Below are 72,089 nucleotides of genomic sequence, written 5' to 3' on the forward strand. Positions count from 1 at the left end.
TTGAATGGCTATTTGGTTAATCGAAACTGCTGTAATAGCAACTTGAGTACTTTTAATAGTCCACAAGTTTTTTTTTTCCAAGAACATGATTACGACGTCTTTTTTTATAGTGCATTCTCCACACAACCCCCAATCGGAGATGCTGGGCGGAATCAGAAAAACGATTGTAAGTACGCGAATGCTTCCATCTACACGGGGTATCAAAGTGAATGGAAGGCCTGATTTGAATTTGAGGCCATTGAATATTATAACTTAAGAGCAAAAAAAAAAACAAAAAAAAAACGACAGTGACAGAAAACGGGTATCCGCAGTGGGTACCGTGGGATCCTGCTTCTGTAACTCTGTCGTTTGTGTGTTAGCGCTTTTTCTTATTACATTGCCGTACCAAGAATCGATATTCAGTAGTCTCATTAACCGCGTCAGTGAATTTTTAAGGAAAATGATAGGAGAAGTTGCACGTAATATTTTTTTAACGTTTGTTTCATTAGTGCGTAATAGTACACGGTATTTGAAGCCTCGCTTCTGTATGCAATAATCGCTGTTTGAAAATGATTAGGTGTCCCTCTTTACTTTGGCGGCCCGTGTACTGGCTTGCTTGGACGAACGCGACGAAGATAAGTGGGAGGAAACCGAATATCCCATGCCTGCTGCACAAAGGTTTGTCATTCATGCACTGAGGACAACGATAAGACAGTGTTTACAGTAACCCGCGTAGTTTGAATCACCGTCCTTTCTGCGCCAATGTGACGTGGCGGTCACTGCCCTCCCAATGCTGACGTGCAATAGGAAAAACACTTATCTCTCGTCGGAACTCATGGTTACCCTGCGCTACAGGACAGCTTCACCAGAGTGTGCCTAATAGGTACGCTCCGCTCGCGTTTCACGCGCAGAGGCACAGGAAGGAACAGCGTTGATTTCGCATTTTTAACACGAAAGTGTTTTATGCCGGGGTCCACCAAGACTTCAATGACGTATTTCCGTCACGGAAATACGTCATAGAACATAATACAAAGAAAGAAACCAGAAGAAAAAGTTCCACAAACATGCAAAATTTGGAAATCGAACCCACGACCTCTCGGTCCGCGACGATAGATCGCCGAGCGTTTAACCCATTGCGCCACAAACGCATTTGCAGAGAGCTACACAGACGCGCCTTATATATCTAACACTCCTCCGTGTACCCGCGCTCTTGCTCGGGGCGGTGCCGCCGCCTACGAGCAGAAAAGAGAAGTACTGCATTATGACACTAACGCGCACCGACAGTGAACGCTTCGGTGGTCTCAGCACTACGACGCCTCGATGCCAGCATTCGAAGGGACGCTGGCATCAAGAAGCACTACCAACGCCACCTAGGTGGCGTTCACCGTACTCAGCACAGCGGAGCGTGGCCTCCGCAATTAGCTCTGAAAATGTTTCTGAAGTTGATCGCGGAGGCTGCAATTACGACGCGCTGTACGCGCTGATTTGACTCGGTGACGATTCAGTTACGTGCTTTGTCTTGCGCGTTGTATTAGTGTGTCAGTTACGTGCTTCGTCCTTCGCGTTGTGCTAGCGTGTGCAGCGTAGTGCAGCTTCCATATGCACGACGGTTGCTCATGGTCATCGACGTTGGTAGTCGTGATGGAGGAGACGTGCCACCAGGCGTCAGCGTGGGTGCATCAACGCCTAAGGGCGCTTTAGCCACAAAACACCAATAGACATTATATATCAATGTGCAATAAACATTACACTACTTCTGTGAAGACACGTTTCACTTTCGTGTTCTATACCGATTCCTATATAAGAGGGATCAACCACAGTTTTTGAAAACCGCGCTTCCCAGACACGCAGGCGGTGCATAGTCAGCTTGGGTACAAAACGACCTCCAAGTGGACGCACTGTCACGCTCCGCTCAATTGGCTCGGATGCGGAGCGAGTACGGCATTCTATCATGCACTGCCTGCATAAGCGTTGTGCTCACGCGCAGTAGGTTCTTGCTGAGTGTCTGTGCGCAGATTGCTAATTATGCGGTATAAGTGGAGCGGACCATGAACGCTCCGCTGAAACTCTCTAATGGGGTGTTTTAGCTGAGCGTTTGGGGTGTGGCGCTCACACCAATGTATTCTATTCATCAACCACTATATATATATATATATATATATATATATATATATATATATATATATATATATATATATATATATATATATATATATATATATATATACCGTAACGTTGGACTGCTGTTATTGGTGGTGCTATATCATTCCTAGGATTAGCACCAACTACTTTAAGCGCAAATAACCGTATATAGGCAAGGTCTATAGCAGAAGGCCTTAAGCCTGTACGTACTATACCTTTGGAGGTACTATCACGTCGGAATGAAACGTGAATGGGAAGAAATAAAGATGTCTTACTTCTGATGATTTCAAGATGAGATGTGTGATTAGGGTGCAGCCGTGCACTAATTAAGTGCTATGCCGACAAAACTAATCATTTGTCAATGAATCATTCTGGCCTCATACGCAGAGGTGAATGCGGAAACGGAAACCCGCCTTTTGTAGTTCAGGCTCTCTTGATTACGTTTCATTGCGGCGTGACTGTACTACATGTGCGTCGGTTGCAATATCAAAACTGTTATCGATGTGTACTGCGCATGCATGCGACGTGCCCTCCGCGTTTCGAAGGTATGTTCATTTTTCATAGATAAAAAGGGCTTTCTGCAATTTGGCAGGGCAACACACCGAAATACTACATTTTCATTTGCGAAATATGATAAAGCATCGAAAACATCCTGCAAATAAATATGCTTAGTCGGAGGCGGGTGCTGGTGATGTGAGGGGGCAATGACCCCTGAGTAGATAAACCTTGCTTGGAAGCATACCAAAGTGACCTCATGGGGGCGCAACGGCGTAATATAGCGTAATTAGCGCTGCCAAATTTTCGACGGTACAGCATATTTATTGGTCACTTCTTGTTTCTACAGCTTGCAGTGGCGTCTCTGAAAGCCGTATTCAATTTTTCTATTGCAATGCGCTAGCATTAGGGATGTCAAAGTGGACAAAAGTGTATGTATGTATGTACGTACGCAGGTACGTATGTATGTACGTATGTATGTACGTACGTATATATGTATGCATGTATGTACGTATGTATGTATGTACGTATGTATGTATGTTTGTATGTACGTATGTATGTATGTATCTATGTACGTATGTATGTATATTTATATACGTATGTATGTACGTATGTATGTATGTATATGTATATACGTACGTACGTACGTATGTATGTATGTATATGTATATACGTACGTATGTACGTATGTATGTATGTATGTATGTATGTATGTATGTATGTATGTATGTATGTATGTATGTATGTACGTACGTATGTATGTACGTATGTATATGTATATACGTATGTATGTACGTACGTATGTATGCATGTATGTATGCATGTATGTACGCATGTATGTATGTATGTATGTATGTATGTATGTATGTATGTATGTATGTATGTATGTATGTATGTATGTATGTATGTATGTATGTATGTACGTATTTATGTACGTATGTATGTATGTATGTATGTATGTATGTATGTATGTATGTATGTATGTATGTACGTATTTATGTACGTATGTATGTATGTATGTATGTATGTATATGTATATGTACGTATGTACGTAGGTATGTATGTGTGTATGTATGTATGCATGCATGTAATTATGTACGTATGTATGTATGTATGTATATGTACGTATGTACGTAGGTATGTATGTGTGTATGTATGTATGCATGCATGTAATTATGTATGTATGTATGTATGTATGTATGTATGTATGTATGTATGCATGTACGTATGTATGTACAGTCAACCACAAAAGTTTGCGGACCACGCGAGCGCGTGCCAGACTGCCTATCCGCGCCACCTAGCGGTACGCCACCTAGCGGCGACAGGGGCGCTCTCCCGGATATGAGCCCTCTTGGTACTCGCCTGCCTGTTCATTTTTTATTCCCATGCATGACATTGTTAGTTCGTTGTGTTGACGCAGAGCGCTGTCTGCGATAAGACCGCCACATATCTGGCTTGATAGCAGTATCGGAGCAATCACTGCAACCTTTGTCGACTGGTGTGCCAGTGGGTAGATAAGTTTCACGAAGCGCTGCGACGATTTTTTTACGCGACGTTTACTGGCGCACTTTGGTTGGCAGCATCTTGGTCCAATGAGTGTTGCTGCTTCTGCGTCTTGAGAGAAAGGGTAGGGAGGTGTTTCACTGTCATCAAAAATAAAGAAAAAGCGGATGCATAGAAAATTTTCTTTCACACATAGGCGCATCTTCGCATCAGTCGCTGAAAACGTAGTAGACTTGCTTCAGGCCACGTGGTGATTGCCTATTTGGAAAGATGCCGCTGCGTGTTCCACTTGACGAAAGAAGGCACATTGTGCGTTTATTTATAGAGGGAATACCTCAGCGCGAAATCTGCCGCCGAACCAACAGGAGCCGGACTGCCGTGAATAGGATTATTCAAGCTTTCCGCGACGATGACAGATTCACAGATATGGAGCGCAGTGGGCGTCCAAGGGCCACGACTGAGGAAGAGGACCGCCTGATTACGGCCGCCATCGTGGCTGATCCTTTTCAAAGTGCAGAGGATATCCGAGAAGCGCTCTCGCTCACGGTATCGTCTGAGACTGTAAGAAGAAGGCTGAGTGAGCTTGGCCTGCAGTCTTTCGTAGCAGCACAGAAGCCCTGCCTCTCAGACAGCCAGCTACAAGAACGACTCATGTTCGCTACAGCAATGAAAGATTGGACAACAGAGAAATGGGGCGATGTCATCTTTAGCGACGAGTCAACTTTTTCCACGCGCTGGGACCAACGGAAGCGGGTTTGGCGTCCACTAAACTGCAGGTGTGTTTACAGTGTATTGGCAGTTAATTCACGAAGCTAATTCTGCATCACAACATGTTTCACGTAAAACGAGCTTTTAAACATTACGAGATTTTTCTGTAGTGGTATTATGTTGAAAACATTAACGATTGTTTCATAGTACTACTTACTCTGAAGCTAATTAAAAGCTGCCAGTGGGTCTTTCAGTACTATCTAATGATGTTTGCACGTTTTCTATTGCAACTCTATAACAGCATTATAAAGTTCATACGCAAGAGGAATCACAAAATTTTTAGACGCGCCGCTGGAACCCAATTGTATGCTATTTCTTGCAGATATCTGCCTAATTACACACAGAGTGTTCTATCCAGTGGACGGTGTTCCGTGAGCGTGTCGGGAGCAATCAGCAAAGATGGCCTTGGTCCCCTTGTGCGTCTGGAAGGGCCCTTCACTGCGTCACGGTACTGCAACGTCATCACTAGACACCTCGTTCTGTATGCGCTGGACGGTCCCTTCAGCGACGGCTGCTATTTTTTTCAACACGACCGCAGCCCGATCCATAAAGCACGTATCGTCCAGTCATTGCTATAAGAACATGCTGTTTGCCAGCTTGAGTGGCCTCCATGTGGCGCCGACTTGAATCCCATAGAAAATGTCTGGGGCATGTTGAAGAAACGGCTGTCCACACGAGCCAACCGCGGCCGCACGGCCGATACGCTGTGGCAAGCGATCGCACAAGAATGGGAAAGCCTGCGCGGTCGACCGGAGATTACTGAATCTTTGTACGAGTCGATGCCCACACGCATCAATAAGGTGCTAGAAAACGGCGGACATTTCACTTCCTACTAGATAATTGAGAGACCTATGTTTCATGACACTTCTGTAAATGTCTTGTGAATCAATTCATCCCCTTCAGACACGAATTATGATGCACTGTCTGCAAATGCGTCAAATGCGCATGGCATCATTTCAAGACGCTCACTATTACATTCCAAGAAAGAAGACGAAGCAATGTGCTGTTTTGTGCGAGTTTTAGTAAAAAAAATTAATTAGCGTATAACTCATTATCTAATTTTTCTGAAATCCGTCAGCTTCAATGCTTGCATAAAAAGAATCAACTATTAGGCCCGAAACGCATGCACACTTGCTTTTTCGGTTGTATTCGTGTCGACCGGAGAAAAAAAATACTCTTGACGTTGGTCTTGGAACGCGGCACGTCGAACGATTGTCTAACATGGTAGTGTCTCCAGCAAAGTGATCATCTGCAGCAATACGCAGGACAATGAAGTTAACTGACCGCTAGTTGTCCCATCAGGAAGCGGACACGAATGTGCACACTGAGTTTTAGGTCATTTGAAGAAACACGTGGCGTGGGACGCGCCTCCGAAGTTCGAGTCCCCAAACGAGGACGCCGTGTCGCAAAGGGTTATAAAAAGAGTCATCGCACCCGATTATTTATTTTTCTAAATGTAACCACTATAGCAGCGCGGTGGTTCGGGCTTTGCGCAGCAAAACCTGGGCGCAGGTGATCAAATCCCGGCCGCTACTGTCACTTAGCGATGGGGGAGGAACGGAAAAATTCTGCCTACTGACTAAGCATCTGTGTCCCATGGCTGCCTCACCGCTCACTCACGCACTCACGAAAAAAAAAACAGCGTGGCTACGCGAAAATAGAACTGATAACAGCCGAAGAATACGCTGTCTGATTACTTGTAGTGATATTCTGCTCTCAAATATAAGCAAGTAGCCCTGGCTAACAAAGAGCGCGTCACGTTGAAAGAGATAGGTAGAAAATATTTGCGCACAGTGCGAAAATATAGACAGGCCATAGATTTAAGGAGGGATGCGTCTTCAACGTAGCGCTGCTGTCGATCGCTGGTGACGTAGCGGAAGTGTCCTGAAGAGGCTCTTGGCCACGCGCTCGCGTGGTCCGCAAACTTTTGTGGTTGACTGTACGTATGATGGTGGTCTGCTCCGGACCACCGCCAGTTGCACTTCGCTCCTCGAAGACGCAGGACGTGTATTAAGTGAGTCCCTGAAGAACATTTGGCAATATGGTGAATGCGGTTTAAATCATGAATCCGGGATCTCTAACAGGTACGACGTAATGCTAACGTATTTTTCTCGCATCTACCGCTAAATCGCCACTGAATTAGTTTTTTAATTCATTACGTCGGCGACGCGTTACCGTGTATGATCCGAGCCAAAATTTTTATAACATTCGTGCAAATCGACATCTACGACTGCGGAACTGGCTGCAATACGGCAGACTGTTCGTTTTATGCAAACTCAGAGCCTCATTAATCGACGGTGTTATGCGATGTCAAATCAGCGTTGCAGGCGCTAAAATGATTTTTTAAAGAAAGGACCGTACTACCTGCTCGTGCTGGGAATCGACGAACTTCATCACAGTGCCCATCGAGGTTGCCACTTTATCACGCTTAAACAGATGCCTGGTAACTGTGGCGTGATTGGCAATGAACTCGGGCTGACAGTGAGGCAAGATCAACCTTCACTTCCTCTGACGAAGTGCGGATTGCCTAATCGCGACGTGAATCAACTCCATGATTAAGACACTAATGCAGGACCTTACAAAGACATAAAGAGCCCACGTTGACAACATCCACCGAGTCCTACATGTGATCGACCAAGACGGTAAATTATATGTGCCCCCGAAGGTCACGCGGAGCAAAGCGTCATTGCTACACAGGATTCGCCTGGGCGTTTCTTTCGCCTGCCGCTACGCAAACCTCATCGGCCAGTTGAACAGCCATGATTACGAGCACTGTCAGACGTCTTAAACGCTGGACCACATACCATATGATTACCCAGTATATATGCTGGAGTGGCGAACGTTGGATGATTTCCTAGCCAGCGTTGGCAGGCAACCACTGTCACAGGTCGCTATTCTGGTACACGGCCTGACACTGCTACTTCTATATGCGGACAACTAAAGCGCTGTTGAAGTTCCTGCATAACACAAAACTATACGAGCGGCTTTGTTATAGGGCGGCTGTCTAATGTACATTAATTAATTAATTAATAAATTCGTTAATTCATTAATTAATTCATTCATTCTCTTCTACTCATTATCAAACATCCCGGTGCTTTCACTCCCTTTCCTTGTTCCCCAGCGCAGAGCAGCAGACTAAAGCGCACCAACTCATGTCGACCACGTGTATTCCCTATCAACAAGGTATATCTCTCTTTATAAGCCTCGTGACTGTACCTCTGAATAGTAAGTTTTCACTGTACTGCTACAAAAAGTACGACCATACCAACTGAAGCCACTATGTGATTACTATTTCTCCACTTCAGCCGTTAGATTTTTTTTTTTTCAATTTCTATTTGATAGTCCTGGAGTCACCTTAGTCATTGAGGTTTATTTTCAGCGATTGGGATAACCGGCCCTTCGGGAGCCTATTTTTCCCCGGAATGTCATAATTGAAAGAACAGTGTTAATTCAATCTCGCAGTTATGCCATCCGAGAAATAAATTTTTTTACGCTCTTTGCCGCAGCAGTGCCAAATATATGGCGAACGACGGATAATAAACACGCAATTGGCGGTAATACCAGAACAAAAGAGCCTGATACGTTCGATGAATTGACAGGTTATATCGCATTAAATTATGCCATGAATAGTCCTTGTGCCTGGCAGTGGTGGGAAAGAAAGACTTTAATGCCCTGCATATAGGACACCAACATCAAAGGGACAAAAATAAAGAAAAAAAATCTTGTGGTATGCTCACTTTGTCTAAATGTAATTCGCCAGGGGGTACGTGTGCTCTCGGAAAGGGAGTTAAATTAAGTACAACTTTGAGAATTAACTAAATCAGCCCCGTAATTATCATCAACAGATATATTTGTGAAGAGCCTTTGATATCTTTACATAAAAGGATCGCGCGTTGCAATCATAAGACAATGAACATTTTACATAATCATATTGTTGTAAAGTGACGTCAGTCACAATCAAACTGCCTCGCAAGTGCTGGCGGTGCGTGCGGTTTCTTTTGATATATTTTTCCCTTGCCTTCCCCTTCCCCTTTCATTTTCGTATATATACGCTCCCAGACGGAAGCAATAAACGTTCATGTTCCAACCTTCCAGCTGAGTGCTGTCGTATTCGGCACACACGCCACGTGTGTCGAAACTATGTAACACATAGCACCGTAATTCACAGACTATATATTGTATACAGCGGCTGCAGTGTATCCAACAATGACATGACGACAGCAACAGCCTACACGATTAAAAACAAGCTTACGGAAGAAAGCACGTTCACAGAAAGAAAGTTCTAGTACAAACAATGAAAAAGGGGCAAATAAAATCGTACAGTAGCGGGCAACGTTATTGAATCTGTGGCCTGCGTTTGCTTGGGCTTTAAAAGTAGAGATTTCGAAATCCCCAAGTTTAGTTAGGTGACGGTCGACAACTACTGACATCAAAATTATTTTGCATAAAGGATATGGTAGTATGCATGCCATTGTTTTGAAGTGGCAGTCTTGGTGCTTTCTTTTCTCGAACTATTAAAATTAATTTCAGGGGTCTGCTAATGAAGCGCACCGTAGTGGGGGACTCCGGAATAATTTTGACAACCCGGGGTACTTTTTAGTACACGAGGTCTTTTGCATGTCGCCCTCATCGAAATATGGCCGCCATGGCCGCCAGTTCAACAGCGCAACGCCATAGCAGTTGGGCTTCCGCGAAGGGAAACAAGATGACAAGAACTCAGTTGTGCGCGGACGAGATGTGTGTTGCCTTAAAAACTCATGTTTCAGCTGAACATTTAATGCTGTTTTAGGCATGTTCACTCGATGTATTGAGTCTGCGTTACGTTGGCCACGGCTAGTACGCAGTGAAAGCGAATGCTTTAATAGTGGGTATAATGGCTCGAGCCACCCGAAGCGGCGCAAATACTGGCGACAAATAGCAGCCCACGCATCTCCCATAAAGGTCACAGGGAACCAACCTATACAACACGCATTGCTACGATATCGTCGTAATGATATCGTCTCTCTTCTCGCGCCGCCCGATACAAATTTGCCAGAAAAAAAAGCAGCTCGTCATGTCGGTGGTATGCGCTCAATCAGCAAATAAAGTGGCAGCACTAAAATATTTGCGAGTAAATCACTCAGCGAAACGTTTGTAATGCTTTCACACTGTATTCAAGCTGTATTACAGCGCGATCAGGCGGCGTGCTCAGCTTGGCAGAAAAGTACCAAGGCTGTTAAGAAAGAATACGAATATCGACTGCATGCCGGCGAATATCCAGGTTGTTTTTATAGCTGCACCAAATTAAAAAAATTTGGGTGCGGCAGATAACACAATTCTAACCCTTAATATAAATTACTCGATGAGGCGACCATTACTTATACGAGAAATCAAGATCAATAATTGATAATTAGCACAATTAACCTAATTAACTTTTAATTATTTTATAACGGGACATATTTTCATCTACGAATTATAGCCAGTGATTTCGCAAGGCGTATCCAGTTGGAACAAATTCATTGGACTGCACCAGATTCTAGATATACATATCTAGTGTCAGAAGAAATGCATTGGCGTTCCCCTTAATTAAAAAAAAAAAACTCTGTTTTATGCACTGACACAAAAAAGTAACTGGAACACCAATGCATTTTATCGGACACTTTGAAAATAGATACTAGATTATAGCTAAGCTTTCTTGCGTCACTCATCGGTAAAAATCAGCCGAACTCTGATACGGACCACTTCGGCTATGATTATCTGCACGTATACCACAGCCTGTTATCATGAGTCATCCTCTCTTGTTGTGCTAACGCCATCAGCACGCGGAAACAATACCAATCATTACTTCCACCCCCCTCTTTCAACACCCATGAATTTCGTCATATCTCGAAACTGGTGTCATCCTGGAAATTAATTTCAAGTGGATACGCCTTGCAAGTTCACTGGCTACAATTAGTCAATTGAAAATTGGTGCCGTAAGATAATATATTAGGAAGTTAATTTGTGAATGTTCGTTAATTACTTGATATGTGTTTCGATTTATCGTGCTAGTAATTTCCGTCCATTCGAATATTCAAGCTCAAGGACAAGAATTATACTATCTGCCACAGGCGATTCTAAAATTTAGTTCTTTTTGTTATTCTATACAAGAATTCAGACACAAAATTCTCGGGTAACGATTTATAATATTGGTGGTGAAATCATGGACGCATATTTTCCATGCGATGAAAAAGAAACTTCTTTAACTTTTCATGGTTCGCAAGGACCCACATTTCAGTGACGCATACAACTAGCGATGAATTCATATGAAAGGTTTTTACTTTTGAAAAAAGAAAAAAAAAAGATTGAACAAGTGCCATCGACATTAGCAAACCTATCTATCCTTGCCCCATCTGAATTCAATTAACTTTTTTTAAAATACCTAAACAGAGTACAATGGTAAATGCCTCTACCAGTGTTGCCAAACAGGAATAAAAACAAGCCGCTAGTCGAGCCCCCCAAAACGTTAAAAACCGCCAAAGAGCACCTAAATTCCGCTAAAAACGCTCTAAACCCAGGGAACAATCACAGTCACGTTCAAAACTTGTGTCTACATAAAACAAAGTGTAAAATAAGTTACACTGGGCACAAAAGTCTATCTTTATTCGCCCATATTGGGTTAATAGATTATCAATATAAGCAAGAACTTTTTTTTGTGTGTGGAACTGTGAAGTGCGGAAACGTATTGCGAACCAAAACTAAAGAAAGATCCTTTCTTGAACTGCAATTACTGGATGGAAATCAGGTTCAACTAGCGGATAGTGAGTAAATTACAGAAAAGTGCCCTCTGTTCCATCTGGATGTGGAGGCGCGTCCGCTGTGTGTATTTGTTCGGTGGCTTAGCTGGGTCTATAGGCCGGTGCCGTCGCTGACCCCGTAGACGTCCACCATGCAGATCGTTCGAACCCGGGATCGGGCAGCATGTAGCTGAAGCAGCTTTAATGGTTTCTTCGACGACCAGCGCGCACAGTGAAGATGTCATTCGTCCATTTGTCATCTCAGTGTACATAGTGTAGTTTAAGTTAGATTTATTCGTAATGAGTTGGCTGAAAACACGCTCAACTCCCGCATTGGACCACGGCAGCACCAGTACTCAAAGTGAAAATAGCGAACCGAATTTCCGGGTGTATTTCACCGCAGCCATTTTACGAGCAAAATCCCCTGAGACGCGTCTACGAAAATGGCGAAGAGTGAAACTGCTACGAACTGCCGAGTCGTAGGAGTTTTCAGAGTCAATTGATTATCAAAAACCCATTGATTATCACACACTTCAAACCCTACTAAAAGTGGTATTAGAGCTAAATAATTTCGAATTTAATGGAAAACACTTCGCGCCAAGTCAGCGGCACATCAATGCGCGCTGAAGTAGGTGCCAATTACGCCAACATATTCACGCGCATACTGGCATCAGAGTTTCTAAACTGGCCCGTTAAAACCGTTAAAACCACCGTTTTAGAAAAAGTTCATAGGCGACGTATTGCTAATCTGGTTCAACGGCGCGGAAGAGTTATTGACCATCACATTCTCCCACATATATTCGGCTGCCGCCATCACCTTTCTGGATGTTAGTGTAAGTGTGCACAAGTTTGTCACATCAGTTTACAAAAACCAACCGATAAGCACCAATACTTAGATTTTCAAAGTAGCCATGTAAAAAATTGTAAAAGAGCAATCCCGTACTTCCAAGCTTTTCGTTTCAAGTAGATATGCCCTAAAAAAAAAGAGGCCTTTGGATCGAACTGTGAACTCTGTAACGACTTACCACGCCAGCGTTAGCTTCCGCCTGTTATCAGCGACGCGATTCAAAAAGTAGACAGCCTTGATCGTCATGCGCTCATCAATAGCAAACCAGCTCCACCAGATTCACTGAGTAACCTTATCCTCAGGTATTCAGCATCAGCTCTTAACATAAATCGTACACTCGCATATATACTCGTAAACAGAGCGATAAAATGCACCAAATTGTTCCTAAAATTTTCGCAGGTGATATACAGACGGGCCACCAACTTGAGAGATGCCTGTCACGTCCTCTAAAGTTAACTCAGCTAACTTCAGAGGCTGCGCACCATGCAGAAATCTTCGAAGAGCACCGCGGCTTCATTATCATTCTGAGTCCAAGGGAACTACAAAAGCGACACTTCTAAACTTGTATGCTCCACTGGAATGCTCCATTTGCCGCGCACAGTACATCGGACAAACGGGAACCCCTCTTAGGATACTATTTAATAATCTGAAATCACATGTAAAATATATACCGCAGCTCCCCCTCTACAAACGTGCGAGCACACTAGGCTGCCCTTTCGAAACATTTAGGGCCACTATTTTCAAATCAGGATTCTCCACTCGCTACGACAGCGAAGCTTGCGAGTAATTTCTAATGCACAAGTTCAGCACACTTTCTACGGGAGTCAATGAAAGCATAGGTAGGCTGACGTGTGTGCCCCACTAGCAAGATACACGTAATTGTAAGACATGAATATCTAAACTGCAATGTGTGCCGTGAGGTAATTAGTTCAAAGCTTAATTAGTGAATTCTGGTTAATTAGTCGATTATGCGTTTCATTTTTTTGTGCAAGAAATGTCCGCCTCTTCGAGTAGACCAGCTCATCGATTAGGATTGCGCTACCTGCCACAGGCAATTTTTTTGATGTTCTGAAAGCGTTCGCTGAAACACCCTGTGTATTGTATTCAGAAGCCAATATGCCCCTGATGGAGAAAGTTCCGCTTCCGACACTATTGGCAAATAAAAATAATTATCTGACAACACCATATCGTATAATTATCTGACAACACCAAGGTTCAACTCGAAGCTGACCCATTGGACTCCTCTTCAAACAATATATATATATAATCAGCCTATTTCTATGTGCACCGCAGGACGAAGGCTTCCAGCGATCCCCTATTACCCCTGTCTTGCGCTAGCTGATTTGGAATTGCGTCGGCAAAATATCCTACTTTCATCACCCGACCTAATTTTCTGAAGTCCGCGACTGCGCTCCCCTTTCCTTGGCACCTTTTATGTAACTCTAACGACCTGCCGGTTATCTGCCCTACGCGTTACATGGCCTGCCCAGCTCTATTCTTTTCTCTAAACCTTTTCGGCCCTGGTGGTGTCAATTGACAACATTACAGAAAGCGTCCTACACAGTTAATGAAACAAAGTAAATAGAAAACGTTAAGCTTTCGATATGAAGCCAGCAATGTCCTGAGTTCATTTCCAGAAGTTTAGGCTAAATGGTGCAAGACAACCATTGTTCTGCGAAAAAATCTAACTAAGAAAATCAATAGTAGCAGTAACACTTCGTTTCACTTTAGGACGTTGTCAGCGGCAAAAAAAACTTGGGCATCCGGCTTCATAATATGAAGCCAGTATAGTCTTGAGTTAATTTCCAGTAGCTTAGGTGAAATGATGCAAGACAACCATTGTTCTGCGGAAACATCTAAGAAAATGAAGAGCAGCAGTAAATCTCTTCATTTCTCTTTAGGACGTCGTCAGCGCCACACAATTTGGGCCATCTGGCTTCATAATATTATTGTACAATAAAGTTATGTTGAATAGTAGGTAGAAAAAAATATGAGCAAAGTGATTTTCGTGACTCATATAACAGCTCATTGCGCCGTGGCGAATTTGACGCCACCAGGGCTCAGTTGTAAAATGGAGATTGGGAGTAGTCGATTCGTTTTCATTCTCATGTTTCCCGAAGCGTTTTCTAGGAGTATAGTGGGCATTTATGTTGTTTTTTGGCATACTGGCTCGTTAGGGACTGTTATTTTGCTGAAAATGTCATAAAGCCCCATAGGACATTCATGTGCATGTGGATTATTCATCAATACAAACAAACAAGACTAGTTAAACTCGTGCGCCCAACCTCTTCACTAGATGAAAAAGAAACTGAAGATGGCTTTGCGGAGCTTGTCATTAGTAATCATTGAATATCTCATTATCAAACTAGAAAATCCTATTAATGTATCCTTCCCTTTTATACAACTGCCGCCTAATTCATGGCCGATCCCCCGTAGTGGGTTGTGCCATACACATAGGCACCAAACCAAACCAAACCAAACCTACGAATATCAAGAACTCAGCGTGAACTGTGACGAAGAACAGCGGGTCTCAGCCCCTGTGATAAGCTTCTTTTTATTTGCTGCAGTTATACTTTCTTGTTTAAACATTACAAGAGCCAACGTAACGTTTGACGGAAATAAAATCCAATTCTTTCAGCCTCTGCAATATAAAATATAAGAAAGCGGTACGTTTCCCAAAGGATATATCACGTGTTGATTCACAACCTGTAAGCCCTGGTGACGTGATTTGATACCATATCCGTAACTTTGCTAAAAATTATAAAATTAAAAATTTTCTTTTTGTATCATGCTTCTGAGAACTTTTTCGCACTAAACATGTCACGCAAAGAAATATCAACCCAAAAGAAAAATTCAGGGCCGAAAGGATGTCGGCTATGTCCGTTTGCATGCTCTCTGATCCACACCGTTCTCTTCCTGTCTCTTAAGCTACGCCTAACATTTGTCGTTCCATCGCCCTTTGCGCAGTCCTTACCGTGTTCCCGAACTTCTTGGTTAAACTCCAAGCCTCTGCCCTGTTTGTTTAGTTAGCAATGGCAGAATGTAATGCGTGTACACCCTTCTGATATATATATATATATATATATATATATATATATATATATATATATGCATACAAGACGAATGGCTTCGTGCCAGACCCGAAGGCATAACATTAAAAAAATTCACCAGCCTTTCCCCTGTCGAGAAAATGGGGGTAAGCGAAGCTTGTCGTGTGTTTATCTGGCCTTCGTCAGGGTGACGTGAAGTTCACGACATGTCACGGTAATGAAATATCAACGTTTGTTAAATGTCTGCATCGAGGGAAGGAAATGTACAACGCAACGGAAGGAAACGTTGCAGCAAAGGGAAACAAAAGTAGAAGGAAAGGGAACGAAAAGTACCCCGAAAGGGAACGAAAAGTAGTAGGAAAAGGAAGGGAAAGTAGTAGGTCAAGTACACACACGACAACCTTTGCTTACCCCCATTTACTCGACATGGGAAGGACTGGTGATTTTCTTTCTTTCTTTCTCTCTCTTTCCTCCTCTCTCTGTCTTTCTTTCTCTCTTCTTTCTTTCTTTCTTTCTAACTTTCTCCCCCTCTCTTTCTTTCTCTCTCTCTATTTCTCTCTTTCTTTCTCTCCTTCACTGCATCTTTCTTTTTTTTTTTTTGTCCCTGGTATGTGCCATTGAGCTTGGACTCTTTCTGCACCATCGCCAGGATCGGCCCACTTTTTAGCGTGAGACCACCACCACCACCGCCGAAATTTGTGAGCCTATTAAGCTTCGCCTAAAAAGAAAAGAAGACGAACGTGATGGCATATATTTTTACTAACGTTTAGGCCGGAGGACCGGCCTTCGTCGGAGTAATACAGCATAATATATATATATATATATATATATATATATATATATATATATATATATATATATATATATATATATATATATATATATATATATATATGCGTGTGTATGCGCACACACATATTTTTAGTATGTCGTACAATGTTCTGGAAAGATTTGACTGACTTACTCTGCATGACCATTATTCCACCCTGATCGGTCCTAACCGTACCAAAAGCGCTTTTTTCGCATATCAAGCTATTTTACTCATTGTGAGTGTTGCTAACCAAGTGCAAACCACACTTAGGAACACACGTATTTTCTTATGCCATCCCCCTAACCCTTACCCCATCCCTCTGTGCAGTGTAGCCAATGGGACACTTACCCTGGTTAACCTCTCTGCCTTTTACCTCTTATTTTGCTTCCTTCCACGTGTTTTAATGAATTTATTCCCTGAAAGTAACGTGACAAAATGAATTTGTTGTTAGCATGAAAGACCTGGTACTCTTAACATAACGCAGCGAAAAGTAGCAAGAACAATATAACGCCTAGATGAGACATTGAATCCTAAACACATTTACGCTTTCGTCTCGCCTTAATCTTACGTGGTCTATTGTTTAATTCGACAAATGTCTAACTCACCGAAGGTGCAACAGATGTTTGCAACGTTTTATTCTGTAGTGATTAGCATAGTCTCACACATAAAAAAAGGTGCTTATATTCGAGCCAGTACGGTATCTCGTGTTACCAGGAGCAACTTCCTGGCAGACCCGTTATCAGAAAATAATTGCTGAGCCCTTGTTGAATCGCTACTAATTTTGTTGTTTTGTTTTGACCGCCACTTAACACGCCCCCATTCAATTGGCATCAGGTAGCGACGTTGTGAAACTGCGCTGATATGGCCTGCACGTTATCTACTCGCGAGAAGGTAATATAAATGATGAGTGAGCATCCGCGCGCCAAAGCTTTGTTGTCTCACCGACGGTGGAGTAAGCACTGGGGACCGCACCTGTGCAGCTGCTAAGTGCAAACTCGTGGTCTGGCACGCGCCGCAGCTTGGAATACACAGGTGAGTATGTAGTCAATGCCCATAAAATAACAATATTTGATTGTGTTTTTTGCAAATAGATGCTGGGTACTTCGCTTTTGCTCACTCAGATATATCTCCTTGTATTTCGTTTTTTACAAAAACTCTTGAAAATTGAAAGAATATCAAAAAAGAGTTCTAGTATGGTTTTTAGACAGAGAAGCAAGGAAGCAAACGGTAATGAAAAGAATAGAAAAAAAAGAAATAGAAATGAGGGGGTGTCGCAATTTTGCGAATGTAAGCATAATCTAGATTGAACATGTTCTCTGTTCTCTAAATATGTTAATAATTTCTTAATATATCTCATAAAACTCGCGTAAAGGACTGAATAATATAACGTAAGCTGAAAATTACTATTTGCTCGCTCTAATGACAAAACAGGTGCATGTAACAGAAACGTACGATCTGTTTCGGGTGCAGAGTTACCGGGCTGTAAATTTCCTGGTTTAATTTTCTTTATTTACCAAATTTTCTCAATGTTTGCTAAAACATTTGAAGCTCTATATCCTAATTATGCGTCCAGCAATGTCGAGAGTCCAGCTTTATTTGTTGCGCGCAGCCTCTGTAATTAGAATAGGCACAACGACTGCCTAATGAGAGTAAGTTTTATTTCCGAATACCGGGTGCTTTTTTTTTACTATACAGAATTTTAAAAATTTATCTGTGGTAGATAGCAGCATTCTAATCCTTAAACTGTATTTCAAAGAGGCGGATGTCACTCGCGCTAAAAAATTGAGATGTGTTATCAACTACTAAACAAATCTCCGCTAATTAAGTTTTTTATATAGTTACTTTACGGCACATATTGCAATTTCACGAATTCTAGCCGATGAGTACAAAAAGCGTATCCACTTGTAACAAATTTTCAAGATTACCCCAGCTTTCTTTTTTTTAGATATTCATTCCCCAAGTGTGAGACGAAATATATTAGCGGTCCAGTTACTTTTGCGCTGCAATGCATAAAACTGTGTTTGGATAAAAATGTAAGTAGAACAAAAGAGCATATTTACATCAAGTTTTACAGTGCATATCTCTAAAGCAGTGCCTTTCTAATAATTCGTACCAAGTGAATAAGCCTTGCAATTTTACCGGCTACAGTTCGTGAATTGCAATACCTGCCGCAAAATAATTATTTCGAACTTACTAATAATTTTTTATGTAATCAACTATTTATATATCTCATGCAAGTAATTCCTGCCTCTTGGTGCAATCCAGTTGAAGAATTATAATTACGCTATTTGTCAAAATCAAGATAAAAAAAACTAAGAAAACAAGCTGCGCAATATGAATATAGCCGTTATGTAGTGCCCGAGTGGAGAACCGTTCTCCTAACCCGAAATTTCCGCAATTACACAAAGACGTAGATCACAGTGTTTGAAGAAATGGCGAACTTAATAAGTTACACTTAAAAAAAAGAAGTTTACGTACAGCTGCTGAAGAAAAAAAGCCGGCGTCTGTAGTCTGTAGCAGAAAAACGGCACCTAAATTCCCATTGGCTGCGGCACCAGGTCACGAGCACGCCTCGACGGAGTAGAGCGGGCGAAAGGGGACACCTGCTACAACGTTAGCGCGCCAGGTGTTACGTGAGGAGGGGGGGGAGGTGTTATTATACATAAGGAAGAGACGCTTAATTCTGCAGCCCATCAGGGAGCACGGCGCAGCGTCGTAGGGGATAGGGGGAGTAGGAGGTAAAGAATAAATGTCACAGTTTCGCCCTAAGGGCGAAGCAATGAATGCGATAGCAACACAGCAATGTCATACGAAGTAAGGTGAGCGGCCTTGGTAGCAATATGAATTGTAGTAAACATGAGCTGATTAAGTAAGCAGGTGTGCTGCGGCGTAAGTAGACCGACATGAAGAGAGACTCGATGACCACGAGAAGGCGCGTGTGAAACCGTGGTGTTGATGAGAAGCGCTTCCCGTGGGCAGCGCGTGCGAAGGGACACACCTGTAGTGCTGCACTGCCGATCCGGGCAGCATTGCATGTGTAGCGTGCGTTGGAAAATGTGGCCCGACTATTACTAACTGAACGAACAAGCGTGGTGTGAGCGCGCACAAACAAACAGGAATAGATCACACTGAACGACTGCAGACAACGACTGTCAAAACGCTGGCAGTGAGCGTATATACGCCGCAGCGGGCGAAGGTACGTGCGGTCTATCGCTTCAACGGAAACTGAGCGGCGAATGCACGGCGCATAAAGGTCAGAGCCGTGTGGAGATAAGAGACGGTGCGGACGAGCGACGAGCGCGGTTGTTGGCAGCGTAGAAGTGCGCCCCCCCCCCCCCCTCCCCGCGCTCCCTCCGGCGCTGGCTTCCCGCTTCCATGCTTGCGCGTGCGTGATTGAGTGCGTTCGCTCTCCGTGATAGCGCGCGTCCCCGCACGCTTCCGCTCGGGCATACGGCGCGCGGCGAAGATTTTATCTATAGGGAACCTCACGGCGACGGCGACGGCGACGACGACGGCGACGGCAGAAATTCGGTAGAAGTGTCCATATAATTGCTATCGCAATAAAAGTGCAAGAGAACGTGCAAACACACACACACACACACACACACACACACACACACACACACACACACACACACACACACACACACACACACACACACACACACACACACACACACACACACACACACACACACACACACTGTATATTTACGGTCCTTGGTTTTGTGGAAAACCCAGATAATTCCGCATTGTTTCCCCCCGAACTAGTTTGACAAGAACAGGATTTCTCCCCGAAGTTCTACCCTATCGTAAATGGCAAGAATAAATGCGGCTGTCACAAACCCAATGAAGGCTGCCCTCCTTGTGCATGCAAGTGGCCAAGGTATACCACGTTAACATTATTATTCATATGTACGCAGATATATGCTTATTTTTCGCTTAACGTTCAAGCGAATGCCGAGATATGTAGCGCATTCAGCGCCCGCCGGCCTCCCGTGATCGAAAGCTAGCGTATCAGCCGCGTTTACACAAATGCGACAGTGGCAGATCGCATCGCATTTCCCGCACGTCGTATGCACTTAAGCTGCTGTGGTGCGTTTGAGCACAGCGCTGATCTGCCACGAGAAAGGTAGTTAAAATATGGTTAAATTAATGCTCAATATGCAAATGATAATACACGTCAACAGAGGCTTGCAAGATAAGGAAAAGGATCGTGCCCTTTGCGAAGCACTTTTAATGAAACCACATAAAGAAAACAACAAATATTGCAGACGTGCTTGAAGATCCCTTATCTACATTGATCTACCCGGCCGGGTGGCTTAGCGGCTATGGCATTGCGCTGCTAAGCACGAGGTCGGGGGTTCGACTCCTGACCGCGACAGCCGAATTCTGATGACGGCGAATAGGTCCAAATTATTCTGGTGGTCGAAGTTAACAAGAGTCCCCCGATACGGCGTGCCTCAAAGTCATATCGTGGTTTTGGCACGTAACAACCCAGAGTTAAATTTATAATATATGCTGCAGTGAAGCTCAGTTATGAATAGTTCATAAAACCAATTTCTAATTAATTAAATATTTACTATGCTATCTGGTGAAAACGTATTGTTGGGATAGTTAGTTCCTTAAAGCAGCAAATGACATCAGAGGACACGACGGACAACTAATACAGCACCTCGCTATATATATCGTCTAAGCTTACTTTCTTGTCCCTCGTGTTCTATGGCCCCGTTTCTGCTACTATGCTAATTACACTTTGACTTAACGTTTCATTGTTTTCTATTGGTAGGAATGGGTACTCTCTATGGGCAGAAATAAAGATGTACCAGTTATAATTTTCATTGATGTATAATAAGGTTTTTTCTGGGGTTTTAGTAGTAGTGGGAGTAGTAGTAGTAGTAGTAGTAGTAGTAGTAGTAGTAGTAGTAGTAGTAGTAGTAGTAGTATTTGGCTCGGGAGAGTTGGGCAGCTATGGAGAGGCGCTACGCCCATGCCAATGGGGCCCTCGGTGACTTAAACACTACCTCCAAGGTAAATACACCTGGTAGCGAAGCTCCCATAGAAACCCATACGTTCAATACATGGCGGTTCATCGGCGGTTCATGGGGCTCATCGCCATCTGTGTGAGGAGGGAACACTTCCGGCGGAAAAAAAAATAATGTGACGCCATATCCGTTAAAAACAGAAGTGACGTCATTTTGTTCTCAAAGGCGCGAAATTTCTTTTCGGGGGCCTGCCATTAGAGCTGTAGATTCAAATGCTCCGCCATTCGACGTGATGGGCGTTTCGAGCTTAATTAGCGCGGAAACCGTTGCAAGAAAAGTTAAGCCATACGGGTGTAGAAACTGCACCCTTGGACAGAATATACTTTGTTTGGAGGCCGACGAACGCTTTGGGCGTAGAGTGCTCGGCCTTTCATCGCTTTCGTCGGACGCCAAGCCCGTCAGCCAGCGCTGTCCCACGAAAACAACTAAAGTGGTCGGAACTCACTACTTTTGACAGAACAGGTTAAGAAACAAGGAAACTACACGCGTCACCAAATTCAGACATATGACGACAAGCAAAGCCACACGACATGTGAGGGGGGCGTATTGTAAGAGGTGAACTTTACGAGTGCCCATTCCTGCCCACTTCAAGAGCTGCATCGGTTTGCAAGTGATAGTGGCGTCAACGCCCGCCGGTATCGGTGGGCGCTCTTACGGTGGGCGCTGAAAAAAGGTTTTTATTGATAATGATCAAGTAAAATAGAGTTGTTTTTTTCTCGTCATCCGTATATAAAATTGATTAGAATGTTATTTTCATTGAATGAATCTGACTGTGTATCGCTTTAATTAAAAAAACGCTTTTTTTCTTCGCAATGTTTGTTCCCTCCAAACATAGTCGCACTTCAATCGCTGCTCCCATAACACGGTGTAAGATATATACTCTTTAGGTGAGGACACTCGCCAAACTCGATCGACCAGATAAAGTAGCAAAGGCGCGCGCCGATCGGCCCGGTGACGGCAGCGGATACCTATCGGCAGAACGACGCAACTTAAACACAGAAAGCTTTTTATTGGTTTATTCTCCCGTTGTTATAGCAACCGGCGGTTCGCGGGAAATCCGAAATGATTGAGTGACGCACGAAAGTAGGTCATCAGGGAGAGGACATCCGCGCGTTCCTTGTCGGCGCACGCTCTCGCGTGCGTTCTAACTGAAGTTGCGTCGTTCCGCCGATAGGTATCCGCTGCCGTCACCGCCCCAAAAGACGCGCGCCCTTGCTACTTTATCTGGTCGATCGCGTCTAGCAAGCAAGCCGAGAAGTGTCCCCACCTAAAGAGTATATATCTTACACCGTGTCCCATAACCACCCTTGCTGATGTCGGTGACAATTCGTTCTGAACCGCTTTTCGCCCGAAGCTTCGCGACCATTTGGATCGACCTTGCTACCTCCTTGTGCTTGTTTAACTACTATGTTTTTTCAAATCTTATTTTTCAGCCTCTTTGGTTGCGAAATGAGCAGGATGACCAGGATAGCGGCTACTCTCCTGTGTTTTCTGACAACTGCGGCGTCACTGGACATCGACACGTCGGACGGGGGTTACAAGGACATATGGGTTTCCATCAGCGAAAGCATTCCTTACAACGAGTCCATCATTGAGAACATCAAGGCAAGCTCGTACTCCTTGCTTCCAACAGCGTCACTTCACTTCGTCGTGTGTTTTGGCGCTTGTGTCCAATGCTGATTATTAATATGATTAACACTTCGCTTAGTTACGTTATCAGATTACACATTTTCTGTTCGCGGCACACTTTTGCGGTTTTGCTGTATGTTCGCATTTTCTAGCAGGAATTTCTTTGCTACATTTGGGTACCACAACGTGCAATATCTTAGCCCCTCCAGTTCGGCCAAGATGCACTTCAATCGCTTTGAATAAAGGTTTTTGCTACTACTACTTCTGTGCTGTGAGACCATGACTGCACAAACTGTGCTTCTGCCCCATCGAGTTACCGCTTTCTATGTCGCATTTTGCAAGCTACTCCTCCGCAATATCGTCTCCAACGTCCATCGCGTACGTTCGAGAACGAGGAGATACTTATATTGACGTACATTATCTTCTACAACAAATTGTTTACGCAAAATTTCTTAATGAGCTTTGCGAATCTTCTTGTGTATAGACATAACAGCTCATTCCAGGGCAAATATGTCAGTGTTGTAGTGTTTAATGCCTATTCAACTAGTTCTTCAAGTTTTCAGTATATTAAGCTTCTTAGCTACTATCAAATGCACTTTTGCTAAATATGGTAGCGGCGTAACCTACGCAATATTCCAACTTGTGTGACACTCCAAGAATCAACTTTGAATAACAAAAACAGTTTTAAGCTTAACTCAATTCTTCGTTAGTTCAGTTTCAGAGAAAAACCGCGGGGAAAATAACTAAATCCTTAACTTACTACTTATGGGCAAGTCGCACCCTTAATCGTAACACCTAGATATTTTCAACACATTGTTGTTTGTTCTTTAATAACTGAAGATCAAGCGTCGAATACCAGCCATGCTGCTGCAATTGATCAATTCCTTATACAATTCCACCGTATCAGGCAATAGGCCTACGTATATTAGACAATTTTGTATGCATTTGCCTTTCAATCTTTCCAGTGTAAGTCACCTTGGCTGATTCGAATCTATAAGACAGTCGTATTTAGTGGCGCCAAACAGGTTCAGAGTGTGGCAGACTTAGCAACAAAAGCCTGAGCGTTTTCTTGTTTTTTTTTCTTTTACAAGTCCTGTTTATAATATACGGCACACATGAACGAGTACGTCATTTTGTTTATTTTAGAATGTCGGCCTTATGCCAAGCACATTGCAACTTCGGTAGTACTCGTTCGAGTACCTTTTATTCATCGTTCAATAAAACGTTCCTTTCATCTTCTTAGTAAATACGGGAAAAACTGTAAGCCAAATTAAAAAAAAGTAATTAAAAAAAAGAAAGTCAGAAGCAGGCATTACACGAGTCTTAAAGGCATTTCAAGACCTAAATGAAAATACTCTCGCGTCACTTTTTTTTTTATTGAAATGAAAATAACAAGAAAAAGATGTAGTCACCCTGTAATGGTGACGGCTACTCCTTTTCGTATAACAGAAGCAACACTGTTCTAGGGAGCCAGTTTTCTTAATTAGTAAATTTTGTTAAAATTGCTGGGATGCTTGCGGTGATGAGTTTACATTTATCTTCTGTCCGGCCAAGGGAATGAGAGTTGTGTCCGAGACCCCGCTTAAAGGGTAGCAGGATTAGTTGCAGCGCGAGAAGTATAGACGAAGACTGAGACAAGAAGACTGCGCTCGTCTTGTGTTCCCTGTCTCTATCAACCATTCATGCGACAACTAATGATGTTAACTTGCTAACTCGCCTAGTTATATACATACATGCTTCTTAAAGGGTGACGTTGTCGAAAAAACGTGCAGGATCTGTTCCGGTCTTCGTCCGAGTTCCTGCACAAGGCCACCAATGGGCGCGTGTACTTCAAGCACGTGACCATCGAGGTTCCCAAGACTTGGCCACTGAGACACGGAGCCCGTGCCCTGTCGTCCAGCTTCTTCGACAAGAGCGACGTCCGCGTCGACCAGCCCAACGCTATGTACGGGGACAAGCCGTTCACCATGCAGAAGAGACGCTGCGGCGAACCCGGAGACTTCATTCAAGTGACGCCCGCTTTTCTGGCCACCATTGGCAACTCCACGGCGAATAAATTGGCGAACCCAGGCAAGTGCCATTTTCGCCTTTTCAATTTGTTAACTCCGTAATACGAAAACACAGTTTTACATCAAGGAAAGCAAAACCAACTTGCTCACCTTTATTTCTGGTCACTGGTGAGTCCATTTATGGAAAAAAAGAACAATGAAACTTTATCTGAGCAAAATGTCAATTGCTATAGCAATTATTTATATTGTTTTTGGCTACATAAGCTGCGCACAACTGAAACTTCGCTCCAGCGTATCAAGAACGTTACTATAGGCTGGAAGCTAAGTTTCCCGTGCTCAAGTAGGAAACTTACGTACGAGGCATCAAACTCAGCGCAGCATAAGTGATACGGTAGAAATCACAAGGCAATAATTTATTTTTATTTCTTTACTTGTTTCTTACTTAAGAAACGAGAGTAATCGAATGACGGATGAGAGAGCAGCTGCTGCCACAGCGGTAAAGAGCAGCAAAGCCCTTAGCGTTCGTTAAGTGCTCGGCTGCTGAGCAACAGCTTGCAAGTGCGATCTCCGGCAGTAGCAGCCGCATTTCGATTCGACGAGTGTGGCCCGTAAAAATAGCTGCTATGTACCTTGTAGCGGGTTCAGGTTTGAAGAGGTCCGGTTGGGTGAAATTAATCCGGAGCTTCGTTCGGGATGTTTCAGATATTAAACCCCAATGATTTCGTAAACATTTTTTTACATAACCCTGAAGCCACTATCAAGGTTTTATAGGCACTCCGTGCCATCCGGAACACGCGCAACCCACGTGCAGAAGTTAACGAATTGTGAGACGTGCCGAAATTGGTAACGATAGCGTCCTTCGACGTTATCCCTACTTGAACACCGCTGTAGACGATATGATAGTTGTGATATTACTTTTTCATGCGAAAGCGCCAAATGGCCCATTGAGCGAAAAAAAAGCCGGCGTCTGTAGTCTGTAGCAGCAAAACGGCACCTAAATTCCCATTGGCTGCGGCACCACGTCACGAGCACGCCTCGACGGAGTAGAGCCGGCGAAAGGGGGACACGTGCTACAACATTAGCGCGCCAGGTGTTACGTGAGTAGATAAGGCATCGCCGCAACGCCACGTCCCCCTCACTCTCGGAAGCGCAGTCCGCATCTCTCTCTCTCTCTCTCTGACCTCCACTGGGGTAAGCTGTTGCGCGCGCCAGCCGGCCTTGGTGGCCGCTGCTGCTTCCTCGGTCCCTCGTCTCGGAGGACGTCGGTCGCATGCGGCGTGAGCACCACAGGCTGCTGCTGCTTGCTGGCAGTACGTACCGCTATGGTACATTACTTGCAGCGCAAAACTGCAAGGACCGCTCAGCGGCGTTCAATTGGACATTATTGCTTTCGCATTCACAACTCGTAAGAAGCGCTTAGGTGTCCGCGATGTAATTAGTAAATTTGGCACTGCGACTTCCTTGGAATTCGGGGCTTTCCTCTGCTCATCACATTTGAGCTTGAATCGAAATTGGGCGGTGATTAGGCACTGGAACATTACTTATTTTAGAGCTCAAAATGACGGATTGATTGATTGAGTGAGCGATCGATCCAATTATTACATAATATCGAGGTTCTCTGTAAAGCCTAATGGAAGGAATTTGGATTTGTATGGGGTGTAAGAAGGCAGGCAAGCATTTCATGACGTGATCCTTGCTCGCAGCGTACGTGATGGTGCACGAGTGGGCCCACTACCGTTACGGTGTTTTCGACGAGTACGGCAGCGTGGACGACAGCCGCTACCCACTCACTTACTGTGACGGTGGCAAGGTGAGGAGCAGCGTAACTAAATACACGCAGAATTGTCACGTGACTGGCCGCTCGAAGCATTTTCCGTGTATTCGCAGGCTTCTTTCACGCTCGGAAAAACACATTTATGTAGCATGTATTGAGCAACAGAAAGCTGTATCGGGACTTTTTCATGTTGCTCTACAATCTTCTCATTGACACTTTGATAATTAGGACAGTACTTATCGAGTTGCATAATTAATTACAATTACCTAATTAAATCTCAGTAACGAAAAAAATTACTGGCGGCTATATATATATTTCTGTTCTTATTTCACACACACACACACACACACACACACACACACACACACACACACACACACACACACACACATACACACACACACACACACACACACACACACACACACACACACACACACACATATATATATATATATATATATATATATGAAATCAGATAAGAAATAAGAAATAAGTGTTAACCGGAACAACAACGCATTTCACGGTGCAGTTTCGATTCGGGTTGTCTCGAAATTGGTGCTAGCCACACAATTTCGAGCAAGTGGCCATGCTTGGCATACAAGCCGACTTTAATGTTGCTATTAAAACGCTACCTGAAAAGTAATTAATTGACCCTGTAATGCCCAATGTATCATGTATGCTATACTGAGTTTGATCCCTCAAAATGCTGATTGAAGGGCAGGAAACCAAATACAAAGCCTATAGTTGCGTGTTTAATACATTGGAGTGAAGTTTCAGCTAAGGACAGTGTAACAAGCCATTTGATAATTAATTAATCATTTCAGTCATTAAGTTGTAACTGGAAAATATTTCTTGATTTTTTTCTTCTACTGTATATTCCATGACCAGAAATAAATGTCAACAATTTGTTTCAATTTTCCGTGATGTGAACTTTGTTCGGGCATTACAGGGTTAAAACAACTACAAATATTTAGTCGAGGATCTATTGGCCATTATAGCACACATTGTAATGTCCGCCACTGTTTTGAAGAGCGTCCATATATGTATATATATATATATATATATATATATATATATATATTGAAAAAGCTCTTTTGTGGTAAATACATGGTATGTTTCGCTTATCGTTGGGAGTTGCACTTCTGTGAGCACTGACTACATACCTGCCTGCCCTGCTGCTAGTACAAACAAAAGCAATATAAAAGAAAACATACTAAACCCTGATTCGGCGATACGGGTTAGCTATTCACAATTTCATTGTACTCATTGTGCGATCACGATTGCGCGCTACACTTGGCTTCGCAGGTGAAGCTGAACGCTTGCTCGAACAGGATTGCCTTCACCGCACGGAGGGCCGACGGAGGAAAATGTTCAATCGACGACAGGTGTCGTTTCGTCGAAGGCTGCATGGTCACTTTCCAGCAACCGAGCTGGAATCCCGTCGAGTCATCCATCATGTTCATGCCATACCTAGCCAACGTGAGAGCCGCCTTTGACTGTTACATGCAGTGGCTAGGACATTCTCAGTGGCTAGGCTACAGCGAAGCACCAGGCCACGGGTACTCATCCGTTATGGTCGCATTCGAATGCACGGGTATCACAATCCCAGTGTGCTTAGGTATAGGCGCCAGTTAAAGAAACTGTGTAGGAATTTAATCTGTAGGAATTATTATGCACTCTTAGAAGAAATACGGTTGCTGACTTATTACTAAATATAGTTAGTAAATGTAAGTTGCTGTTTATCACAATATTCGCTACGCTGCTAGGAACTGCCGTTATTAAAGGTGGCATAGTAACACTTATTATTTATTGCCTCACATTTGAGACTATAGGTTGTACGGGTGAGAACCTAAGCAATTTAATAAGCTAACAAGGCGGTTCGTAATTTTTTGGGACCTACTTAAACAAATTTCAACTCGAAAATATCAATAGAAACATACGGTTCATCTAAATGGAAGCATACGTGAATATATTGGCAAATATCAACAAAGATTCCACAGCTACCTTGGTTCTCCACAAGAAGAATAGACGATTATCTATCAAGAAAGGGCTCAGGCAAAGAGACAATCTCTTCAATGCATGCTTAGAAGAAGTATTCAAGCTATTAGACTGGGAAGAAGGTTTAGGAGTGAGGAACAACAGAGAATATTTCAGCAACATTAGGTTTGCAGATAACATTGTGCTATTCAGCAAGAATGGGTATGAATTACAAGAAATGATTGAGGACCTTAACAAAGAAAGTGTAAGAGTGGGTATGAAGATTAATATGCAAAAGACAAAGATAATGTTCATTAGCCTGGCAAGGGAACAAGAATTCAGGATCCCCAGTCAGCCTCTGGAGTCTGGAAAGGAGTACGTTTATCTAGGTCAATTACTCACAGGGGATCCTGGTCATGAGAAAGAAATTTACCGAAGAATAAAATTGGGTTGGAGTGCATACGACAGGCATTACCAAATCCTGACTGGGAGCTTACCACTGTCGTCGAAAAGAAAAGGGTGCAATCATTGCATTCTACCGGTGCTAACATATGGGGCAGAAACTTGGAGGTTAACAAAGCCCGAGAACAAGTTAAGGACCGCAGAAAGAGCGATGGAACGAAAAATGTTAGGCCTAACGTTAAGAGACAGGAAGAGAGTGGTGTGGATCAGAGAACAAACGGGGATAGCAGATATCCTAGCTGACATTAAGAGGAAAAAATGGACCTAGGCAGGCCATGTAATGCGTAGGATGGATAACCGGTGGACCATTAGAGTTACAGAATGAGTGCCAAGGGAAGGAAATGCAGTCGAGGACAGCCGCAAAGTAGGTGGAGTGATGAAATAAGGATATTTTACAGGCCCAATCTGGAATCAGCTATGCGCAAAACAGGGGTAAAGATCGCAGGGAGAGGCCTTCGTCCTGCAGTGGACATAAATATAGGCTGCTGCTGATGATGATGAAAGGTATTCCATCATTTAAGACACGATTTTCTCTTGAGCTAAGTCTTTTCTTGGCACGAAATAAGTGCTGTGGGGTTTCTGGAATGGTATTTTGCCTTTATGTTCTTTAATATTTGCCTTTAGTGTTCTTTAAATACATTCAGGAATTAAGGGGCTCGGTAAAAAGAGCTGTGTCTCCACTGTTTTCTATAGATTTAAGAGGAATCTTTAGCTCGGGGACAACCCCGATGCCGCCTATTGCAATGCTTTTCTGAAATGCAGAAATGCTTTTCTGGGACAACCGATCGATCGATTTGAATGACATTTGTTACATTTCAGAGAAAGTATAATTTATAGTGGCTGGTAATAGCAAAATGTATATTTAGAGCTTGCGATTCTTTACAAAAGTTTCCGAAAATCGGCAGCCTTAGTAATATAACAGGAAGTTTACCAATCCTTAACTCTGCACCAAAAACAGATATCGCACTTCTGTAAACTGCATCGACTAGAACATCTAAGAAGACAGGTTTGGCATATCAACTTAGAGCTTACGAGCATTCGTTGCAGTGATTACAAGGGTATTGCAAAACTCCCACGCACAAGTGAGTAGTACACTTCAAGGAGGCGTCAAATGCATCAGTTTTGTCCGCTTTAGATATGTTATTAGATGCAGCTCACAAAATCATGATATTCCTTTTATTGAGTTACAGAGCTGCATAGTTGATAGTTGCGCTTTTCGGAGTTATGTAATCTTCAACAATTTTATAAAACGTCGACGGCCTAAATAAGAAATCCGCTGCGAACAGTCACTATAATTTAACTTTGTCTTTAAAATGCAATAAACCTCACCAACTTCAGTACACTGGTTGCTGTGAATAACTTGTCGGGAACCGAGGGGTCGCAGCGGAGCACCAGAACAAGGAGACCAGCTCGGCAGGCTTTTAGAACCGACTGGCGCGTGCCGTGCTTGCGCCGTTAGCACGCGCCGCCCAACTTTATTGTCGTCGTCATTCGCAGCCTGCCCCAAAGCGCTGGCCAAGAGCGCCGACCTAAGCGTCCCCGCTTAGCAGCGTCGGTGGGCGCTACAAACTATTTCTCCGTTCCCTTGTATTTAGATAGGGGCCCCCGAGCTAAAGCTTCATCTTAAGTTGGAACCTTTTGGAACCTTGGATGGCAACAAATAACTAGATTCTAGTATGACGACCTTTTCTTACTTAATAAGTTGCGGGCATGTGAACGTGGCGTTCCTTCTACGCAATAAAATAATGCAAACGGTGATGAAAACTTATGCCGTGTTGTATTCAATACAACATCTATCCTGTGACAGGTGAGCCAGTTTTGCGACAACAGAGATGGGCCCAATATCCACAACCCGTTCGCCCCCAGCAAGCAGAACGACCTCTGCAAGCAACAGTCCACCTGGGAAGTTATCAGTGGAAACGCGGACTTTCAGAAGTAAGCGAGTTTTCACCTGGCTGCTGCGTCGAGCCACTTCTGCTTAATAACCTTTAAGTACGGGCCCCTTTGTTAGCTTTGATTTAATATAGCACGTACCGCTCATATCGCCAGTCAGTTTTATATGGGGTCGTTTGTTGTACGTACTCTTTTCCCTCAAATAAATAAATAAATAAATAAATAAATAAATAAATAAATAAATAAATAAATAAATAAATAAATAAATAAATAAATAAATAAATAAATAAATAAATCGTAGGCTTATTTGCCAGCCCACCCACGTTTGGCATGAAAGTTATCTTTGATCAACTTTTATTACCCTTTTCTTTCTTATTTTCTACATTTCAACGACAGCTAATTTTCCCGATGCTTTTCTTGGCATCATTGTCTGTTGGCCTTATATGGTCATGATTATATATATATATATATATATATATATATATATATATATATATATATGTGTGTGTGTGTGTGTGTGTGTGTGTGTGTGTGTGTGTGTGTGTGTGTGTGTGTGTGTGTGTGTGTGTGTGTGTGTGTGTGTGAAAATAGTTGCCACAACTTCGCGGTAATCTTTGATGTACTGCCCAAAAGTTTCGTAACGTGGTAGGTCGAGCAAGCGCCAACAATGTTCTCCGTAATAAAGATAAAATTTAATTCCTTCATAAAACCTGACATATAATGTCGGCTCATAGGCATTTCTAAAAAGAAAAACCGACAATATAAAGGAATATAACGTTATATTCAAAGGATTCTTTGACTGGCTTTAATAAGAGAATACTAAATTGTTTTTTTTTTCACTCAATGTGTTCAAATATGGGGGGGGGGGGGGGGGGGCACTGTGAATCGGCGTAACCCCGATGAGTGCTAGCGTTAATAAACCGGAAATGTATTGCGTGACGGCCACACTGAAACTCTAGCTTGATAATCCTCCTTTTTTTTGCGCTTGCAAGACTTTCCAGCCCAGATCCGTCCAAGTCAATCCACGTGACCTTCGAAGAGGCTCAGCAAAAGGAAGACCTTGCGCCTCGCGTTGTCCTTGTGCTCGACGTTTCGGGCAGCATGGTTGTGAGTGCAATTGTGCATTTTTTACGGAGTGCGTGGAATTTACACTAGCTACCCATCCTGTCTTCCCCTGTATTTCTTTCTTTTCCACCTTCTATGGAAGAACATTACTCGCCGGCACCACAAAATACACGTGTCTCGTTTCTTTCGATAACATCAATCGAAAGGAGAGGTTGGCGCCTTACTAAGGTGTAACAGGTTACTCCTCGATGGTGAAATGACAAACAAAATATAATCACAAAAGCATCGAAAAACGCTAAATACAGTAAAATAGCGGGGGATCGCATGCAAAGTTCTGCACACGAGTCCACGAAGCCACTGAAAATACCATAGGAGCACACCATGAACGTGCGCAAAAGTTCCCAGTTTCATAAATAAATAAAAGCACATGAAATTGGCCAATAAAACGTACGGTTCGCAGTTTTTCATATGAAGTGGACCAAAACGAGTTCACAGAATGCCACATGTCCTATAATTCTACTTAACAACGTATATATAACGTAAACTTGCCTGACTGATAGTATATCATCTGTTATAATGAAGCTTTCGTATTCGAGAAGTTTTATGCAATCTGCCTCATGTGTTTTAAGCCCGTCTTACAGTTAGAAATTCGGAACGATTAGTGAGAGTGACTCGGTGCACTTTTCGGTAAAAGTGTCTAGATACTGAAGGAGTTTATGCGCTATAAAAATGATATATTAGGATTTTAGAATAGCGGAGAACACACACTTCCATGCGTCAGCCGGCGTGGTCTCCGGCGGTGATAGAGAACTGGGGGGTATTACCAGTCAGGCAACCGCCTAGAGCTGAGCAAGTCACAATAACTTTGAGTAAATAGTAGTTGATAACAAGACGCAATGTACGGCTAAACGTCTATTTGTTCTTGGTATTGTGTGCTGACCCACTTTGCGCATCCTTCAACAATGCTTGAAACTGGGTTATATAATGAAAAACACCGCATATCCACGGGGTGAATGATGATCAGTGGGCGAAGCTCCGGAGGGAATCATCGGTAAACCGTGAATCTTGCGTGTAATTCGCCCAGTCTCGCCGCACTAAATCGAACGATTGACTTCCACCAATGACACGCGCCATATGTGACGTCATTCCTATTTTAAAACAGCGCCCTTCATTATAATTGCACCATCTCCCGCTTAAGGGGACGCTAGCACAAACGCGTTAGAAACGTGCAGTACTCTAAGGGGAAGAGGCCACAGCGTCTTACGCAGCCGTTTACACATGCCGGAACGTGCACCGCGTTTGCCGACGCCATCAGCGTTTATGAATACGGGGGTAAGGCGGAGAGGCCACAGCGTCTTACACCAGCTTCTTGCACGGGCCGTAACGCGCTAGCACAAACGCGTTAGAAACGCGCAATCTTTCGTTAATGTTGGGTATTTATTGCCATCGTGGTGCGTCTGTCCATGTGCGCTTCGTGGCGTAGTGGTTAGCGCCACGCGTTCAGACGCGAGGGGTCCCTGGTTCGATTCCGCTACGGCCACAACTCTCGGAATTTTTTTTTCTCATAAAAGTAGACGTGGCTACCTACTACGACGACTACTACTACTACAGAGGAGGGACAGACCCACACCCTAAGGAGCTTCGCCCCTAAAAAAAAAAGGTAAGGCGTGCAGACACGGTCACAAGAGAAGTGGACAACAGGAACGTCGTATTGTCCACTTCTCTCGTGTCCGTGTCTGCACGCCCTTACCTTTTTTGCATTACGAATCCTTACCAACTAGCTCAGCTTTCCGTCTTTCTACGGGTTATATACTTGGTGAAGTTACACATTCGAACGTCGCAGTTGTTTTGACGTGTCATTTCTGTGGTAGCTCGTCCCACTTATGCTTTAGGCCATTCAATATTATTGTAAAATATTAATGACTAGAACACTTTATCTCTTCAAATATATTGAAAAAGTGATGCGAATTGCAACGAAGGCGTCGTTTACCCTTCATTTGTAAAGCACAGAGGGTAGAAACAACGTTGAGTTTATAACGCGAGTGAAGTAAGTGCCTCTGCCTTTATGACCGGACCATAGTAGAATGGAATTGTCTAATTGAAATCAGGTTTTAATCTTTCAATAATGGTTTTCTGTTAATAGTTGTGTCATTCTTCATTGTTTTGGTTTTCCTCTGTATGTACTGAGTGTTTATTAAATAGGAGGGGGGGGGGGGGACATCTGACTCTTTAAATTAAACCACTCGCTCGTTCGCGCTGAAATTTCGCACACAGGCGACATCTTTCTTTGAGTTTAGTTTTGTTACCACATTCACGTGAATTATCCACTTGTTTGGTCTATAATAAATTTCATGCGTGCACCGTCCGCAGCTATACGTCACTCAAAACATCTCGATTCCACTGTAACTGAACGGTGGCCCCATCTATCACTACTACGGTGAACACCGCGTGTGCTTGCCGTAGCCGTCACAGATGGCGCCTCCATTCCGTTGCCGCGGAATTGAGACAGCAAGCGTAGGCTGGTGAAGAAAGAAGATGCACTACTAAACGTGACGAACATTCTTTGGGGACAAGATAAGCCCCAAAGGATGTAAAATGTTTTCAAACGTATGTTACGTAAGAAAGTTATATACAGTGAACAGTAACAAACCAGGCTCAGTCCTGGTTAAGCTCCCTGCCTTTCATTTATCCTTATTCCTTTCTCTCTCACTCTCTCTCTCTCTCTCTCTCTCTCTCTGTGTGGAACGTGTGCTATAGAGATGACCATGCTCCAACTCGCTACTCGACTGCGTACTCTTGCGGTGCAGGACTTCGGACGACTCGGCTTTCTCAAAGAAGCTGCGAGGCGCTACATTAGCGACATCAAAGACGGCTCGCGTCGACTGGCCATCATCGAGTTCAGTTACGGCGCCAAAGTGGTGCACACTCTGATGCCAGTGAACGTTAACACAAGAACTGGGTTCCTGAATGCCATACACAGATTGATGGCAGACGGAAGTACCTGCATCGGATGCGGCCTCGAGAGTGCAATAGAGGTATTTCGACATTTTGTTAAATATACAGATTGATTGACCTATGCGCATGCGAGAGAGAGAGTAATTATGGACAGGTATGGACGTTAACCAGGCTGAGCCCAGTTGTCTACCCTGCTTCAGGTAAGGTTCTCCCGAACTGCGTTGATCGAGGTGCCACTCACTGTCGACAATGGTCCTAGGGCCGAGCCACACCATTGACCAGTATTTACAGATCTATTGCCCACAGCACACATCCGTGCTGGGCTTCATTGAATAGAACAAGCTATGCATGTGCATATAAGAGACTATCTGCTCTATGCCGCAGGGCAAACTTTTAGAATTAAACGAAAGGGAAGGACAACGTGATAAAAAATAAATGGGAAGGAGAGGGGAAGAAATCATATTTGATTAAAAGCGCAAGAAACGAGGGCACAGGCAGGCTATCCTGAAGCTGTTATTACAACAGCCACTTTGAAGTGCCTCTAGGACATCAAGGTGCACCAAAAGAAAGTGTAGAGAAGTGAAATAAACATATGTAAGCCACCATTCTTTCATTACAAAAAGGTTCTATTAGTGAGCGGAAGTGACACCAGGCCACCTTGAAGTTGCCCTTTACTCCGTGGCCCGGCTGTGCAGACAGAAACTGTGATACTCCATAGAGCATGTTGACCCATAAGCTACGGATAGAACACACAAACACGCTCCAGATTGATAATTTTGAGTACAATACTTGCAGTTGTGTGCTATTATTACGATGCTAGACGTGCATGCAAGTACAAAGCGATGCCTCTGATAGGAAGTGCTGTTTAGATGGCTATATCACTGAGACAGCAGTGCTTTAATGAAACTGCTAGTAAATTATCTTTTCCTGCTGTGATTAAACTGGGTAGGTTTGCCAAAGCGATTCCTTTCTCTCGACTGCATTTCTTTCTTATCATCAACAGTTCACGACAGGCCGATACTGGTATTAACGTTGGCGGAGGATAGCTCGGACCACTGACGGCGCGTGAGAAGAAAATAATCGGAATAGAGCTGTTATCCCAATACTGACGTTTTCATTATTGCGAGAGCATTATATGCCCCATTACGCGAAAATCCTACGTTGTCGTCGGCGGCGTGACCGAAATATGGCACAAAAAATGCCAGACGGCGCGAGGAGTAAAAACACGTGAAAAAATCTCAAATTGATGTCAAATTTGTCAGGCAGGCTTCTGTAAACGAAAGTCAATTATTGGAATTCAAAGGACGATTTTGTACATTTCGGTATGGCTGGGAATCGAACCCGGGCTTCCGGGGTGCGAGACAAGCACCCTTCCCCGACGCCACAGTGGCTACATGGTTATGGCTCACGAAAGTTGTTCCTAGTGCGTGCGTCACTGCACACGTCACGTCACTGCTAACGTCACTGCCTCCCACATGTCACTTTCCATTCGGATTTCATCGGTGGTGTGTCTGCTGCGATGCCCCCTCGAGGTCAAATCATGAGGTGTGCCTAGTGCGTGCGTCATTGCGCACGTACCCGCCGTGGTTGCTCAGTGGCTATGGCGTTGGGCTGCTGAGCACGAGGTCGCGGGATCGAATCCCGGCAACGGCGGCCGTATTTCAATGGGGGCGAAATGCGGAAACACCCGTGTGTATTTAGATTTAGGTGCATGTTAAAGAACCCCAGATGGTCCAAATTTCCGAAGTCCCCCACTACGGCGTGCCTCATAATCAAATCGTGGTTTTGGCACGTAAAACCCCATAATTTAATTTAATTACACACGTCACGTCGCTGCCTCCCGCGGGTCACTTGCTCTTCGTATTTCCTCTGTGCTATGTCTACTGGGATGCTCTACGAAGCGTCTACCTCAGCGGCAGCTGTGAAACGTGGTCGCCTACGGAAGCACGCCTGAGAAAACGAAGCAAGGGAACACAAAAAAAATTCATCGTTCTGCAGCAAAATGGTCCGAATGTTTGCGGTCTATGGACAACGCATACGAAAACACACATGTCGATTCGGAAGAAATAACTTTAATGCATGTCGAAAACATAAATCGAAAACGTTTCACCTAAGCGATTATAATGCTTTCGCACTCCCACACGTAGCGGCTGTCTTAAGTGTCTCTGCTGAATTTATTTTGCCCAGTGGAGTTATTATCAGTTGCAAAACAGAAAGCCTGCTTCAGATGGCACAGTGGAGTTTACATTAAAGCATGTTTTTTTCGTTATTTTTAGCTGCTAACAACCGCCAATGAGACGCCGGAGGGCGCCACGATCCTGCTCATGAGCGACGGGGAGGAGAACCAGGACCCGCGCATCGTCGACGTGATGCCACGGGTTTCCGCCTCGAAAGTCGTGGTCAACACGCTGGCTCTGGGAGCCACAGCCGAACACAAGCTCGAAGAGCTGGCCACTTCGACGCGCGGAAAAGCGTTCGCCTTTCGCGACCTGCAGGGAAACCTTGTGGACGAACTGGAAGCCGCCTTCGTGTCATCCACTACGAGCCAACACGACCCCTGTGCCCCGAACTCACACGGTATGAGTTAGTTATGAATTCATTTGTATGAAACACACACACACACACACACACACACACACACACCACACACACACACACACACACACACACACACACACACACACACACACACACACACACACACACACACACACACACACACACACACACACACACACACACACACACACACACACATGAAGTAGCTCTTCGGATCCAGTGTTTATTTATATTTATATATTTATTTATTCAATTGCCCTGCAGGCCCTTAGGACATTAGAGAGAGAAGAGGGTACAAGGTTAATAAATGCGATAGAACGGTCGCACCAATAAACAAATTCAATAAAATTGAAAACCATAAAAGGAAGGATGCAATTTGTAGCTGTCTGTAAATAAGGGCCCGTATTCACAAAAAGCTCTTACGCTATAATTGTTAAAAAGATGAAATTCCACCCAATCCTGATGCTGGACATAATATAAGTGAAGGCAGTTGGTCAATGCAAAGAGCACTTACATATGAGAAGCTTTGCGAATTTGGCTCAAGGTTTGTGACAGCAATTATAAAATAATTAATTTCCGTAATGACGGCACCTATGTGATTCAGGATTGATGCGGGAACGGCAACGCTTTAACCATGTAGTACTGGTAAGTTATCGCTACAGTAACTAAATTTAGCGAGTTTTGTTCACCATAACAAAAATGTACTTGTTGGGGGAGTCCTTTAGCGACAGCAGCGGATTCCTTTAGCGACAGCTTTAGGAATGAGCGGCAGCAGCAGCAGCGAGCTAATTGACCTTCGTGCTGTCGCTCGCGTCAACGTGGATTAAGCCGCGAAAACACAGCGCAGGGCGGACTCTGTCCCCGTCGCAGAAGGCTTTCAAGATAGAAGCGGCCCGAGTGGGCGCGCGCGGCCGCCCGGGTCACCCGGAGTAGAAAGCGCCCCACCTCCCTCCCCTCCTCCCGGAGCCTTGCGCGCGACGGACTACTGCCCGCTTCCTTCCCGCTTTCCTCCCTTGCGTGCGCGAGATTTAGCCGCGATCGCCGGCTTGCCCTCGCACGTTTTCACTCGCACATACAGCATACGGCGCGCGCGGCGACGATTTTATCGCCCTTGGACTTGATACGGAACCTCAAGGCGACGACAACGGCCGACGGCAGAAATGCGCCTGGAGTGTCTATATAATTGCTATCGCAATAAAACATACGTGTACGGGTGATCCTATTGGCCAGCTATTAGCGCGTAAAAGCTCCTTTTGTAAGCAATACACTATCTTGAGGTCTGAGGCCGTTTTAAAAAATCGGATATGGAACAATTCCTAATGTGTGGGAACAATTGAAACCTAAAATAAGATAAAATTCCGAGCAATCTATATAAGCACTTAGCGTCCTTTCGCTGGAAAACGAGTGCTTTGGGTTGCGATCTAGTGACATTGTCCAAGAAATCGGTGGCTGTCACTGCATGTTTCCCTTCTTTTCTAAGTGTTCTCGTTCTTCCGTATGGAGACAGTTCAGCCTGCACAAAGAGAGCAAACGTATGCAGTAACGAAACTGAACATACTGCATTGCGCAGTACGGGACACGATTGGAAATGGAGTTGGTTATGGAACAAGTAATGGCCACCGTATAAACCGTCACCTTCGCTCTCCTTGTTCTTTCATAGTAGTTCGTTCTGCGCTGAGGGGACGGGGACTGTCAAGCTTCAGCAATGCAGCTTGAAGTAATGCTACTTGAAATTTTGCAGAATGATCACTTTTTGGAGTGCGCGTCGTTGAGTGTAACACTTGCCACAGTTATTTGCCTTATTTCTTTTTTTAAAGTGAAAATTTTGCCTTCGCTTATGAGGATGCGAGCTGCTGCCGCGACGGCGCAAGCATAAACTTGTGTCGCCGCCTGCGGGCAGCGGCAGAAAACAGCGTTTCAGGGAGGGTTGCCGCGTGTTCCAGGAGCGGGCAACGCGCTGCAACCCTACCTGTGAGAAGCTGCTGGCGCAAGAAAACTTCGCCGCAATGGCTCAGAAACATCACAACATTACCTTGCTACAGGAGAGCAATACAGCGAGTATAGTAAATGTCTTGCAACTGAAATTACATTCCGGTACTTTGTCAAGAAATGCATGCCGAAAAGATTTTACCATGGCACCGCGAAGCATTAGATTTGCGCACAAAATAGTTGCCACGCCTACCTGTCCATTTCCCCCCGCTTCTGTTCGCACTCATTCCAACGATATACCGTTCCCGAGATCGGTGTTCACACAAGCCCCTTGTTCTCGTCTTATTCTTGTATCTCGAAGTTGGTGGAGTCCGAGGAAGAGTTCACCAGCCTGCTAGAAAAGAAGTTCCAAGTGGACTCCAACGTGGGCAACGGGACGAGAGTCCACGTGACGCGCAACCGACCGGAAACGGGAAAACTCGAAGCTCGGCTCACAGATCCTAGCGGACAGCCGTGCAAGGAGTGCCGAGAAACCGTGAACGGAAATGACGTAGTGATCTCCATTCCAAGTCCAGCAAAGGTGAGCCGCATGCAAGGTTAAAGGCAGACAGTAATCTGCCTGACGTAGGCGCTGTCACCCACACATTGCTCAATATCTCTCTCTCTCTCTCTCTCTCTCTATATATATATATATATATATATATATATATATATATAGACATCCTTATAGGTTTGCTAAAGTGTAGGTCGGAAATTTTCATGAAATACGCAATAATGCCTGCGCTAACTTACAGGGTGGTAACTTGAAGGATAACAAAGAAGCTTGAAAAACCTCTTTAAGTGTGCTGTAACGGAACATTATAGATGTAACGTGAAAATATAGAAAGATGGTAGTAATGACTAGAGGGCGGACTTGGGGGACTGATATTTTTTTTGAGATTAATGGAGTATTGAGACATTATCAAAGTTGTAGAACTTCTACCACTTGCTCTCGCACATGATGAAATGATATCAAGTATGAAGGGCGGGAAAGATACTGTCACAATATCTTTCGAATATTTGGCTGTGATTTGTGGCAATATTTCAATTTGATACTAATGCTCGTCTCGAAAGTTCAGGCCTGGCGTCATCGGAGCTATTTTGACGTCGAGAGAGAAAACGTGCTAGCGTCGCGTAACAATAAAGTCAGGCATGATGACCTTGCTCATAAAAAAAAAAAAAGTTCGCTTTACCATTACGTATGGTCGCGTGTCGCAGTCGCAGTGAGCACCGTAACACAGCGAGCCAATGTACTGTGATTTCACGACGCGTCTACCTCCTGGAAACCGAAATGTAAACATGGACCGTATTATCAAAAACGCATTAAGCTACAATTGCTCGTCAAAGAAAATTTCAGCGAATCCTGGTGTTGGACATATCATTAGCGAAGCACCTACGAACGAATACGTTTGTGAATTTGGCCTCACCTGGTTAGTAGAAGCAAGCGTTACAGCGTAAATGTTTTTAGGGCAATTTGACGGCATGCGAATATGTTTCTAGGGCATCGAAGGTTCGCACCTTCCGCGAGAAAAAAAGAAAACAACAACAACAACATCGAAGATCTCATGTCAGTACTCCCTTAAAATATATGTATTTCATTCAGAATAACGTAAAGTACGTAAGGCCGATAATTTCATTTCTGAAGGTTGACACGCAGACTCTGTTTATGAAGGTTGGCACGTGGACACTCCACGTGGAAAGCTCCAGCTCCGACCCAGTGGAGGTAAGCGTCAGTGTCAAGTCACAGGCCAGCAAGGGCGACGACGAGCCTATCCGGGTCACTTGCGAAATGAGCAGCATGCTCGTAGATGGTCCCGACCAAGCTGTCATCTTCGCCAAGGTCACGAAGGGAATAAAGGTACTCCTGGACGCTGACGTCTTCGCCACGGTCTACCGTCCCAAGATGTCGAACGAGCCACACTTGGTCACGGTCCCACTGCATGACGACGGACGGGGTAAGAAGGAGAGAAAGATACTTAGCAAATGAGAAAGGCAGCGAGGTTAACCACAACAGAAAATCTAGTTTGCGACCCTTCATTTGGCGGGGGGGGGGGGGGGGGGCAGGGTGAGGTAGAAAGATAATAGAGAGAGACAGAGATAAGCGAAATGCGAAAGGCAGGGAGGTTAACCGGATGATATATATCCAGTTTGCTACCCTGCAATGGGGATGGGGTAAGGGGAGACACAGATAAAGATGAAAAGCACGCACGCACGCACGCACGCACGCACGCACGCACGCACGCACGCACGCACGCACGCACCACACACACACACACACACACACACACACACACACACACACACACACACACACACACACACACACACACACACACACACACACACACACACACACACACACACACACACACACACACGTGCCAGGCGTGCCAACGCCGTCCCGAAAGTCTGTCCCGCAACTGTCGAGCCATCAGTGTAACTATGAATATGGTCCTTGCATGTATCGTGCAGCATCAGTAGATAGTTGGCGAGAGCTGGCGACGACAATCCTGTTTTAGTTCGAATTCCTGGTACGGAGAATACAACTTGTGGTCACGCCAAACACCAAGGAGGTGCTCGCAGCCTCTAGTAAGACGTACAATTTCTAGGAGGGCGGCAGTCACGGCACACCAATATCTTCTGACAAAAGGATTCACTGGACCGGTCTCCTGGCAGGCGATGTAAAGGGGCGCGGGCAGCCTGATCTGAACACTTCCAATGTCAAATGAGTGGTGACTGGCTAATCTTGGGCTGTCGCAATGGTTTCTGCTGTTGATGTGCAGCGCGGCAATCCAAGACAAACCCTGAGTGCCAGCGCCTAAACACGTTCGATTGTGCAGATGCTCTTTTTGCAAGTACTGGTCAGTACAGGTAAGCTGTACCTCAGATATCTGAGATTCCTCCAAGAAAATCGAAAAGGTGTGAAATCACCGTTAGGCTTTTCTTCAGGCAGTCAACATGGGAACTCCAGCTGAGGTCTTGATCAATGATGAGCCCTAAGAATGATGACCCACCAGTGTGTATGGCGTAACAAAGGTTTTGCCCATTGATAGATATGACGTACGACGTCGTTGGATTCCGCGTAAACTCGACCAGCGCACATTTCTCAGGTGAAATCTGGAGTCTGAATGCCTTGTTATGTAAGATACGCCGATATTTAATTCGTGGCTTTTTGAAACCTCGCGCGCATCTGAGGACGTGTTACACCTGGCGTCCAAGCAAGATGTGATCGGCGTACATTGACATCTGGGCAGCACTTGGTATGCGTCCCACGAGACTGAGAAAAACGAGGTTTAATTTTGTGAGGCTCAAGACGCCACTTCGGGGTACATCGTCGTGTGTGTAGTGTTGAGAGGTCGGTCCGTCATCGGTGTGCACAAAGAAAGATCTCATGATGTAAGTAACTTCGGGTCCACCGTTACACTCGACCACCGAGGCCAACCGATTAAAGAGCATCAAGTATCGCGCCACAAGAGCCATTGCCATAAGCTCCTTTTCCGTCCAAAAACATAGCGACCGATAACCATTCACATAACTTTTGATGTTGAACGTAAGTCACCAGATCGATGACAATATCAATGGAGGAGCGGAGAAAAATTCAAGGGACACAACACACGATCACAGCCGGTCACGTACGATCCCCGCACACTACTACTGCACAGGACGACATGCAGCACAATTCAGGCTAAATTCGTTTCTGCAGGGTTGTCCTTAAGAATTGCACCAGTGCCTGTGTTGATCTCTGCAGCGATAACACGGAGAAATAAGAACAAATAGAGCTCACAGATGAGGCACATAATTATACGCACAAGTAGTTTGGTGCGAAATTCAATCACGAAATTATATTTTCTGCGCTCCTGCTTGCTGAATGCTGTTTTTATGCGATATAATAATGTTAAGTTCTCCGTATACTCTGATAACAACGCCTTGCGGGGAATCTTCATGTAGTCCTGAGCTGCTAACAAGGGCGACTTAGTTAACGCATTATGCATTCTATGCTTGATACAGTATTATGCTATGAATAATATTTACAGGCAGGTACTAAGAGGCGGGGTTCTTACAGAGATTACCACAGATTACTGCGAAAGACTACTACGCGGAGGTGAGCCTAATGAACTTTTCTTGTAGTTAATAGAAACAGTGAAATTCTGCCGATGGTAAAAATGAAGGTCTTTCGTTTGGCCCTCGCTGTTTGCTTACTAAAATTGCTTAAAGTTAATCTGAACAAAACAAAATAAGGTTTCACGTTTTACAATTTTGGAACCCGGTAAAAGAAAAACAGATGTAACAACAATGCGAGTCGCATCAGGTAAGAGGTCTAAAAAGGAAATAATTGACGCATTTTAAACCGTATCTACATGTGCCACTAATTTGTTATTAGGTCATTTGCAAAACCAGCATGTTCATTATAACAATTCTCCGGAAACTGCAAACTAACGTATTTTTCTGCTTTTGACTCGGTAACGGGTGTGCAGGGTAGGTAAGTGCAATATCCAATTTAGGTGAGGAGTCACGAGGCCGTAAATGGGATGCATTGATTCGCTTTTTGTTTAGTAATCATCGTGAATTTCTTTAAAATAAATGCTGATGTGGAAATTTAAATTCTGCTTCAAACAGTGCGTTGAGCGCACGTTCTTTTTTCAACATGCAAACAGGACAAATTCGCAGGTAGGTGGAGGCTTGAAGCCATTAACAGTGGTCCAACAAGAGATGTCTCAGGCCGGAGCCGACGTTTCCACGAGGGTAACAGTCTTCACGCCGAAACGCTGGCTCCAGCGACATTCCTTGTTTGACCTCCCCTGTTAATCACTTCTAAATGCAAAGAAAAGAAAAAAAGGGAAGAAATGTAAATAACTTAGTTCGAACCCCTTCGGCGGTTTCCCACGTAGAGTAGACACGTGTTGGAATATGTGGATCGCCCAGACCGGAGGTTTCATTTTATGACCATTACATGTCCTTGCACGCAACCAGACCCTGACATTCAGGCCGACGACGGAACGTACAGCGGTTACTTCGTCCAGTTCACGGGCAAAGGCCGCTACGCAGTGACAGCGCACGTGTCAAGCCAGAAAAGGACGCGGCTGGCCGACCCACGAGGTGCCTCTGGCAGCTTCTTCAGCACGGCACTGTTTTCGGCGGCAACAGGCGAGTCTCCCTTTATCTGGCTGGAAGGGTGGCCAGTTGGTTACTGACATTATACATTTTAAATCACGACGTGCTAAGGAAGATGCTATATGGTAGTGTTTTCAATCGCCAAGAATTTACAGGGTGTTGCTAGTAACTTTAGCCAATGTTTACAAATATGCATAAGCACTCTAGTAGGAGGCGGACAAATTCATGTTGTTCACTATCGCACGGAGCAAGTCACGCTACCTTTTGGATTCTTAATTGTATAAACAGTAACGAGTTAATAGCCATCTTCACCATATTAGACATGCCCGCTGGCGCGCCGCGATTGCAGTGCTCTCAAACGTGTCGCATGTGAATGAACAGCGCATTCAGCCTGGTGGGCTGCCTGGTTTGCTCATCGCTATTATGAATTGCGGCGAGTGTAGCACATCACTAGCGTAAAACGCGCAGCCAACGCCTGCGTCGCTGCTTTCTCACATTTTAAGCAGCAGCACACCTTGTAGATATTTAATGTTATTTGCTTTGTATTATAATGTACTTATTGTAATTAGATGTTTAGTATAGCCGGTGAACTCTACCGAGAAGTGACCATATATTCAGTTACAGTTGTTCAGTACCGCTACAAACGTTCAGTGCCGTTTTTCTTGCCTCCTCCATGTTTGAGGTCGAAATACACGCTTCACTGTTCTACTACTATACTTCTTCTTCTCATTATTATTATTATTATTATTATTATTATTATTATTATTATTATTATTATTATTATTATTATTATTATTATTATTATTATTATTATTATTATTATTATTATTTAGCGCAAAATGGACAGTGCATAAGTTGAACATCACGTTGATGTCTAGCTCCCGCCCTGGGCATTTCATGCTGGTGTTTCGTCATCCTAAGCGCGGTTGAGCAGCCGCCCGACATCACCGGTAATAACAACAAGTAGATGCCGGATCCCTATTCAAGGACACTAGTTAGTACTTAGCGAAGTGCCTGACGCTTTTATTCTTTTGGCGTTCATTTTCAGAAAGGCATTATGGAAATTCACGGTATTACGAAAAATAGCGAAGAAATTGAAATGCATATAAGGACCAGGCAAGTACTGGTGGAACGTAGAATGATAAGCGTATACGCTAACAGGTTGTAATACGGCAGTGTGGAGTGGAGAGAAAACATCAATAGCTGATGTGAAATTTGAGACCAAAAGGAAGACGTAGGCCAGGTAATTTAAGGCACAGACAAGCTATTGGGTTTATTTATCAGATTAATAGTATGGCTGTCAAGCGACAGGAGACGAGGTGGAGTGCGAAAAACGATTGCATGGAGCGATTAGAACGGAAATTTTCCCACATAGAAGGTAGAATCGGCTGACGCGGAACAGGTTAAGAGGAGGTCGCTGTGATAGTCCTTCATTTTGCCGTAGTCTTAATAAGCTTGTACCACGACCATAACAATGAGTCTAGCACCACTTTAGAGAGATTGGCCCTCAAAATCAGATCAGTTCCACATGGTATTGTCCGTGCAATCCACAGAAGAGCCACTGGGAAGCGTTGGAGGATAAGTGTTTGACTGTGACGTAGAGCGAAGTTTTTCCATGCATATGTTGTTTTTCTTGATTTTTGTGAAGCGAACATCTAGATTCTCAAGTCAAAATCTTTTCACCAGTCTTCAGCGCTGTGCATTATTATTTCAAGCCTGAAATGTATAGAAGGCGAACTTGAGAAGATATCTTTTTCCGTTGATAGGCCTTAATGCTGCTGATTTTCCTGATGCGCTTAGCTTCAGCGCAGTTGCTTTCTGCTGGCGTGGCGAACCTCGGAGTTGATTTATATATTTATCTATTTTTTTTCTCTGTCCCATTTCACGACTGCGCGGCGCACGCCAGAAACAGTCACGGGAATGAGCGGCATTGAACCGGCGTCCGAGTACCCAGTCGACGATTTCGACTTCGTAAATTCTACGGCCCAAGGCACGAGCCGTGCAGGCGAGGAGGTGGCGGAACCATTCCAACGGGTGGCATCCGGAGGGTCCTTCCAGGTGACGGTGAATATTGTGGAGAAGCAGGTACCTCCAGGAGACATCCGGGACCTCTCTGTGACAGGCGTACACGCAGGCGAGAACGACTCGCTTCTCGTGGAACTCACGTGGACATGGCCCGGAGCTCACCTGACATACGGAAACGGTGAGCGCTAGCTTCAGACATGCTTAGACCGCATACTAGAGTTTTTGCCAAAGTTCAGAATCCTCTTTGCGAGTCACAATATTTGTTGCCAACTCTTGCAGCAAGGCTCCTTCATTACATAAATCGCGCTCCCAAGCTGGGAAGAGCATGCGACCACTGTTCTTATCAATTGTTGGAGCTTTGGAGCTACAAAATTTCTACAGGTCTTAGTACATTACGTGACAATAGGCCTGGTAACGTGCTCAGTTGCTTGTTCCGAAGGAGTTCCGAAGTTTAAAGGCGCGAGAAGAGCTGCCCTTTTAAATATATTGAAATTTATAGCATATCAATGTCGGAAGGTGTACGAGTGTGTGGCGCAACGCCGGTTTAGTTGCGTGCCAAATGACCTCGAAATTTTCGACAGACTCCATGCTACGCACCTTAGCTGGTAGTCAAATAATTTTAATTTTTGGTAATCAAATAGTACTGTAACGGCTACTAGCGCTCAGCAAAGTGAAGCGAACTAGTGCACGCGTTCATTGAAATCACCCATACCACACACAACAGAACGTTTAAATAAAGAACAAGCTCAAAACAAGCATTTCTTACCCCCTTCAGCAAATGTAGTCATGGTTTTGCAACAGTTTCGCTGGACATCCAGGTTCATAAGGATCGATAAGAGGTGATAAGGGTCGAATCATTTTCGATAAGGTTGAAAAACGACCGATGAAGGTTGATAAGGGTTTATAGTGGTCGGATAAATTTTCATAACTTTGATAATGACACCGGGCTGCGTGTAGATGAGCAAGTGGCACAATGCTTACGCATACTTAGACAACTTCCAGATGAGTTTCTGCGTGAGTTTTTTTTTAGAATTTCATTGCAGAAATAATATTGTTACGCGGAAGCACAGGAGGGAAACTATTTAGAAGGCGTATTTACAAGGGGTATTTACAAGGGGTAGCAAGCACTGGCCATTGGCCAACATGGAAGCCAGCCGACATCAAAAAGTCACAGGCCTGATCGGCACACGCAGCACAGTCACAGCGTAAGCTGGTTGAGCGGCGCAAGAGTAGCTCCAATTTCGGCACCACGCACAACAGGTTCTTCGCGGCAAAGTCTTCACCTCGATTTTGACGAGAACGATCTGAACTGTCCGCCCGGCGTCGACGGCGAGCTGCGGCTTGTAATGCTTTCTGCACAGCAGTATGCTGAGCCCGATGATGACTGCTTGTAGCCGCGCACGTAAGTCTACGATTCGCTTCTTCAGCAGCGGTTCGTACCTTGCGAGGAGACGCCATAACGTGTACCGAAGAGGTACCCAGAATACGTGGCGCACATCTAGCATCGGGATCGCGTTGATTGCGCGCCTCGTCTTAATCGCATCTCGTTGTCTGCGCCTGCGCACGCGGCGTTTGCAGGCGCCTTAACTATATGGCACCACCATACTGGCGGAGGCTCGGGTCGTCTGCGCCTGCGCGCCTCCCTATAGGGCGCCTTTATAGGGCATTTTTCAGCTGCCTGATAGCAAGCGCTTGCGTGGTTAAGTGGTAAAGTATTCGACTCCCGCGCAGCGGACCTGGGCTCGATCCCGGCGGAGACCGGGTACTTTTTTCGCATTTCCAGCGATAGCAGTTACGCGGCGGCACCATCGCGAACCGAAACGGCTATTGGAATGAGCCCATAACAGCTTAAGCTGTAAAACAAGGCACGTCATCGTCCTCAGACCAGCCAGAGGCCACCTATGCGTACGTCCCACTACATCGAAGTGTCAACATCAGTTTCTTCGAATAGCACGTAGCAATATTTATCTGGATATAGCTGCATTAGCTACTCGTGCTAAAGTGTCTGATTTGTTTTCGTCATCTCAACAAACACTCTGCCGTAAAAAAAAAAAAAAAAACAATGCACTTACTGGAGGACGTTTTTATAATCTGCTATTTTATTGCTTGCAGCCTCAGGCGTGGAGATTCGAGCCAGCAGAGAGTATGCCAAGCTAGTCTCAGCATTCGAGAAGCAGACAGAAATCCCGGCCGCCGACATTGTGCAAGGAAATCTCGACCCGCTGCGCCCCGGTGCGAAACACGTCGTCACCGTGTACCTTTCCCGCATCCTGTCTTCGCGTCGCCAGGACGGTGCCCTAGACTGGAGCGGATACCTAGCCGCTCAAGTATTAAATGCCGACGGCCTCCGCTCCAAAACGTCGAACGTCGTTCGCGTGTCCTACACTCCGCCGCCTGTGACGACCACGGTCGCTACTACCACTACACAAGCTACCACGACAGAGGCCGTTAGTACACAAGATATCACGACCGACGAAGCAACGACCACGGAAGTTCCGACTGTTGTTTCCACTACACAGGCTACAACGACAGAGGCCATTAGTACGCAAGATAGCACGACCGACGAAGCAACGACCACGGAAGTTCCGACGGTTGTTTCATCGTCGACACACTTGACGAGTAGCCAGTCATCAAGCTTTGTCGTCTCGATCTGGGTGTGGATTCTGATCGCCTGCGTTGCAGCAGCGATTGTGGTCGCCGCCTTGTTAGCGATCTTGGTCAAAATGAACCCTTCTAAGCGCGGGATCTACCGCGTCTTCTTTAGTCAGCCCAGGCAAAGGCAGCATGGTTATGCGTAGGCATTCCTGCTCCGCCTAAGTGAGAGTGAACTGTGACGATACGCGCCATATCGTGCTGCTGGGCTGTTGGCTCATAGTTATTGCGGTGCACTAGGACGCCACACAAAGTGTAGACGGGGAAAGGAAAAACGCTCTTTTCTGTTCTGGTCTTACTTCACATTGTTTCGCGTCCTACTAAACCGTAATAAGCGATGGCACCCTCACTGCATCTGTAAAATTCATGATATCGCTCTTTGTTGATTGAAGGCTCATCGTCGTCTTTGCCGAGGAGTATTTTTGACAATAGACTACTGTATGTTTCTTGCCTTCGGACTGCCCGTGATCAATGGACGGGATCCTCAAAGTGGAGTGGATACGCAGACCGTTCCCTTCATCGTAAAGATATCGATCATCTTTCAATGTTCTGTCAATGCTTCACTGATACAGCGATCATAGCGCGCGGTTCCTTGTTTCATCGAATTTCCACATCGGGCCCTACGGTGGCCTTTCGCAGTTGAATGTATGTCCGAGTATAGCGTATGAGTTTGTGTACCAATATTTAAGTGCGATTTCTCTTCTTCCATGCCTGTTCTAATACTGCGCATATTTCTTGTTTTTTATTTGTGACCGGTCTGGCCGTTCTGTCGAGAAGCATTGTCACTTTCTCTTTGGTCGACGATGTGTTGTTTCGAGCTTTTCAATGTGCAATAAATTGTATCGCATTACCCCTTCCCCTCTCCGCGCCTCCCTTCCATGCTTGGTGCCGCTCTTGAGTGGTGTAGCATACATCCAAAATTTACAGACAGGACCAATAAGCGGGAACCTATTCCATGCATTCTTTCATCTCTATCAGCACGTGCTTTCATATGTGTTTCCTGTTCGTTGAAGATTTCGTTTTCTGCAGCCATGTGACGTGTTGAATCTTCTTGTCCTACAGAAATCATGAGCCTCTAAACAAAAACGGTTATTGACGTGCCTCTCTTGTGTCCTCTAATAAATAAATAAATAAATAAATAAATAAATAAATAAATAAATAAATAAATAAATAAATAAATAAATAAATAAATAAATAAATAAATAAATAAATAAATAAATAAATAAATAAATAATAAATAAATAAATAAATAAATAAATAAATAAATAAATAAATAAATAAATAAATAAATAAATAAATAAATAAATAAATAAATAAATAAATAGTGTAAGCAGGGATGCAGCCTTGCACATCTTCCTGTTGTTGGCCGGTCGCAATGTGTTGTAGAGGGTCGCTATAAGAATACCCTGAAATTTCACACAAAATTGCGATATTTGGGCAAACGAGAATAACCAAGCAACGGCGTTGACTGCACGACAAATAGCAACTCGGCCAAACGGAGGAGAATCTTAGAGGTGGAGACAAATTGAGGTTTCTGGCAACGTTTCCTGCTGAACTAACATAAATATCAACATATATTTGCACCAAAAATGTTGTCAGGAGACCCAGGGAGAAACCTTTGTTAGTAGCCTGAGGAATCATGGCCTCCTGGTGTACACATGGAAACAACCGCAGTGGCCGCGACATAACTGGCACAGTGATGCATCTTCAAATGCAGGAAAAAAATTGAAATATTAAAAAAAACCTTAAACAGTTCGCGCGTCAATGACAACTTGTATTTGGAAATTAGAAATGTAGAGAGAGAGAGAGAGAGAAATAGAAGAGAGGAAAGGCAGGGAGGTTAACAAGAGGCACGTCCGGTTTGTTACCCTGCACTGGGGAAAGGGGGTATAGGGATGAAAAGAGAGAGAAAGGAAATAGAGATAGCACAGTTTCGCGCACATCTTAAGCGTCGCACGAAGTCTACAGACGGTCACCAAGACCTGTCGACTTGAGGTAGTGCAACAAGGCTTTCGTGGCTTTCTGTACCATCGACGCATACGGCCATGGTCCAAGGATCTTCATTTACGAAAATGGTCGAGAATCCAGCCGGTTCAATGCTGTCCGGAGAGCTTCACGCTCGACGTCGAATTATTGGGGACAGAGCCATAAGACATGTTCAATTGTTTCTCTGGTTCCACAAAAGTCACACATGGGCGTATCCCCCATTCCAATGCGGAACGAGTAGGCCTTTGTAAATGCCACCCCGAGCCAGAGGCGGCACAATACTGTCGCCTCAGAGCGGGAAATGTTTGATGGCATTTGAAGCTTCAAGGATGGGTCAATTTTATGGAGATGGCACTTCGGGCTAAGAGAAGACCAATATTTGTGTGTCATAGCTTTAGCCACATTATTAGAAATGTACATGCTTGCTGTTGTATTGTAGCTGCGTTGAGATCAATGTTGCTTTCCCAAGAAAATTTCAGATACCCAGCTTGTTCGTCGTTCAAGCACTTGATTTTCATCAATGCTTAGAAGAATATTTGGCAGTAATTGTATGATATCAATGTTTTCGGTGTGTTTGATGTAGTGGTCGTTTTATGCGCTCTTACTATCTTACCTATGAGCATGTAACTTGTAGTCCCGTTTGCTCATGCAGATGTTTGCTTACTAAGCATTTTTATAAATAAATTCGGGTCTCGATTGTTAATGTAAATGTTCCCTTTTACCGTATTACATATTCATTAAACCATTCATGTGCTACTCACTTATGAATGTAGAAATTCTGGTTACGCTTGTTCATGTAAATCTTTGGATATACTTACGTGCCTGCTTTGGGCCGGCAATCTCTGCCTGCAGTATATTGAAATAAATAAATAAATAAATAAATAAATAAATAAATAAATAAATAAATAAATAAATAAATAAATAAATAAATAAATAAATAAATAAAATGTGATTTAACACGTTGTAGTGACAGTGAAAAATGACAAAAACTGGCAAGAGTGCAATATGAAACTAAAGGCTCATTTAGAGTCAAAGGTAACATCGCCGCATCAGCCAAAGAATATACAGACGACGAGCACTGCAGGATAGATTGGAATCTTGCAGTGTACAAGAATCGCAACACGCAATTGTAAGCATAGTATCGATTTCAAGCTTGACCTCTCGGAAATAAATAATAAATAATTCAGTGCATTACAAAGAAAAATCAACCTGCTGGAACCTTCACGGCAATGTAGAGCGACATTTGCTGAAATTTCGCCATTTCCAATGCAAGCACGCGTATGTATTCATCGTTGGAGAAACAATCACGTTCAACATGCATATTTCCTTCTGTCCTAAAGTTAAAATGATTCAACAGTTATATACAGTAGAATTTGTGCTTCAGAAATTACTTTGCTCTGCAACAAACGCCAACTTAGAAAATGGGTTGTACACAGGCTGGTCATTTTTTCGGTCGGTTGTCAAGGTCCGCCATGTTACGAATTATAATAGCAGAATCCGCGCTCCTTTCCCGCTGGAAAACGTTTTCTCTTCGCATGTGACGATAAAAGATAATCACTGCTAGCTGTCCATTCTTTGGCATGGCGTTGCAAATCTCCGTTCAGACCATGGAGGAAAGAAACAAAACAGGAGAGGCCCTGACGTCACGTTCTTGAAGCCGGAAGTGCAGCCATGTTGGTGTGCCATCTCCCTTTGCGCCTGCAATCAGAGGTTCTGCAGCTCGCCGGAGCAGATGGGCGCGAACTTCGAACTTGAATTGTTACGAGTCGCCGGAAGTGTGTGCTGCCTACGCGTATCAAAACAAAGCCTACGAAACTCCTATAGAAGTTTTAGTGATGCAGATGCGCTCCTGTGTGTGTATTTTTTTTTTCGTGGCATGTTGAAGAAGACGGCGAAGACCCGCGCCGTGATTGCTTGATTGTATCCGATGCTGGCGGACACTCACACTCACAGATCCAAAACACAACTTTCAAGCTTACACACCACACTCCAAAGTGAGCTTTCCTCGCGAACAAAAGGTGCTGGGGGGACAAACACCGGCGGAAAAATAATTTATCCCTTTTCAGAGACCGAGAGCAGCAGCAAAAGCTTCAGGAGCGCGATTGCTATGGCAACGTTGACATTTGGGGTACCCGTCCCAGTGCTCCTTCGCGAAAAACAGCACGTGACTTCCGCCACACTTTCTCCAATACGTTCGTGTTGGCCAGGGCCTCCCCTGGGTTTCCTTCCTCCATGGTTCAGACGCTCCAAGTTTTCAGGGATCGAGATAAGGCGATCTACAAGTTCGCAGTGCTTTGCGTTTCTGCAGCCATATATCTCTAGTTTACTGTCGAGTCGACAATTGCTGGTACGTTTTCTAGCCTAGAAGAAATCGTATGAGTAATATCGATGTCATTTGAAGCCAAATCTGACAGATTCGTAGATTTCGCCGCACCACTTATCTTACGGAGCGAAGTTTCATTTTCTGTTCATACTATCCCGTGCATCTCCAGGTTCAGTCTGCTGCTAGCAGCTCAACATCGCTTACGGTTTCTTTGAAACGCTGCATATCACTTACCGCGCTGGTCACCTCGACTTAAAAATAAATTGGGGAGTATACCTAAGTCCCGTGATTGCACAATGTGCTATGAGAGACGCCGTAAGGGAGGGCGCAGGGATTATTTTGGCCCCCTGAGATTCCCTAATGTGCACCCAGAGCACGGTACGCGAAAGTTCTTGCGTTCTACCTCCAACATAATGTGGCCGCCGTGCGGGAATCAAATCCGCCAGTTCGTGCTCAGTGGAACAACGCCATAGTGAGTGACCATGGCGGGTTACAGACATGCTTCTTCATGACAATAATTTCATTTTCTTGCGCCATTTCTGGCTGACCGCTTCTGGTTAACCAACTTTGGGCTGTCCGGCAGGCCCGCGATGCGGCCGAGAGCTTTGTCCTGTTGGTCCCTATACGTGGCAGCGGCCGGCTTCGTGATGAGTCACGATCTGCAGGACTCCAATAAAGTTTAGTCCATCCATTTATTGATTCAGTATCTCATCCTACTTTGGGACACTACTGAACACAAGAGCACTTCTTCGGGCTGAGAGAAATAGCAGGGCTCATGTGGTCTCCATTTATTTGTGGCGTCATCGTACTGACGTGCACTTACTAGTGGAGGCTCTCCGAGCGAACGCGGGACTTTCTCCAAGCTGAGATCCTGTCTCCAGAACTACGAAGGTACAGGACGAGGATGACGGTGCTAGCAACATGCGGATGCAGCTTGCATTGATACGCCGACAATTGCTTCATCCTAACGCGTTATTTAACTTGTTACTGGCAAATATGCCACAGACTTACAAGTAGCTTAGGCATGTCACTTGTCACTAACGCTGTTAAGTCAGACGGAGCAAAGGTAGGATGCCTCCACTCGACCAATTAAGTCCAGTGTTACTACATCAAGGGATAATAACTATCTCAGCTAGTAGTAGTAAGAGCTACGAGCCGCTTCCTTCTGAAAATTTCGTGTCCGGTGTCGAAACCACTTTGTTTCGTTTGCCATCACATATTTAGCGCAAACCCTCTTTCAGACTAAGGGAATGGCAACACCAGAGGTTCTTCGTGTCATCATCGCAGGACCGCAGGTTGTTATTAGGTCCTCCGCCCTCGTACGTGCCTCGGCGTACACTTCACCCCGTTACCACAGAGTGGCATGGAGCACTATACGGTGCAAGGGATAATTATACTTTCTCTACCTTCTCACCAAGGCCGTGGTGTGGCTTAGAATCGGTTGACTACACTGCGAAAGCCACTACAGCCGATGCCAAAACGCGTTATCTTCCTGGCGTTCATTCAGGCAACAGCTTCTTCCACAACCGTGCATAATATCGGCCATTTGGCGCATTGCAACTGCAATACAATAATTCTGTTGTTTATCTGAAATTACTTTGTCCTCGAATTCCTTTTATTGCCTATGCAACAACTCTTGCTATCGCCATACTTTTATTGGAAGCATACTAGAGGTTTCGCCGACTCGGTAAGAGATTTTTGCTTTATCGGCAACATAAAAGACGCAGTGTCTTGTACCGGGTCAGAGGTGGTCATAGCGCTAGAAGACACGGACAAGAACGAGAGAACAGGATGAGAGCTAACTTTCAACTGAGTGTTTATTTCGAGAAACAACCGTATTTGTAGGCCCGCATACAGAAAAGGCCCAATCATCGCACATGGAAACCAGCCGCATCAAGGAACGCAAATTCATTTGTAGTCAGCGCAACTGAAGGGGAGCTGATGCAGCTATCACCGGCCCTCGCTATCAGTGTGGCTTCAACAACCTCTCGCGTAACTTTATCTACATTTCTATACAAAACGGAACACTCATTGAACAAGGGTTTGCACCCACAATCACTTCAATGCAAAGAAACATGCCCATCTCGGTATCGGTTCAATTTTTGTTTGTGTCCTCTTAACCTATCATTCAGGCACCTCCCAGACTGCCCAATGTAAACTTTCCCGCACGATAACGGAAGGCGATACACAACATTATTTACGCATGACACAAAAGGGGTAAAAGAATCATCAGACCCCTTTTGTGTCATGCGTAAATAATGTTGTGTATCGCCTTCCGTTATCGTGCGGGAAAGTTTACATTGGGCAGTCTGGGAGGTGCCTGAATGATAGGTTAAGAGGACACAAACAAAAATTGAACCGATACCGAGATGGCATGTTTCTTTGCATTGAAGTGATTGTGGGTGCAAACCCTTGTTCAATGAGTGTTCCGTTTTGTATAGAAATGTAGATAAAGTTACGCGAGAGGTTGTTGAAGCCACTCTGATAGCGAGGGCCGGTGATAGCTGCATCAGCTCCCCTTCAGTTGCGCTGACTACAAATGAATTTGCGTTCCTTGATGCGGCTGGTTTCCATGTGCGATGATTGGGCCTTTTCTGTATGCGGGCCTACAAATACGGTTGTTTCTCGAAATAAACACTCAGTTGAAAGTTAGCGCTCATCCTGTTCTCTCGTTCTTGTCCGTGTCTTCTAGCGCTATGACCACCTCTGATATATATAACCAACTAGGCCAAAAAGCCATACTTTACCGGGTGTTCATTTTTAAGCTTTACAGAATTTTAGAAATCGCCTGTGGCAGGTGGCATAATCCTTATCACTGAGTTGCGTTATTCGATGAAGCGGACATTAGTGGGACAATAAATAGAAACACATATTCAACTAATTAACAAAAAATTTACTAAATAACTTCTTAGTTAATTACTTTACGACACATATTGCAATTTACGAACTGTAGCCGGCGAGCTTGTCAGGCGTATCCACTGGGAAATAATTTCCAGAATGCCACCAGTTTGGAGATATGCGCCATCAAACTCGTCGCAAAAATGCACTGTTGTTCCACTTACTTTTTTACCAAAATGCTGTTTTATACATTGAAGCATAAAAGTAACTGGAACGCCCATGTATTTCGTCCCACACTTTGGAAAATAATATCTCAAAACTGGTGTCATCCTGGAAATTCATTTCAAGTTGATGTGTCTTGCAAACTCACCGACTAGAATTCGTGTTTCGTTAGTAATTAACTAAGAAGTTAATTATACACTTTTATTTATTAGTTGAATTTGTGTTTCGATTTCTCGTGCTACTGATGTCCGCCTCTTCGAATTACTGAGCTCAATGATAAGAATTATGCTACCTAGCTGCCACAGGCAATTCTAAAAAATTTCGTAAAACTTCATTTTGAACACCCTGTATGCTGCCGTTACAGCACGTTTATGAACATTGAATATTGTCTCCCTTGACGCATGAAAGTGTCAAACTCGAGAGATCAGATAGAACTCGCTGAAATGTCGAAACTGATCAACAAGAAGAAAGTAAGGGATATCCGAACTTATAACGTGGAAAAGATTGAAGAAGCAGTAAAATATGGACGCAGCATGAAATCAGTGTGAAGAAAACTTGGCATAGGACAAGGCAAAATGTATGCACTGAAAGATAAGCACGGTAATATCATCAGTAATTTCGATGGCATAGTAAAAGCAGCGGAAGAATTCTATACTGACCTGTACAGTTCCCAGAGCAGCCAAGCTACTTTCGTTCCAAGTAGTGATGGACAGGATACAGAGGCGCCTTCTATAACTAGCGATGAAGTTAGAGGGACCTTGAAAGACACGACCAGGGAAAAAGCTGCTGGAGAAGATGGAATAGCAGTCAATTTAATCAAAGATGGAGGAGATAGCATGCTTGAAAAGCTCGCGGCCCTTTATACGTAATGCCTCACGACTTCAAGAGTACCAGAAAGCTGGAAGAACGCCAACATTATACTCATCCATAAGAAGGGAGACGTTAAAGAATTGAAGAACTATAGACCCATTAGCTTGCTTTCAGTATTGTATGAAATATTCATCAAGATAATTTAAAATAGAATCAGGACAGCACTTGACTTCAATCAACCAAGAGAACAGGCTGGCTTCAGGAAGGGATATTCTACGATGTATAATATCCATGTCATCAATCAGGTAATAGAGAAATCTGCGGAGTACAATCAACCTCTCTATAGGGCTTTCATAGATTATGAAAACGCATTTGATTCGGCAGAGATACCAGCAGTCATAGAGGCATTGCGTAATCAAGGAGTACAGTAGGCATACGTGAATATCTTAGCAAATATCTACAAGGATTGCACAGCAACCTTGGTTCTCCACAAGAAAAGTAGAAAGTTACCTATCAAGAAAGGGATCAGGTAAGGAGACACAATCTCTCCAATGCTATTCACTGCATTATTAAAAGAAGTATTCAAGCTCTTAGGCTGGGAAGGCTTAGGAGTGAGGATCACCGGCGAATATCTCAGCAACCTTCGGTTTGCAGATGACATTGTTCTATTCAGCAACAATGGGTACGAAGTATAGCAAATTATTGAGGACCTTAGCCGAGAAAGTGTAAGAGAGGGGTCGAATATTAATATGCAGAAGAGAGGAGGAAGAGTAGATTTTAATGAAGAGAAGGGAGGAGAGGTCGGCCCGGAGATCCTGTCTCTAGCCTGCTACTCCTCACTGGGGCATGGGGAAGTGGGAGATGGAGGGAGAGGTAGGTGGCAGATGATTATGATATCATACAATGAGCTACTATTTGCACACGTTGTCCAATACGCGGTTGTGCACTTCTCACACACTACACGCAGGAGTAGCGTTGCCCACACAAAACGTCGTCGCACAAACACATTTCGCACTTTCTTCACTTCTGAAGTCCTGACTTCACAGTTCCTACAGACGACCGTTTAGGCCCGTCTCACACATAAAATTCAGAAGTGATCTTATGGTGCGCTGGGTATGATCAACTCTTCTCACGCGCCTAGAACCTTTGCTTCCGAAAAGGGGCGGAGTCCAAACAGTCCCCACTACGCTTTAGTGTCCTTCGCTCGGCCGCATATTGAGGGCACACGCAAAGTATGTGGCCTATTGTCTCGGGAGTGTGACAGACGCTACAATCAGGGTCACGTTCTCGTCCAAGCCTGTGAAGGTATTTGCGAGTGTACGCCACACCAAGCCGCAATCGATGGATAAGTGTTTTCTGGCCTCTCCGCATCCGAAGTGGAAGCCGGAATCGCCAAACGGCGTCAAGTCTATAGAGGCGCTCTTGCCGATGTTCGGGGTTGTCCCATTGTCGCGCCATAGACGTTTTGATGGAGTTATGTAGCAAAGCATTGATGTCATAACGGGAAAGGGAAGTTTTATAATCGTCCCGTCAGTGTGTGCCATTTTTTCTTCCGCGTCCACCTGCTCATTTCCGGCTATTCCACAGTGGCTGGACTTTAAAAAAAAAAACTGCACTCAAGCTGCACTTAAAATACACGATTGCTTTTGCATTCACCCACAATGGAATGCCTCTGCCGCGGCCGCGAATTGAACACGCGACCTCGTCGTGCACAGCAGAAGAACGGCATAGCCACTGCAGCGCAATGGTATGCCCGTATTGAGACGCCTCAGTAAGCAGAGCCATGATGTCGTAAATTAGAGGACTATATATGCGCTTCTTTGGTTCATATAATTGCTTACGAGTTGTAGTTAGCCTATAGAATCTGTAAAGGAGTACGTTTATCTAGGTCAATTACTCACATGATCATGAGAAAGAAATTTACAGAAGAATAAAATTAGGTTGGAGTGCATTACCAAATCCTGAGTGGGAGGTTACCACTGTCGCTGAAAAGAAAAGTGTACAATCATTGGATTCTACCGATGCTAACATATGGGGCAGAAGCTTGGAGGTTAACAAAGAAGCTCGAGAACAAGTTATTGGCCGCACAAAGAGCGAGGGAACGAAAAATGTTAGGCCTAATGTTAAGAGACAGGAAGAGATCGAGCGGTGTGGATCAGAGAGCAAACGGGAATAGCCGATATTCTAGTTGATATTAAGGAGCAGAAATTTATTTATTTATTTATTTTATTCAATACTGCCGGCCGCCTTTTGGTAGCCAAGGCAGGAGTGGGTACATGTGATTAACAAGTACTTGGTCCATCAGGAGAAAAACAAGAATAACAATTACAACAGAGAAGAAAAAAAAACGCATAGGCACACAGTGAAGTTTTTGTGCAGCAAAGCAGGAATAAACAAAGCAAGAAATAGACACGGTACATTCAAATCCGAAGATAAAGCATCAGAAGCATACCAGTGAAAGATAAAACTGAGCACACAAAACTTACTGATAAGAACTGATTGCAGAAAAAAAATGCATCGGGTGATGTTAAGGTGGCCACGTCGTAAGGCAACTTGTTCCAGTCTGCTATCGTTCTTGGAAAGAAGGACAGCTTGTATGCATTGGTTCTGCACTGAGGCATTACAATAGTTTTATCGTGTTTGTGCCGAGTTTGTCGTGTTGTGTTGTACTGCATATAAGTATGGAATTCTATTTTGGTACGATTATTAATGATGGCAAATAACATGCTCAAACGGTGCATTTTTCGACGAGATTCCAAGGTGGGAAGACCGGAGCGACTAAGAAGATCAGATATCGATACCTGTCTTCCGTAGGCATGGTATATAAATCGCAGTGCCTTTTTCTGAACCCCCTCAATACTTTTTATATCCGTTTTTGTGTGCGGATCCCAGACCACGTCAGCATATTCCAGTAAGGGACGCACGAGTGAAGTGTAGGCTACCAGCTGTGTTTTAGTGGTTGCATGTTTTAGCCTGTGTCTTATTAGTCTTTTGGATGCTACTGAAACCATGTTTTTAATGTGGGGGCTCCAACTGAGATTCGAGCTGAACGTTACGCCAAGATACTTAAATTGTTCCACTGGTTCGAGAGAAGCGCTATTATTTTGTAAGAATACTTCAATGGAACTTTTTTTCGGGTTAAGGTCATTTGTTTGCATTTCGTGACGTTTAATGACATCGTCCAGTTTTGGCACCAATTACTAACAGCAGATAAATAGTTATTTAGAATAATCTGGTCACCTTCAGCAAGAATTGTATGATAAACTATGCAGTCATCTGCAAAAAAACGGGCACGCACAGGAGAGTCAAGCTTGAGGTCATTTAAATATATAAGAAAAAGAAGTGGCCCAAGGACTGAGCCCTGTGGCACTACCTGAAAATACTGGAGCGATGGGTGAACTTGAAGTGGATATCTGGACGTACTGCTGCCGGTGTGATAGGTATGAATAAAGCCACTGCAAAATTTGTTGATTTTGCAAGATGTGCCTTAGTTTTAGTAAAAGTTTACAATGCAGTAGTCGGTCGAAGGCTTTTTCAAAGTCCAGAAAAAAGGCGTCTATTTGTCCCGCTTTGTCAAGGGTTGAGTAGAAATCATGGGAAATGTGTATTAACTGCGTCGCGGTAGATAACTCGCGACGAAAACCATGTTGAGCTTCTGAAAAAAAGTTATTGTCTTCCAAGCATGAGGCGATGTGCTTAAAAACAAAGTGTTCCATTACTGCATGCAGTACACAACAAACCTGCAGGCCTGTAGTTAGCAACGTGGAACTTAGTACCAGATTTGTGCACAGGAATAACCTTTGCCAGTTTCCAATCACTGGGGACGTCGCCTTCACGCAGACTGGTACTGTGAATGACAAAGAGGAATTTCGCACACCATTCCGCGTACCTGTAAAGAAACGTGTTTGGAATATCGTCTGGTCCAGATGATTTTTTTGTATTCAGGTGAAGAAGGGCAGAAAAAATGCCTTGTTCGCTTATAGTAAGATCAGGTACCGGAAAGCTGATTGATCTGAATTCAGTAGACTGGCCATCATCCACGCAGGAACACAGAAGAAAAATAGTCATTAAATGTTGCCGCTATTTGTTGACTGTCAGTAACGTCCACATCATTTATTGTCAATTTACTTTTAGTATCCTTTTTTTGCGTTAGGTGGGTCCAGAATTTTCGTGGGTCATTAATGAGGAAGTTGTGCAGTTTTACATTAATGAATTGAAATTTGGATTGTTTTATTTTATTTCTTAGGTCTCTACGAAGTGACGCCAGAGTACTGCGTGTAACCCTGGAAATGCTATGGGAAAGTTTCTTTACGCAGCGTTTAAGGTGAATTATTTCCCGTGTAATCCATGGATTGTGGCTATGAATTTTCTTTTTCCTCATCGGAACGTACCGATGAATACACTTGTGTACCGTACTTTTAAAATCCAACCATAACTCATTCGGACTTCACTGTCATTCACTGTCTCTTGCAGAAAAGTTGTCGTATTCTTGCTCAAGAAAATCTAAAATACTTTCGTCTTCGGCGTTATTGAAGTCATAAAATTGTTTAGTTACTTGGCGTGTGATTGGTCGCTCCATATTGGCTTTTAAAAGCACTAGATCGTGGTCGGATATACCAAGCGTAATACCCACCGTAACACCCAGCCTCTCAATAGCATCAGACACGAACATAAGATCTAGAAGTGAGCCCGCTGTTGCAGTGACCCGCGAAGGTTCGACCACAACCTGCTTTAAATTAAAAGAGAAAGCAATATCAAGTAGCAAATCAGAATGCTGGCATGCGGATGAGGTACTCAACGATTCCCAGTTTATTTTTGGTAGGTTAAAATCACCGCACAAAATGACATGTGCAGATCGCTTTTTGTGTTCATTCAGGAAGTCATACAGCGTCTCAAGCGTACCGAGATCTGAATTTGGTGGCCTGTAAACGGCGCCAATAAGAATGCTGTGTTTGCAAGTATAAAGTCGAATCCAAACCTATTCTGTGCTCGTGTGGTGTGATACAAGAGTATAATCTGTTCCTTTCTTTATCACAATGGCTACCCCACCCCCTCTGGAGCTGCGGTCTTGGCGGATAACTTCGTGCGATTGAGGTATCACGTCCTTATCGGGTATGTTATCATGCAGCCACGTTTCAGTGAGTACTGCAACGTGGGGCTCATACGCTAAAAGAAGACCTTCTAGTTCTCCAGATTATTCAAAATGCTGCGGCAATTAATATGCAAAACACAAAACTCGCTTTGAACTGCGTCTCTACGGCCTATATTCCGGTTCCTACGACCACTCTTTTTTTCCGAGGTCACAGTGAGGCCGTCATTGTGAAGCCAGTGGGACAATTTTATCTTGAGTGTCGTCCCATCCGAACAGTTTACCATTAATTTTAATTTTGTCGAAGGACAGCATGACCTTGTCACCTTTTTTCCTGTGTTCAGCAGCAGCAGCCCACAGCTTCTTCCGGATTAATTGTATCCGCTGGGAGAAGTCTTGTGATATACTATAGGCTGTGCCTTTCAATTTCTTACAATTCTTCAGAATATTAGCCTTATCCCTGCCGTCCACAAGCTTGAAAATGACAGGTCGGCACCTGCCCTCAGCGGGACGGCCAATTCTATGGATACGCTCGATAGCCACATTTGGAACCTTTAGTGTGTCAGCCAGAATGCTTTTAGACACGACCTGCTCGAGGGATTGCTGATTTTATTCTATCGATTCTTTTATGCCATATGCAATCAAGTTCTCTCTCCTACTCCTATTTTCCAAGTCGTCTACTTTCAAAACCAGTTTCGCGACTTCCGACTGAAGCTCGTCTACTTTACACGTGTAATCAGTTACCGTAGCAGAAATGTCATCGAGCTTCTTATCAATTGAAGACAGCTTAATACTCGTTTCGTTCATCTTGCTGTTAGTAGCCTACACAGTTTGTTTGAGTTCACGAACATCAGCAATTAGGGTCTGAAGCATCTCTGCAGTAGCTGGACCCGGATTAGTCTCTACGTCCCCACAGTAAGGCAGTAGGTTAACAAAGCAATTGTAAATCGTAGTAAGCACATGACGCAATGACCGTGGGCTCGGCAGAAGCAAAAGGCAAACATTGTCACTACGATAGGTGTACGCTAGATGATAGTCTCTCACCTGGACGATAAACAGAAAAGGATTCGTGAGCGGCATTGTCGCTGTGCCTCTGCCGCGCCCACTGGAGCTGCGCAGGCCATGTAATGCGTAGGATGGATAACCGGCGGACAATTTGGGTTACAGAATGCATACCAAGAGAAGGGAAGCGCAGTCGAGGGCAGCTGAAAACTAGGTGTGGTGATGAAGTTAGGAAATTTGCAGGCGCAAGTTGGAATAGGCTAGCGCAAGACAGGGGTAATTAAAGATCACAGGGAGAGGCCTTCGTCCTGCAGTGGACATAGATATGGGGTGATGATGATGATGATGATGATTATTATTATTATTAATATGACGCACTTAAAAAACATCAAAATAAAATTCCTTGGATTAACGTGCGGAAACAGCACGTGGACTATGAGATACGCTGTAGTAAAGAGCTCTGGAATAATTTCGACCACCAGGGGTTCTCTAAACGGCACTTAAGATACACGTGTGCTTTTGCATTCACCCACAATAGAATGCCTCTGCCGCGGCCGCGATTTGAACACGCGACCTCGTCGTGCACAGCAGAAGAACGGCATAGCCAGAGAACCCCACGAGCGAGTAATTAAAATATCTCAAAGGAAAATGGTTATTAGGCATGCGGATACACTTGTCAAAAAACGAAGGGTTAGAACTAGTTAGTTAGTTAATGGGGTTTTGCGGCGCAAAAGCGACTCAGGCTATGCTGCGCCAAACACAGGGTGTTATAAACTAAATTTAAAAAACAGCAAAAGCTGTGTTGATCTATAGTTTGCGTAAAAAGCCAGTGTCAGAACGAGTTGTCCGGTCATTGATTTCGATCTAGTTGACCGCTCATTGCGTGGCAATCCCAAGCCACGCGAAGGTGAGAAGTGCTCACAAATACGATGCCCCAGCGCGCACGAAAGCCGCCTATTCCAGACTGGCCTTGATCCATAAATATGTACACGTGGTGCGCAGCGGGTGCGCTTTAGTGCATTCCATATTGCATTCCGGTAGTCGGTCCCGCATCAAACTACAGCGTTAATCAGTCGAGCGAATGGAAGAAACGGTCTAATCTGCGACCGTACTGCATGCGGAACGCTGACGGGATTAGATTTGCTGGTGATTAGGAATAAGATAAATTCGAAATGCTATTGTCTCCCAAGTCATGCTCTGCTTGAACCTTTTTTTTTTTTTGATCTAGAATCTTGCACGCATATATGAGGCTTATCAGCACATCGTCCGTGCTTCGTACGTTCTCGTGTGTTATTCGATAACAGATTGCGCATTTTGTACTTTCGTACACGTGAACAGATACTGATTTTGAGCGAAATCTTACAGCATCATTCACTGACACAAGAGTTTCATAATTATTACGTACGTGACAAAGCCAAAATAAACCAAGGCATGCCAGTTACAGGCTGTAAAGAACGAGCCTTGATGGTAATTAGGCGTAAATATTTTGATATTAGCTTACCTTCTTGAACTTGACTGTGGATGTCATGTTGATTACGCTACTTTTATTTCGTTTTCACTACTGTTTTTCTACGGTTTGTACATTTCTACGGCTGACACCGGCAAAAAAAAGAAAAAAAAAAAAAACCCCCGAGAGCCAGTGGGACTGTACTAGTCCAGGTGCAACCAAATTAGTAAGGCCCACTAAGCTTCAACAAAGGTACTCCCTCACCAGAACATGAATTGGCCTCCCTGGTGCAGTTATGGGCCACTGCCTCCCTCATGACCCCTGTAATTAACCCATGGCCCACAGTACCCAGCAGATGCGGAGCACCTGACCAAGACGGCGGTCAGACCTGCTAGCGGCAGAGGGTGCTCTTGGAGGTTAACAAAGAAGCTCGAGAACAAGTTAAGGACCGCACAAAGAGCGATGGAAATAAAAAAACTGTTAGGCCTAACGCTAAGAGAACGGAAGAGAGCGGTGTGGATTAGAGAACAAACTGGGATAGCCAATATTGTAATTAACATTAAGGGGCCCGGGGGGAGGGGGGGGGAGGGTAATGGAGCTGGGCAGGCCATGGAATGCGTAGGATGGATAAACGGTGGACCATTCGAGTTACAGAATGGGTAGAAAGGGAAGCGCAGTCGGGATGGCAGAAAACCAGGAGGAGTAATGAACTTGGAAAATTTGCCGGCGCAAGTTGGGGTCAGCTAGCGCAAGACAGGGGTAATTGGAGATCGCAGGGCGAGGCCTTTGTCCTGCATTGGACCGAAATTTAGGCCGATGATGATGAGGAATATGAGCTTGTAATCTGGTGTAGCATACTAGACACACGGTCAGGCACACAACTCGAGCACTGCTTAAAGAACCTGCCTCTCAGTAACCTATTTCCCTGTACTCCAACTTTCTCTTGCCCTAGTGGGGAGTAGAAGGGAAGAGACCCACTCTCCAGACCAAGCTCTCCTCCTTTTTCTTCATTAAAACCTCATCTCTCTCTCTCTATGTATATATATATATATATATATATATATATATATATATATATATATATCTCCGTAATAAAATATGGATTGATTCAAATACCAAATCTTATGGATAATTGTTATGCTCACTAACCAGCCTTCTTGAGTGTACACTTCAATTAGCCCATAGCAATATCCTAATTAGCTTTGTCCGTGTTTTCACCTCAAGCACTCGTCGTAACGTTATCAACATTTCCGGTGATAACATTGTGTGTCAGTTATTAGATTGAGTGGATGCCGAACGCAGCTTATCTTGATACAAAACTGCAAATTGGTTATAAATATGCGCAGACATGCACCTTTATCTTCGTAGTGATCCTACAGCAGGGATTCGGAGCAGGTGGCTTTGATGCGATACAGGATTTGAAGGCAAGTGTGTGGGCAGGCCTCTAATAACGGCATAGTTTTTCAAAATATACTTTGTATAGGAAAGCCTTCAATTGTTGAACCGGATATACATACCTGTATACGTATGTACACCCCAATCCCAAACGCTATTTTTCGCGTTGCCGCTGAACCCTCGCTGGCGACATCAACTTATTATAAGTGAAAATGTTCTCATGATACTTTTGATACAGCTCGGGCATGAAAAATACCAAAGCAGAATTTTGAAGAAACAGCGCTTCAGAAATACCGCATTAAATACAGATTTCGATATACCGACAAACCTTACGATGCGCTTAGCTACTGATTTCACAGTTTTAAGCTCTACAGCTTACAGCTCAAGTATTCAGCATGCAGACGGAGCATTCCATTTCAGTTCGTCAGCACCTAGGGCATGTATCTACTAATTCGGATGAAATCTTGCTCGGTATTTTGTAAGCGTCGTGGACTGCAGATGAAAGACCACCATCTTTAACTATTTGAAGCGCATTTTGTTCCTACGAAACGATGCTGAGTTAGTTCATCTCTTAACGACAGACACACCTCCACGCGATTCATTCTAGCAACAAAAACAACAAAAATACAACACAAACGAAAAGCACTGCGGTTGAATTTCTTCCGTTTCTGTCTTGGATTTGAAGAATATCTTATACAGGATTTGTAACAGCGCCAGTACTTCAGTACATTTACTTTTTTTATAGCTAGGATGAACAGAGAACAGCGTCGTGTGGTGGTCCTGATTTGGTTTGTAAGCTCGGTGGCTTCGCTGGAAATTGACACATTGGACGGTGGATACAAAAACCTGCTGGTTTCAATCAGCGAAGCTGTTCCTTACGACGAGTCCATCATTGAGGACATCAAGGTGAGCGGTTTCGTCTTTGGAGCACCACTTGTTTTTCAAGTACCACTGTCCACGAGCGCTCCGATCGCGGTTCTAATGACACGATTTTAGCACGCAACTGAAAAGGTCCTAAACTAGCTGTGCAGGTCAAACATCGAGGACCAAGAATATTTACCGGTGTGGCTTTAGTCAGGCCACTTTGATGAGGTGGTAAAAATTCTCCAGGGAAATGTCCCCGAGCGGTAAATGATAAAACATGAAGGACAGAGACGAAAGGCAGAGGAGCTCGTGCGAGGAACCAAGAAAGCAATATTCACGTGAATGTGAGGCTGAGGCTGTGGTCGCAGATGGCACGAGTAGCGAAGTGGAAGAAATTATTATAGAAACAAAAAATGTAGGTATGGTGTCCTAGACCTAAATTATTTCTCCATCGGTAATTCTTGTTTGCAAACGAAAAAGCCGAACATTCTACCATAATTTACAGATGCAGCAGATATGAAAGAGTTGGGATAAAACGCCAACTCTGCTTTTAAATACGCTTAAAAAGCGTGTGCTGCCAATAGAGCCATGCGTATTAGTGCTGAAAATTGTTTAACGTTAAGCGTGGCAGCGGCAACAGCAAAGGTGCAAAAACTCTTCTTGTCGTATTGAATAGAAGCGAGTTCAGCTTTGAGTTCTAGTGCTAACAATGACAGCCACACACTTTCTTAGAACTGGTCGCCTGTCAAAATGTTGGATGCCTGCTGCCTGTCTTCGAACGGGATTTGCATCTTTTCCATACATACATATGCAGAAATTCTCACCTGAGGCACTGAAAACTTACAGGCACTGTTCCGGTCTTCCTCCGAGTTCTTGCACCGGGCCACCAATGGACGCGTGTACTTCAAGCAAGTCACCATTGAGATACCTAAAGCATGGCCAAGGAGAGAAAATGCCCGTAACGTATCGTTGAGCTCCTTCGAGCAGAGTGACATCCGGATCGACCTGCCAAGCGAGCCGTATGGGGACAGGCCATTCACGCAGCAGCTGAGGCCCTGTGGCCAGCCGGGAGATTTCATTCAACTGACGCCGCGGTTCCTCGCCCAACTTAGAAATTCGACCGGGAACCATCCTTTGAACATGGGTAAGCCCGACTTTCGCAGGCTGTTTCTTTAATTGATATAAATTTAATGGATAGGTTGGAATCTTTAGTGCACCAGTAACCACAGGCTGACAAAAGATGAAAGCATAAGAATACAGTGAAAAATCTCTTTTCCCGTAGCATGGTGATTGTAAGTGATCTTTCTAGGCAAGATTGAATTTCCGGACATGGACGCTGGTGGTATTTGTAAAAGAATGAACTACGGCCTTTGCCACAACTATCGCGACCCACCGATACAGTCAACCTACAGCTGCTTCCTGGAGACTGACAACGATATGGTCTGCGCAATAGTCTGTGTCGCTTAGACGACAGACAGTTCTCCAAACCAAATATCATGGGGCCTATCTGAAGACCTCTGATACGCAGAAAGCCACCAAAGCGTTAATGCGTTTCATGAAGGCAACTGGGCTATACGAGCGCTTGTGGGTAGACGTCAGTGAACATTTATTTGTCTTTGAGCTCACACTCATTCGTATCGCTTGCTCCCCTTTACCCTCTCCCCACATGTAAAGTAGCCGAACGGACGTGTCATGGTTAACCTATCTGCCGCCTTTTCTTCTTTAACCTGGCGGCCTAATGCCAGTGAAAATGTCGCGCCTGTTGGGAGAGCTGGGTGTTTCTAGTTGTACAAGAGAGGCAACAGTTAAAGCACACGCTCACAACGCGGCTGCCGGTGTCACAACGTAGGCTGCCGGTGTAAAGCGAAACCATTGGGCACTGCTGTGAGTGAGAGTGAAGATAAACCCTGGAATATGCCGCTATCACCCTAATATCGTTAGTGATTGCTGATAACTAGAGAAGGCGCAGTTTTCTCGTGACATTCTACAGCTTCGTAGGGAGGAGTAAGTTAATAGAAGGCTCTTGGGTGCCTCACGTCGCTCTGGTGCTTATGTGTGTCGTGGCGGTTGAAAGATGTGATTACTGCTTTTTTGTTTGAGCCAACTTGTTAATACAGGTGCGTCTTCATGGCATAATTTGCCGAGTGGGTCGAAGAGAACGTTTTGCTGATCGTTCTTTCGCCGTTTAGGTGAAAAGTCGCCATTACATTAACTTCTTTATGCATCGTGATAAGAATGACAGCTGCGTGGCTCAGCAATCAGCCGGAGCCGTCGACAAGGCGAGGGACAAGAGTGCGGACGCTGCCCAGCGAGGTTCTGATAGATACTACTGAGGGCCGTCTCTCACTACCCGTGCTCGTAAAAAAAAAAAGAAAAACAGCAGCCAGTGAATGGTTCTCAATAAATGGAGAAAAAAGTGCATTTACTGACGCTGTACACGTTGCGTGACTATTTTACGCAGGTGGATTACAGTGCACGTCGTAGAAGTAATTTCAAAGGAGGTACGGGATACCATATCTGTCATTCGCAAATACCTTGCAATAGCGTGAGCCGCTGCCCATTTTTACAATTTATTTTTCTCTCGTGGTATTAGGGTGCCTGAAAAAAATCGGCCACAGGACTGCTGCTGGACGATATCCACATAATGGCCACATTGAATAGTCCCACATGGCTATAAAACTTCATGAGACTCTTATTTGCAAACAAATATTCGGCGTCAAATTCTACGAGAAAACAACACACGCTGTAGCAATGGTAGCACGGTGAGAGACAGGTATTCTTTTGCCGAGTTTTGTGAAGGCCGATCCTGGCTGACGCATGTATGTTCCCTTAAAGTTTAGAATGACGCATTGTCTTTATCACATTGAATTTCAACCATTCTTCAGAGAAAATTGAGCGGTAACTACCGGAGACCAGTTTACACACCAATCGTAAAACAGTATCGCACTTAATGATCGCAGTAAGAGTAATAACCCGCAAAACTCAGGTAGTCAGTTTCGTTGCTGAAGTTTTAACTGATAACTTTCAGCGTACATCTTCGTGCACCAGTGGGCCCATTTCCGGTACGGCGTATTTGACGAGCACGGTTGCCACGGCGACAATCAGTACCCGTTGACGTACTGCCACAGCGGCAAGGTAAGCCTGGTTTTCAAAGAAAGTCGTTAGTTATCCGTAGGCTCGAGTGCTCAACGTTTAAAATGGCCACATCTTGGTGTTTTTTTTTTTCAATTAGAAATGCTAATATTTCTTCCATTACTAAGTTTCATAGCACATGTATTGAGCAGAAAAACGCTTTCAACACTGAAAATGAAGCCTTATTTCGGGACCCATTCCGATGTGCCTTTATACATATGGAACGCATACTTTCTTTCCTCACATAATTACGGAACCAAAGTGAATGAAGTTTCTTCTACATAACCCTTTACCGCCAAAATGTCAAACTGTTTTCAGTACTTTCAGCAGCCATAGGCCGCCAGTGTTGCCCATTTGTTAACTATGGGGTCATATTTAGTGCAAAATGAACAATTTCGAGGAACTTCAGTCACGAACTGCATCAGCCTTATTCTGTTTTCTTTCGATATGCGCATATCTTTGTCACATGCCAGACGTCGGGAATGCGCTACACACTTCGAAATTCATTTAACGTTTAGTTTCACTCAGCTTATTGATGGCCTTCAAGTACGAGGGCCTTTTCTTACAACTTTCTTGCAACAACTATTTTTTCTACCAGGGGTATATTGAATCCAGGGTCAAATGGTGAAAAAATATTGTGTTCCAACAGAGAATGCTATTCCAATTGTGTTTCGAACGTTAGGTTTAACAATTTTTTTCATTTATTTCTTCCAAGACAAGTTAGAATGCGCTGCAATCCAGACGAGAAAGCGTGCAGGGACGTCAGTTTTTTTTTTTTTTTTTTTTTTTTTTTGTATTTCACGTTTCTTTTTTTCTCAGAGCTCAGAAAAAATACCCGCGCAAAAAAGCGTCTGGAAGCAATTTTATTAGCTGTTTTTAGCCAACCCTGCAATGCAACTCTAAAATAACACCTATGCTTTAAAACAAATACTTAAGATTTCGCATAATTAAACATAGTTAATTCGCTAATTGCCCTTCCTAGTATGAGCAACTCAATACACTACAAACAATAGGCTGGTTTTGTCATTCGTTCAAGGTAAACCAGTCTACATTTAAAGTTTGCTTCTAGTTGCGTGAAACACGTGGTATATTGCCTTCGTGAAGTCAGCTAAACAGAAACCACACCTTTCTGCTAAATGAATAACGGGCTTTTTCTTCAACAGTGCATAAATTAATAAGCGAACAAAGAAGCATAAAATATGCGTTTTTGTATACTGCAACGTTGTTACGAGTGAGTCCTTGATTTCAGGTGAAACTGAATGCCTGTTCGGAAAGGATCGGCTTCGCCGCCAGGACAGCGACTGGAGGAAAGTGCTCCGTCGACAAAGTGTGCCGCCTGTCAGAGGACTGCGTGGTCAGCTTGCAGCATTCCGGCAGCGGTCATCCCATTGAGTCATCGATCATGTTCATGCCCCGCGTTGGCAACGTGAGCAGTAGGCCTACATCATTGAAGTGCTTCACTTTAGGACTGTATATCAGTGGACAGGATGGGCAGGATCCAGG

General features: G+C 44.2%; 2 protein-coding genes across 2 annotated transcripts in view; both read left to right on the plus strand.

Moving 5' to 3' along the window:
- Positions 1-17,284: 17,284 nt before the first annotated feature.
- Positions 17,285-50,463, plus strand: LOC119466626 (calcium-activated chloride channel regulator 1-like). The gene is made up of 15 exons (XM_049657458.1): positions 17,285-17,382; positions 22,829-23,000; positions 24,797-25,094; positions 26,737-26,843; positions 28,116-28,289; positions 31,057-31,184; positions 32,135-32,249; positions 35,015-35,242; positions 37,439-37,739; positions 38,362-38,366; positions 39,961-40,230; positions 41,362-41,644; positions 44,661-44,869; positions 46,602-47,004; positions 48,939-50,463. Exons 2-15 carry the CDS (start codon positions 22,845-22,847, stop codon positions 49,622-49,624), a joined length of 3,363 nt encoding a protein of 1,120 aa, XP_049513415.1. The 5' UTR covers positions 17,285-17,382; positions 22,829-22,844; the 3' UTR covers positions 49,625-50,463.
- Positions 50,464-66,565: 16,102 nt separating this feature from the next.
- LOC125940850 (calcium-activated chloride channel regulator 1-like) overlaps positions 66,566-72,089 on the plus strand; it is a 146,212-nt gene continuing 140,688 nt past the window's right edge. Inside the window, exons 1-4 of the mRNA XM_049657459.1 lie at positions 66,566-66,619; positions 67,340-67,496; positions 68,301-68,598; positions 70,483-70,589. Of these exons, the coding sequence (XP_049513416.1) occupies positions 67,341-67,496; positions 68,301-68,598; positions 70,483-70,589 (561 nt within the window). The 5' untranslated portion in view covers positions 66,566-66,619; position 67,340. The remainder of the gene's footprint in view (positions 66,620-67,339; positions 67,497-68,300; positions 68,599-70,482; positions 70,590-72,089) is intronic.

The sequence above is a fragment of the Dermacentor silvarum genome, chromosome 10, assembly GCF_013339745.2.
Source record: "Dermacentor silvarum isolate Dsil-2018 chromosome 10, BIME_Dsil_1.4, whole genome shotgun sequence".
NCBI lineage: Eukaryota > Metazoa > Arthropoda > Arachnida > Ixodida > Ixodidae > Dermacentor > Dermacentor silvarum.

Bases quoted from the DNA above. Each gene is read 5' to 3' on its own strand.
- LOC119466626 (XM_049657458.1), top strand. From the start codon at position 22,845: ATGAGCAGGATGACCAGGATAGCGGCTACTCTCCTGTGTTTTCTGACA. The intron at 25,095-26,736 runs GCAAGTGCCATT...CCTTGCTCGCAG, and splicing joins GAATAAATTGGCGAACCCAG to CGTACGTGATGGTGCACGAG. The intron at 28,290-31,056 runs GTGAGAGCCGCC...ATCCTGTGACAG, and splicing joins TCATGCCATACCTAGCCAAC to GTGAGCCAGTTTTGCGACAA.